Genomic DNA, 60,524 nt, shown 5'->3' with positions numbered 1-60,524 from the left:
TCTTTAGGGGGGTGACCCCAACGGTAAATTTATTCCGCCGAATTCATTTTCTTCGAATGAATGTTCAAGGTGGTCGGGGGTGGTATAGCGTCCAGACTGAGCCAGGCTATCTCACCGTGCCTAAGCTCACCTCTTGCAAGGGCTGGAAGGAACGGTGGGTGTATGTCGAGGTCCCAGATGATTATCCGTTGCCTCGGTCTTTTCAGCACCACGTTAACTTGCGGTGCGAGAGCAAAGGGGAGCGTGAGAAGATGATCCCCAAGGGCAAGAATAAGATGGACGCCGCGAATGTCTATCTTAATGAGGACGAGAAGCAGGCACTGAAGCTTTTCGAGATCGATGATGATGGGGCGCCGAAGATTTGGTTGCCCCCGACGCAAGTCATCTTGATGGACGAGCCGCTTTGCTATGTCGGCCTCATACCGGCCCTAGCACAGGGTGAGTGGGGTCGGTGTGAGGCCCATTTCTGCTTTAATGTTTTTCGTTGTTTGTTTCTTGACATGTCCCTTTGTCTAAGTTTTACTTTGTTTCTCTTACAAAGCACTTTGGTCCCGTTCTGTCTGAGCAACTCCTCGAGAAGATGGGGCTGGACAAAGACGGAAACGTTAAGGAGAAGAATCCGAAGGTCGATGTGCATGACCGCCGTCCGTCGCCTACTGACCTCCTGAAGGGCTTGGACGAGACGGCGGCCCAGGCCAAGGTAGCTGCTGCCTTGCCTCGCCGGGTCCGAAAAGCCAAGTCCACGGCGGCGACGGTGTCAACCTCAGTTCCGCCTCAACCAGAGGTGGAGGTCGTTGACATTGTCGACGGAGAGGATTCCGATGCTGAGGGATCTCCACTTAGGCGTAAGAGGAAAAGATCTACCCATGCCACCGATGCTTCTGCTTCCGTCGCTCATGTTAATGCCAGCGCCGAGGAAACGGGTCAACCGGCCAAGAAGAGCAAGCCCTCCGGTGACAGTCTAACTTGCGGCTCGGTTTAGCCGCTCATTAGATATACCTGATGACCGGCTCTCTGGTATGTCCATGAACGTTGACGAGGACTCTTTGGTTGAATTTTTTGTAGATCAACCGGCGCAGTCTGTCCCAATTACTGAGCGGCGAGTGGAGAAGAGGCCTATGCAGACGGCGGGAAAAAATGCCGACTCCGTACTCGCGTCGATATCCAACGACCGGCTCATAGCGGAGGGTACAAAGCTGAGCAAGAAGGTTGGGATTTGGTCCGAATCGGCGGCTCTCGTATTAGGGAGCAAGAAAAGGCCTTGGCCGAGACGGGACCGTTGATAGAGCAGGTGAGGCTCGATGTTGTTGCCGCAAAGGGTGGCCGGAAGGCTAAGCTTGACCTCCTTGCCGCACAAGCGCGGGTCGAGGAAATTGAGAAGCCGCCGTCGGCCGAGAAGGCCAAGGTAGAGGCTGCCGATTCTGCCGCCGCCAAGTTGAAGGAGGAACGGACAGTACAAGGGTGGCTACGACGTTGTAGTCGCCCAAAGGGAGGAGTCGAAAAGGGCGTATCGGCTCCAAGCGGAGTCGCATAGGGAGACTAGTGCTATCCTTGCCCAAAGGGAGAAGGATATTGAGACGCTTCAAAGCACGATTCTCCCTCGCATGTGTGCTCAGTATAGGGACCTGACCGAAGAAGCTTTCAGGGAGGTGATAGATGAGGTCTATCCGGATGGCTCCTTTCTGTGGACAAAATTTGACGAGCTGTTCGACGATAGGCTCGAGGCTAAAGAGAAGGCTGCGGCGGATAAGGCTGCCGAGGATGTGAGGGCCAAGAAGGAGGAGGAGGCGACCGCCGCAAAGGCGGCCCTTGCGAGAGAAGACGAGGGCGGCCAAGGAGGAGTCCGCTAGATCGAAGGCGGTGAGGATGCTAAGGCCGCAAAAAAAGTCTGCGCGGATAAGGCAAACCGAGGATGCTAAGGCCGCCAAGAAAGCCGAGGATGCTAATTGCTAAGGCGCCCGGATCGCATCTAAGTCGCTCACCGAGGGTAACGCTGCGATGGCGGTAAGGGCAAGCGCAACAGGCATAGGGAGACGGGCGGTCGTCACCGGCTCACCGGCGTCTCGGATAGCTTCAGGCTATTCGGGGCCAACTACTAAGCCTTTTCTCCCCGCCATCCTTTTGGCGCTTCAAAGAACCAAATTCCGTAACCTTTTGCTTTACTTTTCCTTGTATTTTGTAAGACCTTGGTAGGTAGAGTCTTGGCTTATCCCAAAGGGGACGGCCGTCGTCTGTATTTCTCCTTCTTGTAACTTCGTTATCTTTTTCTTAATGAGGATTTGCTTGCTTTGCCTCTGGCTTGGCCGAGGCCTTTGATTTATTCCTTCACTTGTCTTCTTGCGTTAATTAATTGAGCGCTTTTCGTTTTTACCTTTGGCTTCACCGAGGCGCGTTTAGAATGCGTATCTCAACCGTGTTTAACGTCTTTAAACTCTTCGGTCTTAATTTGCCGAGGCGATTGCGTTAATTAATTGAGCGCTTTTTCGTTTTTACCTTCGGCGTGGCCGAGGCAGTTAGAATGCGTATCTCAACTGTGTTTAACGTCTTTAAGCTCGGTCTTAATTTGCCGAGGCGATTCGTTAATTAATTGAGCGCTTTTTTACGTTTTTACCTTCGGCTTGGCCGAGGTAGCTAGAATGCGTATCTCAACTGTGTTTAACGTCTTTAAGCTCGGTCTTAATTTGCCGAGGGCAGTCGCGTTTCACTCGTCTCTTCCCGGCCAGTTACCGGGGCAACGGAGTTTACGTTTTGACCGCCGTTGAACATATGTTAGCATATCGGCTCGTCCCCCCGTCACTCCCGTTAAAGGCCGGGATGACCGAGGTTTTGGCTCTGTCTGCTGTGTACATATGTTAGTATGCCTTCTGATTGGGGTGGATTAACACTTTGATGAAAAACTTGGATGACTCCTCATTAGACATGAATATGCATTGGGGTGCCAACAATTGTTTTGGGCAACTCCGCTGTTATACAAAGTATTTTCTGAGATTGTCGGTGTTCCAATGGCTCATTAAAGGTACATCTCCCATGTCCGTCAGCCGGTATGTACCCGGCCTCATTTCTTCAACTACCTTGTAGGGACCCTCCCGATTGGCCGTCAACTTGCCATGGATGTTTCCTTTGTTGGTGGCGGCTGACTTCCTTAGGACCAGATCTCCTACTTTTAAGTCCCTTTTGTGGACTCTTCGGTTGTAGGCCCTTTTCATTCGGCTCGATATACTTTGCTAAGTTGAGGCGTGCCGTATCTCGGCTTTCTTCGACCAGGTCCAGGGAGGTTCTTAGGCCTTCCTCGTTTTCATCCGGGTTAAAAGTGGCCGTTCGAATGTTGGCACCGTTGCTTCAATCGGCGGGATCGCCGGACCCGTAGACTAGGTGAAAAGGACTGTACCCCGTTGCTTCTTTCTCCGTGGTCCGGAGGGACCATAGAACGCCGGGTAGCTCATCGGCCCATCTTCCCTTTAGGTCTTCAACTGTCTTCTTCAAGCCGTTGAGGATCGTTTTATTGGCGCCTCCGCTTTGTCCGTTGCTCCGGGGTGGCGGACGGAGGAGTATGCAAATTTGATGCCGAGTTCTTCCAACCAGCTCATTATTGTGTCACTCCAAAATTCTCGGCCATGGTCGAACACCATGACTTGGGGTAACCCAAAGCGAGTTATGACATTTTCCCAGATCACCTTTCTTACGGCCGCCGCAGTCTTCGCAGGCACTGCTACGGCCTCAACCCATTTTGTGAAGTAGTCGACGGCAACGATTAGGAACTTTCTTCCTCCGGATGCCGTTGGAAATGGCCCTAGTAGATCCATTCCCCACTGTGCAAAGGGAAGGGGATTAAGCACTGGTTGCAGGTCTCGGGAAGGTGCGTGTATCACCGGAGCGTGCATCTGACAGTTGTTGCACTTTCTGGTTTTGTTTCTGGAATCTTCGAGCATGGTGGGCCAGAAGTAGCCGGCTCGGAGAGCTTTGTGGGCTAGTGTTCTTGCCCCCATGTGATGACCACAGATGCCTTCGTGTATTTCTGTCAGTATTAGCTCTGCATCGGTTGGACCGACACACTTCAGGAGTGGCCTTGTCACAGACCTCCTGTATAACTCTCCTTCAAATACCAAGTACCTTGCTGCGATCCTCTTTATCTTTTGTGAGAGATTGCGGTCCTCCGGTAGCTCATGCGTCAGTTTATACCTCTTTATCGGAGTCATCCATGTCATCTCGGTTTCCACGTCGCACACCATGCCGATGGTTTCGTCAATGCTTTTAGCGTTCCTGATGTCCACCAAAGACGGTTGGTGATATTCTTTATGGTTGAACTGGCCAGTTTTGAGAGAGCGTCGGCCCGGTTGTTCTCAGACCTGGGGATGTGTCGCATTTTGAATGACTTCAATTTTGAGGTCTCGGCTTTTACCTTTTCCAGGTATCTTGCCATCCCATCGTCCCGAGCTTCGTACTCTCCTTCGTATTGGTTAGTCACCAAGAGAGAGTCTGTTTTCAAAATGATGTGTTACGCCCGGCGGCTCGGCTAACTCAACTCCGGTTATCACTGCCTCATATTCGGATTCGTTATTTGAGGTTGAGAAGGTAAACTTCAAAGCGTACTCGAACTCGTCCCCGTTCGGGCTGATGATAAGGATGCCGGCTCCTGAGCCGTTCGTTGTGGAGGATCCATCGGTATATACCTCCCACATGTCGGGACATGACTCTTCCTGATACGTGCACTCGGCCAAGAAGTCGCGGCCCGCCCTTTTATCGAAGGCCTTGGTTTGTATTGAATGCCGAAGCCGGATAGCTCCACTTTGCCCATTTGATAAGTCTGCTGACTTGTTCGAATTTTTCCAATGCTTTTTCCAACGGCTGGTCGGTTAAGACCGTCATGGGATGTGCGTCGAAGTAGGGTTTCAACTTCCTTGCGGCAACAACCACGGCAAAGGCTGCTTTTTCAATCAGCGGGTAGTTTCTCTCGGCGGGCAACAGTGTATGGCTGATAAAGTATATTGGGTGCTGCTGCTTGTTTTCTTCTCTGACGATCACGGCACTGACCGTGGCCGAGGTTACTGCTAAGTATAGATATAGCGTTTCCCCCAGCGTCGGTCTGGACAGGGTCGGGAGAATTTGCAGATGAGCTTTCAGTTGTTTGAAGGCTGTGCTCTGTTCCTCCCCCCAGCAGAAGTCTTTATTCCCCTTTAGCACTTTGAAGAATGGGGTGCTCTTGTCGGCCGATCGAGAGATAAAACGGGCAAGGGCCGCCATCCTCCCGGTCAGTATCATAACCTCTTTGCGATTCCTCGGCTCCGGCAGGTCTAGAATTGCTTGGACTTTCTCTGGATTGGCATCAATTCCCCTGGCGCTAACAAGCACGCCGAGGAATTTGCCGGCCCGGACACCGAAGTTGCACTTTGTCGGGTTAAGCTTCATCTTGTATTTCCTTAGTGAACAAAATGTCTCGTGTAAATCGGCTAAGTGTTCGCCGTCAGACTTGCTCTTGACAATAGCATCGTCGACGTAGGCCTCAATGTTTCGCCCTTTTTGATTTTGGAATATTTTGTCCACCAGTCTTGTGTAAGTCGCGCCGGCATTTTTCAAACCAAACGGCATCATTTTGTACATGTAGGTGCCGTGTATGGTGATGAATGCGCATTTAGGCATGTCTTCCTCTGCCATGAATACCCGATGGTATCCCGAAAAGGCGTCGAGCGGCTCGGCATTGTGTAGCCTGCCGTTGCGTCTATTAGGCTATCTATCCGAGGCAAGGGGTAGCAATCTTTCGGGCATGCTTTATTAAGTTGCGTAAAATCAACACACATCCTCCACCCCCCTGATGACTTTTTAACCATTACAACATTAGCTAGCCATTCAGGGTATGTACAAGGGATGATAAAGCCTGCATCTAACAACTTATCAACCTCGGCCTTGATGGCCTCTTCCTTTTCGGCCGAGGAGTTTCTTACCCTCTGCTTCACAGGGCGAGCGCTGGGGAGTACGTTCAGCTTGTGAACGATGACTTCTCGGCTTACACCTGGCATCTCGGCGGCCGAGTACGCAAAGACGTCTTTGTTCCTTCTCGGCGGTCTCAGGAGATCGGCCCTGAATTTTGGTTCCAGGCCGACACCGACGATCCACGGTGCGTCTGGATCAATCTCTATCTGTTCGGTCTCAGCCCCTTCGACCATGGCGACGTGGTTGGTACTCATCGGTTCGTCCTCCTGTCTTAAGGATGGGTTCTTCCCTTTTTCCTCTTTCTTTGCCACTTTGAAGGATTGCATGTTGCATCCTCTGGCCGATATTTGGATGTTGACCACCTCGTCTTTTTCGTTCTTTGAGACGAGTTTATGAACGTCCCCGCGGTCCGAGACATACATCAGTGTCAGGGCTCGGATGGACATTACAGCATCGACCTCACTCAGGGTGACACGACCGATGAGAACGTTGTATGCGGATGAGCCGTCGATGACCACGAACTCGGACATCACATTCTTGGCCGCGTCAGACTGGCCGAACATCACCGGTAACTTGATAGACCCCAGGGGGACTAAGCCTGCCCCGGAGAAGCTGTACAATGGGTTGGTGCATGGGCTAAGGTCCGCAATTTTCAGGCCGAGCCCTAGAAAGCACTCCCTGAACATGATGTTTGTGTAGGCGCCCGTGTCAATCAGGCATCTCATGACCAGGTGGTTGGCTATGTCTAAGTGGACTACGAGTGGGTCGCTATGTGGGGCGATGACTCCTTCGTAGTCCTTCTTCCCAATAGTTATGTTCGGGATGTTGGAAGCGCGGGCCGCTGTAGTGGGCACGAAGTTGACGGCCTGATACAGTTCGTTCAGGTGCCGTTTGTACCCGTGAGCGGATCCGCCGTTCTCGTTTCCCCCGATGACAACATGAATTGTCCCTATCCGTTCAAAGACGGACTTTTTATCTGAGCCGCCGGTGTTAGTCTTTTGACCTCCGGCAACATATTTGCCGAGGCTCCCCTTCCGGATCAGCTCTTCAATGGCATTCTTCAAATGCCGGCAGTCGTTGGTTAAGTGACCGGTGTGGCCGTGGTACTCACAAAGATGTGCTCGTGTCACCGTCCCCCTAGGTTTGGGGGCCTTTCCCACTTCGCCCCTCGTTTACGCTCGGGAGAAGACCTCGGCGGCCGATACGACCAGGGGGGTGTGATCTTTGTACTTCTTATGGTAGTACGGGCCTGAACTCCCCCCGGCGTCCGCTGGGTTCTGCTTCCTGGCGGGCTTGTCAAACCGCGATCTATTATTGTCGCGGCGTCCTTCATCCGGTTTGTCCTCCCGGTGGCTCTTTCTTTCTGAGTGCCCGGCCTCGCCGTGGCCTATCCATATTTTGTGATAGTCTTCGACCTTAATGGCCTGGTCGGCCAATTTCCTGGCGGACTCAAGGCTCAGGCCACCGCACTTGATGAGCTCGTTTTCAAGTCCCCTCCGGGGAGGCCTTTCATCGCCGCGAAGGCGCTAGTTCGCCGTTCGCTCCCTAATCTGCCGAACCACGGCATCGAACCTCTTCACATAGCTTCGGAGTGACTCGCCTCCCTCCTGCCTGATAGTCAGGAGATCCGACGTCTCGACGGCTCTCCTTTTATTGGTAGAGTACTGGGCCAAAAACGCGTCTCTTAGGTCGGAATAGGAATATACCGACCCATCGGGTAGCCCCTTGTACCAGCTTTGCGCCATTCCAACCAAGGTCGTTGGGAAAATTCGGCACCAGACCTCGTCAGGTTGCTCCCACACCGACATGTGAGACTCGAAAGCCTCGGCATGATCGGTTGGGTCGCCCTCTCCTTTGTATGATATAGATGGTAGCTTTAGCTTTGGCGGCACCTGGGTCTCTAGGACGTACGCACTGAGGGGCTGTCTGACCACGTGTCTAATGACACGCGGCGATCGGCTCCTCGCATCCTTAGTCCGGCCCCTCTCCCCGTGGCGGGAAGGGCTTCTTCTCCGACTCTGGTGAGTCGGACTCCTTCTTCGACTCTGGTGAGTCGGACTCCTTCTTCGACTCTGGTGAGTCGGACTCCTTCTCCGACTCTGGTGAGTCGGACTCCTTTCGCTCGTCTGGGCCATGCCTCGTGGGCGTCGCGGCGACATCGTCCTTCCGCGAGTGTGGGAAGGGCTTAGTTCTACCACTGACACTGACTCCCCGTCTTGGTAGGCTCGGCCTCTCTTAGTGCTTCGTTCGGGTTTCTCGAGTCACCTTTTGGGCCCTAGCTTCCTGGACGGGTCCCGCCGCTCTTGTCGGTGTGACAGTGTGAGCCGGCGCGCTGACAATCAGGTCCAGGAGCTGCTTCAGCTTTGCTGCATCAACCACACGCCCCATGACGGTGACCTGGTCGGCGGGCAGCGGCGTATCTGGCATTATTGGCATCCCGAACTCCGTTGAATTATCCGGTTTGGTGGAGGGCTGCACAACTCCAGAATTGTGGACGGTATCATCTGGGTGGAGGGGCTCTTCGGTTACGAACACCTCTTGTTCTTTTGACATCTTCTTAGCTTTTTGGGTGGGTTTTTTTTTTTTTGGTTTGGGAATGACTAGCTTCTAGTATCTGGGTCCCCACAGACGGCGCCAATTGTTCCGGGTATGAATTCCGAAGTAGGTTTGTTTACCACGCTAGCTTTGTCGAATAATGCCTCTACTAGCCTTGATTGCTCTCCTCGGCTTTCTCCTGCAACAATGAGCAAACTGAGGGCTTGGCTTTGTGCCAAGCGTACTCACTCCGACGCTCAAGTCAGTGAACTTATTGTGATTAAGTAGTGTGTTGCTTGATGACGTGTATTGTAGAGAGATGAGAGAGATAATACCAATTTAAGGGGTTCTTAGGTTAGACTCCGGATCCCCTCCTCAATGAGGATTGAGGAGTATTTATAGACTTTCACCTTTTGTCACGTAGTGGCCAAGTGGCATAGCAGGTGGAAAGACTGATCTACCCTCGGCCGAGGGACCTATGGCAGGCCGGCGAGCCTGGTTGACTCCATGCCGAGGGTTCTTGGATATGAGTACGCGGGTATGTGCCCCGGCTGGTAGGTTGCCATGCCGAGACCCAGGCTGGCAGGCCGAAAGGCTGCATCGGCTGGGATGTCTAAGTTATTGGTTTGCTGTGGATATCTTTGACCTCGTTCAATATGTTGACTTGGTCAGCGGGCACAGAATATGCCCCATCAGGTAAGATGACTCGTATTTCCTTCAAAGGTGTTGGAATGCGCGCTGCTGACCTATTAGGACTCATACACACGGATGTATGTGGACCTATGTCAATCACCGCACGAGAAGGCTATAGGTATTTCATCACTTTCACGGACGATTTAAGTAGATATGGCTATGTCTACTTAATGAAGCACAAAAGTGAATCCTTTGAGAAATTCAAGGAATACCGAAATAGGGTGAGAACCTATTGGGTAGAAAGATTAAAACACTGCGTTCGGATCGTGGTGGCGAGTATCTTTCTCACGAGTTTGATCAACACCTTAAAGACTCGTGGGATTGCCCTACGCTTAACTCCACCTGGAACACCTCAATTGAATGGTGTGTCCGAACGGAGAAATCGAACACTACTTGATATGGTTCGATCCATGATGAGTCACACCGTGTTGCCTGACTCATTGTGGGGTTATGCTCTTCTGTCAGCCGCTCTAATACTTAACCGAAGTTCGTCTAAAGCTGTTGACAAGACTCCATATGAGCTATGGAAGGGAACGGTCCCTAACTTGTCCTTTATACGGGTTTGGGGCTGCGAGGCTTATGTCAAGTGGAGACACGAGGATAAGCTCGGCCCGTGATCGGTCAAGACATACTTTATAGGTTATCCTAAAGGAACACTTGGTCATTACTTCTATTCGCCAACCGAACAACGTGTTTTTGTTGCGGCTAGTGCGACATTCTTAGAGAAGGAATTTCTCGAGAATGCAAAGAGTGATAGAACCTTCGACCTGTAGGAGATTCCAGAACCAAATACCGAGCAACCATTGGAGGAACCAATCCCTTCAATCCCGACTGCGGTTAATATTCCTGAGGAACCTAGGAGGTCGGGAAGAGTCTCTATTCCTCCAGACAGATACATTGGTATGGTCGAGGAACATGACATAGATGACGTTCTACTCTTAACGAGTAGTGAACCCGCAACCTATAAAGGTGCCATGACTAGTTCTGACTCAAAGCTATGGCTTGAGGCCATGCAATCCGAGATGGACTCTATGTATGAGAACAACGTATGGGATCTTGTTGACTTACCTACAAAGGTTCGTCCCCTTCAATGCAAATGGCTTTACAAGATAAAGCATTCGGTGGAAGGTCAACAAGATATCTATAAAGCACGACTAGTTGCTAAAGGTTTCACCCAAGTGCCAGGTTTGCAGTATGATGAAATTTTCGCACCCGTAGTCATGCTGCGTTCCATTCGGATTATCTTAGCGATTGCCGCTTTTCATGACTATGAAATTTGGCAAATGGATGTGAAAACCGCCTTCTTAAACGGCTTTTTGGAGGAAGAGTTGTACATGGTACAACCCGAAGGTTTCATCGATCCACAACATCCTAAGAAAGTGTGCAAGCTTAAGCGTTCCATTTATGGACTTAAGCAAGCATCTCGGAGTTGGAATCATCGCTTCGACCAAGTGATTAAAGAAAATGGATTTACTTGATCGGTCGAGGAACCATGTCTGTATATCAAGTCGAGTGGGAGCAAGATTGTCTTCCTAATATTGTATGTCGATGACATACTCCTGATAGGGAATGACATACCTCTCTTAACTTCGGTGAAAGTATGGTTGAAAAACCACTTCCAGATGAAAGATCTGGGTGAGGCGCAAAGAATTATAGGCATCCGTATCTATCGAGATAGATCACGACGGATGTTATCTCTCAGTCAGGATTCTTACATAGACAAAGTCCTAGAGAGATTCAGCATGACTAACTCCAAGAAAGGGTTTCTTCCTATGGCTCCAGGGGTGCATTTGAGCAAGTCTCAGTCACCAGAGACACCGGAAGAGAAAGAGCGCATGACACGGATTCCTTATGCCTCGGCTATAGGATCAATCATATATGTCATGATATGCACACGTCCGGACGTGGCATATGCATTGAGTATGACAAGTCGATTCCAACAGCATCCAGGTGAATCACATTGGATGGTTGTCAAGAACATTCTTAAGTACCTAAGGAGGACTAAAGATTGGGCATTGACTTATGGAGGCGAACAAAAGCTATGCGCAACCGGTTACGCAGATGCTAGCTTCCAAGCGGATCGTGATGACTCGAAATCTCGGTGCGGATTCGTTTTACTCTTAATGGCACCGCAGTCAGTGGAAGAGTTCCAAACAAACTGTTACAAGAGATTCTACGACCGAGTCCGAGTACTATGCCGCGTCTGAAGCTACAAAGGAAGCGATATGGATGCGTCAATTCTTACATGGACTATCTGTAGTGCCTAATTCGAATGACCCGATCACCATCTATTGCGACAATAGAGGTGCCATCTTCCAAGCTAAGGAGCCAAAGTCTAGCAACAAGTCTAGACATGTACAACGGAAAGCTCATCTAATCCGAGATTACGTGGAGCAAAAGGAAGTAGTGATAGAAAAGATTGCTACAGATGATAACATAGACGATCCTCTCACTAAACCATTACGACAAGATAAGCATGAAGGGCATGTTAATTCCATGGGAATTAAACGTGTTCCTAAGTTGTAGTACTCTTTTATGGATTAGATTCATTCTCTCTTGTACTCTATACGACATCATCGTTTTGATAATTTTTATATATTTTGTTTTTCATGTGGTTTTGTACGACAAATTTGAACACCACAAAGTGAACTGAACAAACATAATATTTTTGGTCCTTAATTGCCCACGTGAGCTGATAACTCAAGGTAATTATTTTGTGACGTTGGTTGATGGTGGGTTCAACGAGCCATAAGTCAACCAGTTGACCGACCAATCACAGAGGCGATTTATACGGATATCTCGTAGGACACAATTGTGACATCAACGTGGAGTCCTAAATGTTTTACAACATTCGGTGCCCGGTCGTGGATAGGACCTCCATGGTGATCCTAAGAGTCGATTCTGTTGACTATCGACTGTCTCTTGAGACTAAGGCAGATTTTGGGTGACTTTGGTTTCTTTCTCACGGTCATCCGTAACAGGGGGCCAAGTAGATTGTTTCTGGGTCATTTCATGCTGTGCTTAGATCGGAAGGAGTTCGAGTTGAAGGAAATATTCAGCCTTTATCGTGTACTCGATATTTCTCGGGGCCACTCGAGGAGTCAGAATCGAAATGCATGGCCATGCTCGAATACGTATTCGTTTTATCAGTTAAGTTACTCTCTAGTCGGGGAAACCGCTCTAGATACAGATCGATTGTAAGATACGACCTTTGCGGATCCGGATCTGCAAATTGTTTTACATTGAGTGGGAGAAATTTTAAATGAATATGAGAATCGGTTATCGCACATACACTTGTACGGACAAGTGGGAGTTTGTTGGAGGTGGTGTCCTCCAGTTAGTGCGGATAACATCATTGCACATACACTTGTACGGACAAGTGGGAGCTTGTTGGGGCTGGTGTCCTTTACAGTTAGTGCAAGGACTTATAAATCTCTAAAAGGATCAAAGGGTATACTTTTGTATCATAATCAGTTGGTCCACGTTTATCAATAACGGTTGGCTTGCTAGATAAGTTTGACGTTATTGTCATACAGATGGCGGTGATCAACTGGTCCCTAAAAGTCACACCTATAGTATACGTTTGAGAGATGTGACGGTATGATAATACAGTCATGTAGATGCCAAATTTGACTAACCAGTTAGTCTGAGTTATTTGACTAATAATTAGTCAAAATGTGATGTTGAGATATTTTATTTAATACGGATTAAATAATAATGGCTAAGGCGAATTAAGCAGTTAATTCGTAAAATTGAATATAAACGATTTATATTTGATTAATGTATATTGAATAAATTAATTATACGATATTGTCTTTGTCGGACATGTATTAATAATTCAACTAACCCGTCTTATTAGTTGATGCTTTAATAACCGATAACCGATGACGATTTATAATTGGACCGCGTCATATACATTTAGTAATTTGGATTCGGACCACGAGTTAACATGAAGAGGAAATGAAAAAGCCCAAAGGCTTCCCTCTCACTCGGTTTGGCCGAGCCAAACATGGACAAAAGGGAGCCCTCTCCTCTTTGTTAACCTAATCATAATCATTTGCAAAATAATTAGGGTTTTGAGAAAAGTGCCTCTCAAAATTCGGATCTCACATCCAACGAAAACTCACAAAACAATCCTCTCAATATTGCAAGGCAATTAGGGGATTCATTCTAGCACAAGGGCATTTCTCAGACGATCTTGGGTGCAACAATTAGGAGGAGATCTACTTTGATCTCTCATTGCCGAATTGCACTAGGACCGGAGGTTATTACTTAATCTTTATCGTTTCATTGTGTTTTTCGTTTATGACTATTAATCACGTATAAAATTTGCGTTATAATCCTTCAATTTATGGGTTTTATACGGATATTACCCTACATTTAGACCTATTGCTTATCATCTCGTTGTCTTTTTAATGAACGCTAAGTTATGTACGATAAAAATGTAGAATTATTTAGAGCATTATTTCTCTAATAATGATAACAAATCAGCTTAAAAGCGGTGGGTTGGTCATTAACAGTAATCATAAATAGAGAGGTTAAGGAAGACGAATGATAGAGAAAGAGGAAATTTGAAAAATACATGAAGAGGACAAGCAATAGGTCAAAAGAGGTAGGAGAAAGAGTAGAGGAAGAGCACGACAAAGATAAGGGGAAAAAGAAATCGAAGAAGAAAGACAAGCTAAGGAGGAGGACAAATAAGGAAGGGGAATTAAGGGGTTGAAAAAGACTATGGAGCCAGATGGATGTATAAAGAGAAAAGGAAATGAGGAGGACAGAAGTTCGGGTTTAATAAAATGGATAATTTATTAAAATTAAGAAAATAGTGATGGCTTATGACCAACGGGAATTCTATTATTCGCTTATTTCTCACTCAAGCCATATTGTGCTATAAGCATGACTCGAGAGTAAGGGAACAGAAAAGGAGGTAGAGAGGAGAAAATGAAAAGATGCAGGCGATCAGAGGGAAGGGGAAGGAATGGGGATGAAAAAGTAAAAGATATGGAGGAGTACTTGGAAAAGTGTGAGAATTAACATAAGAGCAGGTGGATGAGAAAGTGAAATAAAGAATACGTAAGAGGAGGATAGGTAAACATAGAAGGTATAGGGAAGCAGAAAGGGGAAAAGAAAGAAGGACTACGAGATTGAAGAAGAGAAGGTGTTTTAGGATGCGGCGACGTTGAAAAAAAAAGAGGGAGATAAAGAGGATGACGAAGTAGGGGGTGAGGAATGTTGGAGAAAACGAGAAGGAAGAAGAGGAGTAAGGAGGGCTAAGGGGAGAAGAGCAATTAGTATGAGGACGAAGAGGATGAGGAGGTGTGATGTTTACGTTACTTTACAAAGTATAATATAATGCTAATGTCTTATGTATTCCATATAATTGTGTTCTTTAGCAATCAGCAGTGTAGTTTAATTATTTACGAATAATTATAATTTTGTTTGCAATTGATTCAACCATCAAAATAATATAACGACAAGAGCTTCATTGTGATCGACACTTAACATGTACAAACAACCGAACCAGATCGTATTTTCATGCTCCAAACAAAGTTAGATAGAAAATATTTTCAAATGCGATCTTGTTAGCAATCGATTCGAACATCAAAAAAATTATAACGACAACAATTTCATTGTGATCGCCACTCAAAATTTATAGAACAACAAACCAAATCAAGATTTGCTACTATGCATTTGAAGCGTAAACGATTAAAATAACTTGGGATAACTAACTAAGGGGATGAGGAGGACCACAATGATAAAAAAAGGGTTGGTTTAGAGAAAAAAAGGGGAGAGAAAGAGGAGGGCGGGGGAGAGGGGGAGAGAGATTGAGAGAAAGGTGAGGCAATGGGAGGAAGACGAAGAGTAGGTAGGAGTAAAGGAAAAAGGGTGACTCACATGAGGAGAAAGGAGAGGAGGTGGTTGAGGACACGAGGAAGAGAGAAAGAGGAGTGCAAGGGAGAGGGTGAGTCAAATACGAATTATTCTATAAATACTACTATAGTTTGAATAGCTAAGAATAATCACATTCCTAATGAATATAGCTTGCCTAAAAACAGGATATAAACAACCACCAAATTGCAGGCGTAGAGCAAATTAACCATCTAACCAAAAAACAGTTATAATACGACATTAATACCCCAAACAAAGGTAGATACGGGATCGTTACATATGGTTGTCATCTTATTTGCAATTGATACTGAAGAATCCCATATTATCCACATGTGAGTGTCCACATTGAAGGAGAAAGAGAGATTGTACCACTTTATAACCAAGGGGGCTACTCCTCCTATTGCCAATTGGTTTTAGGATGGAACCTCCCTTGTGTTGTTAAGTGGTCCGTCTCTCCTCCGTTCGGGTAAGGCCCAGACCCATTTGCATGATGATTTAACATGGTATCAGAGCCCATGGCTAAAGACCTGGGTATGATGATTAACTGGGCCATTGTGTGCCAGCTGGAGTCGAGGCTTTGTGTACCTCTTATTTGGCCGAGTCTGAGCTTGTTTGTAGTCGGAGAAAATTCCATCCGTTGATGGCTCCGGTCTGATTTAAAAGTGGGCCTCACATGTGTGGGGGAGTGTGAAGAATCCCATATTATCCACATGTGAGTGTCCCACATTGAAGGAGAAAGAGAGATTGTACCACTTTATAACCAAGGGGGCTACTCCTCCTATTGCCAATTGGTTTTAGGATGGAACCTCCCTTGTGTTGTTAAGTGGTCCGTCTCTCCTCCGTTCGGGTAAGGCCCAGGCCCATTTGCATGATGATTTAACACAACAATAAAAACAATATTACCCCAAAAAAGTTTTGTTGTAATCACAACTAAAAATATGTACAAAGCAAAAACAAATCAGGATACGCTAACATGCACATGAAACATCAACAATTGAAATATCTTGGGGTACCGTGCGCAACGCGCGCGGTGCAACCAACTAGTAAAAAATAAATGAGACAACTATTTTTCTATTGGTTATATTTTCTTGTGGGACCATTTGAGCTACTAGCTCCATGGAGCTACTAGCTCAATTTAAGCTAGTTGATGTGGAGTGCTCCAATGGTTAAGCAAGTAGCTTGACATCTTTTTTATTTGCAAGCAAGTCCTTTTAGGTAACCATTGGAGATGCTCTTATAATTTCCTCCTTTGTAGTTTAATACATCGTTCTTTTTGCTCTTTACTTTGTGTCATCATTTATCAGTGCACAACTGCACAACTTTTTCAATAAGACGGTTATTTTATATAAAGGGACCATTTGATAGTGTGAGACCATCTTACACAATAATAATTATTTTTATGAATGAATTAATTTACTGATCCAACACGAATGGACGTAGTGGCATAATTGTCTTCTCGAAAATCGAAAACGTCATATATTAACAAACAAAGCGTCTTGTTTGTGACGGGCTAATCCCGTCACAAGCTGAAGACCTCTCACAAAAAGGGAGAGGGGACAAGGTGGGGCACCTCTCATGTGCTCCCCACTCACCTCTCATGGGTATTTTGTGAGAGGAAATGGTATCCTATTATAAATTGGAGAAGGGTAAATTATATTCACTGTCAATTGCCTATTGCTTTACACGATTAGACTATATATACAAAGATGCACTAAGATAATTACAGCAAGAATATACCTAAATACAGAAGGAAATAATATGGTGTAAACATGGAAGATATGGTGCCTTATTTTGTGGAAGTCTTCAACGGGTGGAAGACCTCTTGACTCTCTTCGGCTGATAATCCCCCCCCCCCCCCCTCGCAAGTTGGGGTGTGAAGAGACGAGACACCCAACTTGGAGAGTAGTTCCTCAGAGCTTTGGTAAGAATGTCCGCGAGTTGGGCCTTCGTATTGATATAACTAGGAGCGATGACCCCTTTGAGTATTTTGTCGCGGATAAAATGGCAATCAACTTCGATGTGTTTTGTGCGTTCGTGGAACACCGGATTTCGAGCTATATGTAGGGTCGATTTGTTGTCACATTGAAGTTGAATAGGTTGTGTATGATGTATGCCGAGTGATTGAAGCAAGCCTTTTAACCATTTAAGTTCGCATATCGTAATAGCCATAGCACGGTATTCGGCTTCTGAAGAGGAGCGGGATACCGTTGCTTGCTTCTTTGTTTTCCAAGATATTGGCGATGATCCGAGAAAGACAATGTAAGCGGAGAGTGGGCGACGACTTGTAGGACACGTTGCGTAGTCCGAATCACAATAAGCATTTAAGCGCAAGTCGCTATCGGAATGTAATAAGATACCTTGTCCCGGAGAATTTTTGAGATAGCGAACCACTGTTAGTGTAATACTCCGTATTTATAAGTCTTGGGGGTACTCTATCGAGTAGGCCTTACTCTGTCGAGTAAGGGTAAGTTGCGAAATAAAATAGTTTCTAACCTGTTGGGCACTCGATCGAGTAGCTGGGGCACTCGATCGAGTATGGGGGTACTCGATCGAGTACCTTGGGTACTCGATCGAGTGTCCGGTTTTACGGGGGAGTTTTCTCGGGTTTTGTTAATTATGCGATTAAGGTACTTAAGCTTCATCGTCATTGTTCTAAACCACTTTTACAAAACCTAAATCCCTGTTTAAGAGAGAAAGCAACAAGTTCATCTCCTTAATCGCATTCTTAGCAATTCCCGGAGTTCAGACGGTCAGTTCTTGTCGTTGTTCGTACCGTTGAGTTCCTTGCGTCAAGGGTAAGATCTACGTACCCTTTATATTGTGTTTCCTTTGTTTTGGTTAAACCCTAATTTAGAGATTGGGGGTTTTTATGTGTAGTATGTGATTAGTAGCCTTTATGTGTTGTATGATAGGAGGAGGGCTCATAGAAGAGGCTTTTTGACTCAGCAGTAGAGATCGTCTGATTGTGTGCATACCAGGTAGGATTTCCTACTCAGTATTAGTCCCATAATGGGATATTGGTTGATGTATTGTATTTGATTGTTTGATATAATAGTTGTGTTGTGATTGTGGTTGTGATCGTTGTTGATGGTTCGCGAGGCGTGGCCTCGGCTGAGTGGGGTCACTTGCGGAAGTGGCTTCACGCCCTAGTTTCGCCTTCTGTGGAACCCGCCACAGAAGGGATGTGCACATTAATGGACAGGGTTATCGCTCACTATGTGGAGCGGGGATTTGGTGGGTACGGCTGCGGTCCCCCACTGGCAGGGCTGGTCCAGTGGACAGTCAGTATTGAGGTGATTGGATTTGGTTGCGTGTGTACAGTTATGCTATTTCTTTACCTTATCGTTATTGTTTATATTGATTGTGTGATTAGTACTGACCCCGGTGTTGTTTTGAAAACCTGCGGTGATCCATTCGGGGATGGTGAGCAGATATTGAGCAGGTATTGAGATGAGTACTGGGATAGCTGGGATGCCATGACATGATGATAGGAGTCTTCCGCTGTAGCCTTTAGTTTATTTACATTTCAGTTAGAACAGTCAGTTTGAGATCATGTATTGTACTTTTGGTTTGGTTTTGGGGATTGTAACTATTCGCTAAACTATTTATAATAAACGTTGTTTCTTTATTGTTGTTTGATTATCATTGCCTCGGGTAATCCGAGATGGTAATGTCTTCATACCTGAGTGGTCCTGGTAAGGCACTTGGAGTATGGGGGTGTTACAAATGGTATTAGAGCGACGATCCTGAAACCTGTAACCAATGAACCTAATGAACATAGGGAGTCAATTAAAATGAACCCGGGGTAAAAGTTGTAGGAGCTAGTGCAAAGGCTTGGGAGACGTCCTAAAGTCGCGGGGGTCGCCCTACAACTTTGAACCGGTCACATGGGGGAAAGTGTTTGTCGAGTCGTATGTGTGTTTGGTTGACTTGTGTAAGAAAGTGATGAAATGTGCTAATTGTTGGGTGTTGAAGTAGAAGGTTGAGCATGTGAAAGAAAATGGTGATATGTGGAACATGTTAATGAGATGATAACATGTTGGATGATTTACAATGTGGCATTTAATAACATAATGAAATGATCTCGTAGATAGCATGAAATGATGCGTAATATGATTAGTTATGATATAATGTGTTTATAAAGTTTAGCATGTTAGCATATGACGTAACATGCGGGTAGGTTTTATGCATTAGTGTGACTCGATCGAGTGGGACTGACTCGATCGGGTGAGTTTTTAGTGATTTTGAGTCCAGAATCACGTTTTTGGGCACTCGATCGAGTAACTAGAGGTACTCGATCGAGTAGGGGGTCACTCGATCGAGTAGCCTAGATACTCGATCGAGTGGGTTAGAGATCAGAAGGTCTGTTTGGGTTCTGGAGTTTGGGTACTCGATCGAGTACATGGGGCGCTCGATCGAGTAGCCCGTTACTCGATCGAGTGGGTTTGGGTACTCGATCGAGTAGGTTCTGGGCAGCGTGTTTCCGTGTTTTGAAGTTTAGTACGTGTGTTTATGTTTACCCTTTCTTTTATATAGCTTCAAGATGCCGCCCAAGAGAACTGCTTTGTATGCGAGAGCTGAGCTTATGACCGTGGATGACATCGTTAAGATGTTAGAGCACCAGGATGCTCTTACTGAGACCCTAAAGAAAGTGAATGAGGACAAGAATAAGGATAAGGAGAAGGAGGTTGATCACTCAAAAATCAGCCTCTATATAGCGAGGTTTAACCCGAAAGAGTACAAGGGAGTTGGGGAACCTAACCTTCTTGATAGCTGTCTGAGAGAGATGGAGAACATATTAGATTTGGTTCACTGTCCTGATGAGATGAGAGTGGAACAGGCTGCGTTCTATCTGAGGGAGGCAGCTGGCAAGTGGTGGGATTCAGTGAAAGTGAGTGCTAAGGAGATATATACCAACCAAGGGTTACCTGCTATACCTTCGTAGGGCTGTGAGGAAGGAGTTTGTACCAGAACATGTGAGGAGTAAGTTGAGAGAAGAGTTTGACAGTTTTAAGATGACTGCTGAGATGTCTGTGGCTGAGTACTACAGGCTGTTCAATGAGAAGTCTAGGTATGCTGAGGATATGGGTTTGAGTGAGGAGAATCTGGCTTTGAGGTTTGAGAGAGGGCTGACCACTAAAATTATGGATAAGTTACCCGTGGGAGTCCTTACTGATGTTAAGGAAGTGTATGAGAGGGCTGGGAGAGCTGAGAGGTTGGTGGAGATGGCTCAGGAGAGGTCAGGTGGTCAGAAGAGGAAGTCTGAGAGCGAGGGTGGTGGCCAATCTAATCACAAGAAAGACAACCACAATCAATCTAAGGGATTTTCTTCTGGGTCTGGGTTCAGTGCTGGGGCTTCCTTTGGGCGTGGCCGGGGAAGTGTGAGTAATAGTTGGGGAGTGACCTGATATGGCTGTGGTAGTGTAGGCCACAAGAGACATGAGTGCACAAGTGCGCCAGGATCTCTCCAGAGACCTGCGCAGAGCTTCGCGAGCAACAGACCGGCTGGATCATGGCCAAACCGAGGAAGTCAGAGCTACCAGAGTGGAGGCAACCGCAACGGCGGTAATTCATATCAGAAACCACCGGCGAACAACAACAACAATCAAGGGTCGGGTGCTAAGCCGACCACTTCAGCCAGTACTGTCCAGGGAGGTGGGCAGAAGACCAGTGGCAAGTTATTCATGATGGAGAAGAAAGCAGCTGAGGAGGATGAGCACGTTATCACCGGTACTTTTCTTGTTAATGGTGTTCCTACCTTTATTTTGTTCGATTCGGGGGCTACTCAGTCGTTCGTGTCTTCGAGTCATGTTAAACAGTTGGGTTTGAGGGTATATGAGTCTGTCAGTGAGCGAGTTTTTATACCTTCGGGTGAGTCTGTATCCTGTGGGAGATTGTTTAGAGATGTATCTATGATAGTTGGGCAAGTCGATTTCCCTGTAGACTTGCTAGAGTTTCCTTTTAATGGTTTTGAGATGATAGTTGGGATGGATTGGTTAGGAAAGTATAAAGCTAAGATAGACTGTCATCAAAAGAAAGTGTCTTTAAGAGGTCTTAAGGGTGTTAGTGTGTCTTATCGTGGGTTTCTAGTCAAACCCAAAGTTAAGTTGATTGCAGCTGTCACATTGAAGTCTTATCTTAGGAAGAAATGCCCTCTGATCTTGTGCCATGTGAGAGATGACCGGATAGAGAGTCCGACAGTTGATGAGATACCAGTGGTGGGAGAGTTTGCAGATGTTTTTCCAGAGGAGATTCCGGGGTTGCCACCGAAGAGGGAGATAGATTTCACCGTTGAGTTGAAGCCAGGGACGGGGCCAATCTCTAAGGCACCGTACCGTATGGGTCCTAAGGAGATGAAGGAACTTAGGAAGCAGTTGGATGATCTGATAGAGAAGGGATACAATAGACCAAGTGTATCGCCGTGGGGAGCACCAGTTCTTTTCGTGAAGAAGAAAGATGGGAGTTTGAGGTTATGCATAGATTACAGGGAGCTGAACCGAGTGACGATAAAGAACAAGTATCCTTTGCCAAGGATAGATGACCTGTTTGATCAGTTGAGTGGTGCAACAGTCTTTTCTAAGATTGATGTGAGGTCGGGGTACCATCAGGTGAAGATTAGAGAGGTGGACATACCAAAGACAGCTTTCACGTCGAGGTATGGCCATTATGAGTATGTGGTGATGCCGTTTGGGTTGTCTAATGCACCGGCAGTGTTTATGGATTTGATGAACAGAATCTTGACGCTTCTTGGACCAGTTTGTAGTGGTGTTTATCGATGATATCTTAGTCTACTCTAAGACTAAGGAGGAGCATGAGGAGCATATGAGGATCGTGTTGCAGACTTTGAGGGATCATGAGTTGTATGCTAAACTGTCCAAGTGTGAGTTCTGGTTAGAGAAAGTTGCTTTTCTGGGGCATGTAATCTCTAAAGATGGGGTAGCTGTGGATCCGGCGAAGATAGAGGCAGTGACAAAGTGGGAAGCACCGAAGAATGTTGCCGAGGTTAGGAGTTTCTTGGGTTTAGCTGGATACTACAGACGGTTCGTGAAAGATTTCTCCAAGATAGCTAGACCGATGACAGCGTTGATGAGGAAAGAGAACAGGTTTCGTTGGGATGAGAGTTGTGAGACGGCGTTCCAAACATTAAAGGAGCGTTTGACCACGCTCTGTCTTAGCATTGCCTGAAGGGAGCGAGAACTTTGAGGTTTATACGGATGCCTCGAAGAATGGGTCGGGATGTGTGCTTTGATGCGAGTGGTAAAGTGATTGCCTATGCTTCTAGGCAATTGAAGCCTTATGAGGAGAACTACCCTACTCATGATCTGGAGTTGGGTGCGGTGGTGTTTGCTCTCAAGATTTGGAGACATTACCTTTATGGAGCAATCTTTAAGGTATTTTCTGATCACAAGAGTCTCAAGTACATCTTCACACAGAATGAGTTGAACATGAGACAGAGGAGGTGGATGGAGTTGATTGGCGACTATGACATGGAAATCATCTACCATGAAGGGAAGGCCAATGTTATTGCTGATGCTTTGAGTAGGAAGAGCGTACATTCTTTGTGTACAGCTCTATCCTTGATGAGGCTGAGGGATGAGGTAGCGAGTTTTGGGATACATATGATGCAGAAAGGAGATGCCATGGGTGATATGACAGTACATCTGGAGTTTTATGATGATATTCGGGGTAAGCAGGCTTTGGATCCTAAGATGGTGGCGTGGAGAGCTGAAGTAGAGAAAGGGACAGTGTCCCGGTTTTCGATTCATACAGATGGTAGTTTGCGGTTTAATGGTAGGTGGTGTGTTCCTAATGATGAGGAGTTGAAAAAGACTATCATGACAGAGGCACGTTGCACACCATATTCAGTTCACCCAGGAGGAGACAAGCTTTACAAGGATTTGAAGAAAACGTTTTGGTGGCCTGGGATGAAGAAGGAAACAGCTGAGTTCGTGTCCCGTTGTTTGACATGCCAAAGGGTTAAAGGGGAACAGCGACGACCACAAGGTAAGATTCAGTCTTTAGAGGTACCTGAGTGGAAGTGGGAATCCATTTCCATGGATTTCATTGTGGGTTTGCCAAAGAGTCAACAAGGTAACAACATGATTTGGGTGATAGTGGATCGTCTGACCAAGTCAGCTCACTTTGTTCCAATGAAAGATACATGGACTAAGGCACAACTGGCTATGGCCTATCGAAAGAACGTGCTGAAGTTACATGGAGTCCCTAAGGACATAGTGTCTGACTGAGATGTGAGGTTTATATCGAGGTTTTGGAAGGAGTTGCAGGAGTCTCTGAGAACAAATCTGAAGATGAGTACAGCTTTTCATCCTGCGACAGACGGGCAGACTGAGAGAACAATCAAGACTCTTGAGGATATGTTGCGAGCTTGTGTGATGGATTTTGGTGGTAGCTGGGAACAGAGGTTGGACTTGATAGAATTTTCTTACAATAACAGCTATCACACCAGTATAGGTATGGCACCGTTTGAGGCTTTGTATGGGAGGAGATGTAGGAGTCCAATCTGTTGGGACGATAGTCTTTGAGGCAAAGTGGTTTTAGGACCAGAGATGGTGCATGAGATGGTGGAACAGTTTAAGATGATCGGGAACGGATGAGAGCAAATCAGGATCGACAAAAGAGTTATGCAGATCTACATCGCCGGGACATAGAGTTTCAAGTTGGGGACAAGGTTCTTTTGAAAGTGTCTCCTATGCGCGGGGTTATGAGATTTGGGAAGAAAGGCAAGCTAAGTCAGAAGTTTATAGGGCCTTATGAGATCTTAGAGCGAGTTGGGGAAGTTGCTTATCGTCTGGCTTTACCAGCTGCGTTAGAGAGAGTCCATAATGTGTTTCATGTATCGCAGCTGCGGAAGTATGTGAGTGATCTGTCACATGTGTTAGAGGCCGAGAACTTAGAGCTTGATGAGTCTTTATCATACCTTGAGGTGCCTAAACAGATTCTAGACCGAAAGGTTAGAAAGACTAGGGTGGTGAGACAGTTCTGCTCAAGATCCTTTGGTCTAACCACGAGACCGAGGAAGCTACATGGGAGCCAGAGGAAGCTATGAAAGAGCGTTACCCTTTCCTTTTTGATCAGGTATGTATGGTTACGGGGACGTAACCTTGTTTCTTTTAGGGGGGTAGGAGATGATCGCGAACAGTTTTTAGGAGTTTTATACCCCTTTTTATATGTTGTGTCGGTATGTTTGTCGGGATGAGTTGGGAAAGTATCATGTTTTATGTTGAATTTTGTTTGTTTGTTGAGTCGGGAATGTTGTGGGAGTACCTTTGTTTAGTAGTGGTGTGAACTTCGGGGAAGAAGTTCCTTTTTAAGGAGGGAAGACTGTAATACTCCGTATATATAAGTCTTGGGAGTACTCTATCGAGTAGGCCTTACTCTGTCTAGTAAGGGTAAGTTGCGAAATAAAATAGTTTCTGACCTGTTGGGCACTCGATCGAGTAGCTGGGGCACTCGATCGAGTATGGGGGTACTCGATCGAGTACCTTGGGTACTCGATCGAGTGTCCTATTTTTACGGGGAGTTTTCTCGGGTTTTGTTAATTATGCGATTAAGGTATTTAAGCTTCATCGTCATTGTTCTAAACCACTTTTACAAAACCTAAATCCCTGTTTAAGAGAGAAAGCAACAAGTTCATCTCCTTAATCGCATTCTTAGCAATTCCCGGAGTTCAGACGGTCAGTTCTTGTCGTTGTTCGTACCGTTGAGTTCCTTGCGTCAAGGGTAAGATCTACGTACCCTTTATATTGTGTTTCCTTTGTTTTGGTTAAACCCTAATTTAGAGATTGGGGGTTTTTATGTGTAGTATGTGATTAGTAGCCTCTATGTGTTGTATGATAGGAGGAGGGTTCATAGAAGAGGCTTTTGACTCAACAGTAGAGATCGTCTGATTGTGTGCATACCAGGTAGGATTTCCTACTCAGTATTAGTCCCATAATGGGATATTGGTTGATGTATTGTATTTGATTGTTTGATATAATAGTTGTGTTGTGATTGTGGTTGTGATCGTTGTTGATGGTTCGCGAGGCGTGGCCTCGGCTGAGTGGGGTCACTTGCGGGAGTGGCTTCACGCCCTAGTTTTGCCTTCTGTGGAACCCGCCACAGAAGGGATGTGCACATTAATGGACAGGGTTATCGCTCACTATATGGAGCGGGGATTTGGTGGGTACGGCTGCGGTCCCCCACTGGCAGGGCTGGTCCAGTGGACAGTCAGTATTGAGGTGATTGGATTTGGTTGCGTGTGTACAGTTATGCTGTTTCTTTACCTTATCGTTATTGTTTATATTGATTGTGTGATTAGTACTGACCCCGGTGTTGTTTTGAAAACCTACGGTGATCCATTCGGGGATGGTGAGCAGATATTGAGCAGGTATTGAGATGAGTACTGGGATAGCTGGGATGCCATGACATGATGATAGGAGTCTTCCGCTGTAGCCTTTAGTTTATTTACATTTCAGTTAGAACAGTTAGTTTGAGATCATGTATTGTACTTTTGGTTTGGTTTTGGGGATTGTAACTATTCGCTAAACTATTTATAATAAACGTTGTTTCTTTATTGTTGTTTGATTATCATTGCCTCGGGTAATCCGAGATGGTAATGTCTTCATACCTGAGTGGTCCTGGTAAGGCACTTGGAGTATGGGGGTGTTACAGTTAGAGCCGCGTCCCAATGCTCGGTAGTAGGAGAGTTCATAAATCGAGCTAGTGTGTGAACCGAGTATGTCAATTCGCGGCGAGTAATGGTAAGATATACTAGGCGGCCCACAAGTCGACGATAGGGTTGGGGATCCGGCATTTGGGCAGCTTTGGAGAGGGCAAGCCGATGGTTCTGTTCCATTGGAATAGAGGCAGGCTTCGTGCCCAGTAGGCCGGTATCTGTAAGAATGTCTAAAGCATATTTTCTTTGTGAGACGAAAATCCCGGACTTATGGCGAGCAATCTCGAGTCCGAGAAAATACTTGAGTACCCCAAGATCTTCATGGAAGCACTTGCTTAAATAGGCCTTGAATTAGGTAATAAAATTTTGATGATTATTGCCACAAATGACTAAATCATCAACGTAGACGAGAACATGTACCTCGATTTCATTTCGGAAAATGGAAAATAAAGAGTGGTCAAGAGGACATTGGCGGAATCCATATGTAATAAGGGCGGAAGCGAGCTTGGCATACCAGCATCGATGAGCTTGTCGGAGACCGTATAAGGACTTCCTTAACCGGCAAACTTGACCATTATTGGACGAAAGGAAACCAGGGGGAGGTTTCATGTAAACCTCTTCTTGAAGGTCGCCATGAAGAAAGACGTTATGGACGTCCATTTGGTGGAGAACCCAACGCTTGGCAGCTGCAATGGCAAGAAGAGTGCGAACTGTGACCAACTTGATTGTAGGGGCAAATGTCTCATTATAATCAACGCCTTCAATTTGTCGATTTCCCATAACAACCAATCGGGCTTTGTATCGTTCAATAGAGCCGTCAGCATTATATTTTATCTTGTATACCCACTTGGAGCCGATAGCCTTTTTGTTTGGCGGGAGAGGTTCGAGAGTCCAAGTGTGATTCTTTTCGAGAGCAGCAATTTCTTGTCGCATAGCTTCACGCCATTCGGGAACCTGTACTGCATCTTTGAAAAAACTAGGCTCGTGGTATTTAGTCACGGCCGACAGGAAAGCTTTATGATTAGTAGAAAATTTGGCGTAATTTAAATAATGTGAAATAGGATGCACGGTACCTGAAGACGTTGATTGTGTAGCGAGTGAATTGATCGAGGGGAGAGGTTTGGAAAGAACAAAATCTTTGAGGTTGGAGTTGGGGATTTTAGTTCGATGTCCGCGGCCCATGGTGGGTATGTGCGTGGGACCCGAAGTGGGGGTTTGCTCAGGCTGGTGAGGTTGGTCCGTAGGTGGGTGATCAGGTTGGTCCGTGGATGTGGGGTCCGGGGTCAACTCGTCGGAGGTGTGTGGGTTATGTGAAGCAGGAGTCTTAGGCGTGTTTGTAGAGGGATCAGGTGTGTAAGTGGAAAAGGAAACAGAGGACATATCGTCCAAAGTAAAAGAAGGAGGTTCATTTTCCAAATCATTTAGCTGTAGATTTTTATAGGGAAATTCATTTTCAATAAAAATTACATCGCGGGACTCAAAATAAGAACCGGTGTCTAAGTCAAAGAGGCGCCATCCTTTTTTACCAAAAGGGTAGCCAATAAAAACGAATTTGCGACCTCGTGAAGCGAATTTATCTCGTGACCGATTTAAAGACTTGGCATAGGCTAGGCACCCGAAAATTCGAATATTGTCAAAAGATGGTGGTTTATTAAAAAGAGTTTCATATGGTGTTTTACCATGGAGAAGGGGTGTCGGAGTGCGGTTAATTAAATAGACGGCACTCAAGACACATTCGCCCCAAAAATAAAGTGGTAAACTAGCTTGAAAAAGAAGGGCGCGAGCCACATTTAAAATATGACGATGTTTGCGTTCCACACGCCCGTTTTGTTGAGGAGTGTCAACATTAGAGGTTTGAAATAAAATACCGTTTTCGTTAAAAAAAAAAAAGTAAAGAGGACGAAACTCGGTACCATTATCTGTTCTGAAAACTTTAATTTTCTTCTCGAACTGTCTTTCTATCATGGCAAAGAAATTTAATAACACTTTTGTTTTGTGTCACTTTTGTGACGTAAAAGATAGACCCACGTTGAACGGGAAAAATCATCGACTATAGTTAAGAAAAAAGTAGACCCACAAGAGGCATTTTCGGAGTATGGCCCCCAAAGGTCGCAGTGAATAAGATCAAATGGTGCACTAGCATGACTAGTACTTGAATTAAAATGTTCGCGAGTTTGCTTCGCGCGTAGACAAATATCACAAGTCTTACTATGAAAAGTATCACAAGTTTGAGACGATTTATTATTAAGAAAAGGTAAAAAACGGGAAATGTTGGAAGAGGGGTGTCCCAACCTTCGGTGCCAAAGTTCCTTTGAATGGTCAGTTCCGGCTGTGTGAGCATGGGCCTTAGTATTTCGGACACCGTTTAAAAGGTAGAGCCCCTCGTGTTGTTCACCCGCTCTGATACCATATTATAAATTGGAGAAGGGTAAATTATATTCACTGTCAGTTGCCTATTGCTTTACACGATTAGACTATATATACAAAGATGCACTAAGATAATTACAGCAAGAATATACCTAAATACAGAAGGAAATAATATGGTGTAAACAAGATATGGTGCCTTATTTTGTGGAAGTCTTCAACGGGTGGAAGACCTCTTGGCAACGGCTCTCTTGAGCTGATAATATATCCGTCACAAGCTTGCGACGGATATCCGTCTTCAATGAGATTTTGTGATTAACAAATTCCTATCAATGGCGCGGCATTTTGACAACATCTAATGGTTCTAAATTTACGCATAAAAATAAAGGAAAAATGAGAGTAAAAGGGGTAATTATTATTCAAATAGATTGTGAGAGAAAATAGAGAAGATCCATTAATTAGGGTCATTGTAATGCAATTTAGATTCTCTCCACTTCTTCTCTTCTCCATTTCCTTCCATTTTTTTTTTAGCGGTCCAGATTATACTTTACTATGATCTAATGGTGCAAGTGATAGATGAGATAAATGTGGAATACTAATATAATATGAGATTGTGAGAGAAAATGGAGAGAAGAAAATAGAGAGGATCTTTGCTCATTCTAATGTCCTACTTTGTGTGATCGTTATTCTATGTAATATACTGAATTAATTTATTGATCTAACAAAATGTTGATCTCATATATGACCATTAATTTGTTTCAGCTGTTGGTCATTACTTCGCGTCTCCTCGGTCCCCAGTCCCCACTAGTTTAGTTGGGGGTTAAGTGGTAGGACTGAACATTAATTTTAGAGGGTGACTAGTGTTAGACCCGTGAAAAATCACGGGTTATGTTTATTCATTTTGTAAGAGGATGATAATTGCATTTTATTTGTTGAACACGTTTATTTTTTTAAAGAATGTTAATAATAAAGTTAAAAAACTCAACGAATATTTTTATAATTAGTCTTATTCATAGGATGACCGAAAATAATTAAATAAAAATTAAAATAAAGTTTGATGGTGTTTTCATTAAAAGGTGTTTTAATGTATTAATAAGAAGTGTTTTAATTTTTTAATGTGTTTTCAGTAAATCATTGATCTTAAATTGAGCAAAAGATTATATGTCTCTCAAGAAACTGTCTCTCAATTGTACATTTTTGAGTAAAAATGATAATGAAATTAATAAAAAATAATTATAGATCATGATTAAGATTACTTATGTTAGCTAAGTAAATATTATTGGGTCCGTCTAATGGGCTCCGTCTTAGCCCATAGTGAATTCTCCTTTTGCTCCATCTGATAATGGCTAATTGAAGAGATTGAAGACACAATGAATTTAATCTTAAAAAAAAAGGAGAAGTAAAAAACAATATTAATCGAAGGCGAATTGAAAATAATTATATAACCAATTTTAATTACTGAACATGTGTACTATTTAATAGTATATATATAGAAATTATAACATTCAAATTTGAGAAATTTGAGATAAGTAAACTAATAAAATAACACATGATAATGTTAATAGGAGTAAAAATTGTAAGACGGGATTAAAATAAAACAATTAAGATATAGTTGAAAAAGGAAATTATAACTTAAAAATTTAAGTACTTTAAGTTTCTATGTCGTGTTTAGAGGTCGGAAATACCTATGCAACAATTTCATTTTAAACTGGGCCGTGGTTAGAGCCCAATTTAAAGAACCCAAACAAATCTAACAGTTTGACCATTTCGTCCAAGTTTCTAGAGATTTCATTACATTTCAACCTCGTCTTTAATTATCAAAAAATCTAACAGTTTCACCATTTCATTAATTATCAAAAAATCTGAAAAAAAAAAAAGGACAACATTTCAACCTCGTCTTTATCGCCTTCTCAAAAATGTCATCAACCTTCCCTTCAATCTTCATCAAAATGAACAGATCCATCATTCAAACTTTGCTATTGAAGATTATTCAAGATTCTTCTATCCTTCGTTCTCAAAAATGGTGAAAATGGTTGATTTATTATTGAATATCAAGGTTTGTTTACTCTGATTTACAATTTTGTCTAATTTTTTTTTATTTTTTTAATTACGGTAAAGTAGTAATTGTTTTTTATTTTGTACTATAATCGTTTTTTTATCATTGCATGTTGTTGGATATTGTTGCAAAGGAATTCCAGATCTACTAAAATGGAGGATCGGTTGATATTAAGGTCATTATTGTAGATCAAGGTTTGTTTTCTATGATCTACAATTCTTGTCTTAATTTTTTTTTAAAAAAAAAAATTGCCGTAAAGTAGTATGGAAAGTTTTTAAATTTGTACTGTAATTGTTTTTTTTTAATTGCATGTTGTTGGAAGTTGTTGAAAAGGAACTACACAACTTCTAAAGTGATGGATCTGTTGATATTAAGGTTATTATTGTAGATCAAGGTTAGTTTTTTCTGATTAACATTTTTGCCTTAATTTTTTATTTTTTATTTTTTTTATTTCCGGTAAATCAGTACTGCTTTTGAAAGACACATGATATGTTATGTGCTATGTTAAGGCAAAATGACTGTGTTTGTTAGTGTAAAATTGACTTACATAGGAATAATTGTGTTTGTTATGTTTGGTTTGATTAGAGAAAGGAGTTAATTTTGAGTGAATTGTTATTTAGTGAAATGATTCCGTCTCACATTGTGATACCGTCTAAAAACAGGCGGCTGGTGTAATGTATTTTTATTTTACTCTTTCTTTCTTCATCTTATATTGTTTGATTTATAGCTGCGGAGTTTAATTATACATTCTTGTTTCAAATTTAATCGATGGTTTTTATTTTTTGGTACTTCAATGTCTGTCAAGGCTTGCTGTTGGTTGAGAGAGCTATTTAATGTCGTATACTTTGTTTTGTGGTGAATTGAGACGATATTAGAGTTGACCCTAACTGTTGACTTGTGGTGGATGATACCTGAGAAAATAGGCTGAAACTGTGTTCTTTCAAAACTGTTGGGGGTATCAAAATGAATATGTGATTTGACTATTTGACAAATTTAGCTATGTATACCGTCAATTGTCCTAACCTTATCAAATTGAAACTGTGTTCTCTAAGTGCTGGTATCATTTTATATTAAGCTAATATCTTGATTTCTCTAAGTGTTGGTATCATTTTAATTCAATCATCAACGCAAGTATGTTTATATTAAGCGAATAGTGTATCAAAATAAGTGTATCAAAATAAGAAAAATCTAAGACAATGTTGATTTGTTTGTATCATTTTAATTCAATCATAAAGCGATTAAGGTTGTTTGGAAGGCTAAAATATCATATCGGCATGATTATTGAATATGGCATGATAATTGTTGTAGAAATTATTTCATTAGGTTTTTGTTTTTTTTCTTTAATGTTGGTCATTGTTGTCATACGTATTAGAAGAAGAAACTAAATCTAAGAAATTGATAATTAATACCAAGAATTGATAACTAACAGAATCGGATAGCATATAATTGGAGTAGATCTTGCATCAGCCCAGATGATAACTATGTTGCTGCAGGTTCTGCAGATGGGTCTGTGTATATTTGGTCAATTCAGAAGGGCGACATAGTTGCTACTTTAAGAGAACACGCGGCTCCTGTTTTGTGCTGCAATTGGAGTGGTCTTGGAAAAATATTGGCTACTTCTGATAAGGAAGGGGTTGTCTGCGTATGGTCGTGAGTTTGACGGGTTTATCATCGTCAGTTGACGTGGTATTTCTATGCAACCAATTCCTATAAAAAGGTTAGATGGTGTGAATATGATCTCATTTTCGTCTACTCTGTTTTCTGCTAATGTACAGTTGGTTTCCTGAATATTCCGTTTATTTTTTGAACTATATGGCAAGCTTTTAAGTATCTCATTTTTATATCTTCGGATCCTGTTGGGCAGTTTGTGTATGTTTATGTGCATCGCTACTAAACTGTTGTGGAATTGCAAATTAACTCATGATACATTGATATTTACACCAACTACCGTTGCCTTGTTCTTTTTCACAAGTAGTTTTTGGCCAAAGTTTGGATACCTATATACCATTGTTGCATTTGACATACGCTCTTATTAAATTTGGCCGAGTTGTGAAGGCTTTGAATGTTTCCATGTGAAAACTCATACACAATTGTAGTGTATAAGATAAGCTGGTCATTTTTAAAGCCAGTTTAATATAAACAATTTGGTCATTGATTTTTAATTGCGTTTTGATTTATTTTCTTCGGAATATCGAATCAATTTACATCTCTAATGCTTGGCAGTTACTCATAGGTGAGTCAACCCTAATTTAAGGAAGAAGTAGTTAGCTGAACTACATTATGACTTAATTGGTTGCATGAACATTCATGAATTCCTTCAATCAAACTTGCACATTATCTGAATCGGAAGCAGAATCGGAATTGGAATCTGATTCTCTTCATCCATTTGATCTATAGTTCATTGTGGTGTTTATCATGATCTATTTCAATTGTGATTATAAAAATTTTCTTTGTTACCGATATGTGTGTATTAAATCCTGTAAATTTATAAACATCCTAAAATTAATTGCTGGTATTTTTTATTTGATAACTGATTAAGTGATGAAATTGTTACTTAGTTTTGAGGAATAATCGTTCAATGTTGATCTGTCTGTATCATTTTAATTCAATCATAAAGCGATTAAGGTTGTTTGGAAGGCTAAAATATCATATCGGCATGATTATTGAATATGGCATGATAATTGTTGTAGAAATTATTTCATTAAGTTTTTGTTTTTGTTCTTTAATGTTGGTCATTGCTGTCATATGTATTAGAAGAAGAAACTAAATCTAAGAAATTGATAATTAATACCAAGAATTGATAACTAACAGAATTACAAATAAACGTTAACTTAATAAAAAAAGGTTCAAGAACAATAACTACAATGGATCTGTATCAACTTAGGAAAATATAAGAAAAAAATTAAAGTCTATCGAAAATCTCCTTGTAAACAACATTAGTTGTTGTATTAGACATCCCTCCTTCTTCATCCAGAAGAAGGACTTTTAAACCTTTCTTACTTGTAACCCTAGATATAGCAACGTACAATTGGCCGTGGGTAAAGACCGGTCGAGGTAGATAAAGTCCAACACGGGATAGTGATTGCCCTTGACTTTTGTTAATAGTCATTGCAAAGCAAACGGCTAAAGGAAATTGTCTTCTTTCAAACTTTATTGGAAACCTAGTATTGTCGGAAGGTGTCAAGGTGATTCGGGGAATATAGACCTTACTACCAATATGACTGCCAGAAATAACAGTTGCACTTATAACGCGTTTTCCTAGATGATTTACCTCGAGTCGGGTGCCATTGCACAACCCATTTGCTTGGTCGATGTTTCTAAGAAGCATGACTATAGCTCCAACCTTGAGTTTCAAGATGTGATTGGGTAAACCAGAACATCTGATAGAGTTCAGAAACTCAGTAGAGTAGAGTTCTCTTACCCCACAATTCGTCTCTTCCTTGCTAATTTCATCAGAGCTTAGATAAACAATTTCTTCCTTTTGAATTTTATCCAAGACATAGTCGTTCACCGATTCGACAACATCGTGAGTAGGTGCTAGTACAGCTCTTTCAGTGAAGTACTGAGGGTCACCTAGGTGATCTTTAAAAGATGGGTACGTGCTGTCTACAATTGTAGCTATTGGATCTTCACCCGGATGTAAAAGTATATCATCAGGTAATTCAATGCTAGCTACACCATCATTTGGCCCACCAGCTAACCCATCGCCAACTTCTAGAATCCACTTCGAGAATTCTCTAATCTCATCAACATCTGACCGTGCACTTCCAACCTGAAGTCTCATATTTTTTGTGAGCTTCAAAACCTGGATTTTTATAATGGAATAAAAGAGTCAAGATTGAATTACTAAGTAAAATTGATTAGTGAATCAGTAATAGTAGAAGTCTAAGATAGATTTTTTTTTAAAAAGAGTCTAACCTTACAATATCTCCATAAAGGAGAAGAACTGATAGCAGCACCTACAATATCTTGCCTGCTTCCTTTGGGTACAACAGGCAAGATTTGTCGAAAATCACCGCCAAAGACAACAACTTTTCCTCCGAAGGGTTTTTCAGGGTCCCCTTGCGATGAAGTTCTCATGATATCTCTCAAGCTTCTATCAAGAGCTTCAAAACAATAACGATTAACCATAGGTGCCTCGTCCCATATAATAAGCTTTGCTCTTATTAATAGCTCCGCCAAATCCGTTCCTGGTCGTATTCCATGACAGGTTGAGTTTTCATCAACATTAATAGGTATACTTAGTTGTGCGTGGGCTGTTCGCCCTCCGGGAAGAAGGATAGATGCAATGCCACTTGAGGCCACAGCTATAACGATCTCACCTTTGGACCTTATTGCAGCGCATAAGGTCTTCCATAAGAATGTCTTACCTGTTCCCCCATACACATAAACAAAGTATACACCACCTTGACCATTTTGAACAGAATACATGATTTGTCTATAAATTGACTTCTGTTCATCGGTCATTGAAGAAGTGAGCACTTCATGTTCATTCTTCAAAGCATCCTTATCATAAGATAACTCATCTGCCAAGAGCCTATTCGAGCACGTTGCAAGAATGTCAATGTCTGGATATGGCATGTTGTCAAACTTACGCAATGAACTACCATTTCGTTGCAACCATGATTCAATTTTGGAAAGTGTATAATTCTGTAACTGCTCGTCTGTTAGCTGGAGTTCTGCATACACAAAGAAAAATATGTTGTATTTCAATATATACAAAGAGAAAGTTACTTTATTATAAACTAAAATAAAATTAATATATTTTTAAAGCATAGTTGACAAACTACCTGGGTTACGTAGTTCCGTTCGTCTTCTGTATAAGATATCATCAGATAATAACTTCCACGTCTTTTCCCAAACTAATTCTGGCTTCACTAAGCTATTAGTGAGCAAAAGAGTTGCGAAAAGGTTCCTAAGATAGAATCCTGTCCCCCAAAAACTCGCTTCCTCAATGGCATCAATATACTCTTTATCATCACCAAGTAAGCCTAAAGCGTAGCAAGCCTCTTTGAAAGTTGGGTGAGGGAAACCATTTACAGTTCTAATATCTTCATATGATTTCGGTCCTTTAACAAAGTTCAGTAGAGTTCTCAAATAGTACCTCTCACCCCCATTTGGAGACATATGATACATTCGGCCAAGAGTAAATCCTCTTTCCCTTGGAGTCCATCTCCTTTTTTTTTTTCCACACATATTTTTGTGGAAACTCCCAATATGTTAGATCTCTACCATCAGAATTCAGATTATTATATTCCAACCAAGCCGTGAATTTTGTTCTACCTCCGGAAGACCTTTCGACCACTTCGTCGATTGGATCATCATCATGGAAAATAACATTTTGCTCATTAGGTAGGTGATAATCTAACCTTTCAACGGGGGGGTCCTATATTGAATAGGAAATGAAAAAATTCTCCAAACAGCTTCACATGGTGAAATGTAACGGCAGTCGTAGTATTGTTGTATTTGATCATCATCATTTGGGTCTTGACTACCTATTCGAAAGAAAAAAAAGGTTCTTAATAAGACATTTAATTTAAATATTTTGAGTCAAAAATCATGACAAAGAAATTAGATAGATACGGTCGATTACCAGTATTGCTGCGAGTCGCACTAACAGTGACACGGTCAAATCCTTTATTAATGTATTTGAATAAGTACTTAATTGATCTTGCTTGGTTGCACCATTCCACATTAATGTGAGCACGATATTTCAACAACGAATCTGCATTGTATGGAACAACATATCTGTTATCAACCGTTTTACGATTTTTTTCAATTGTTCTTCCATTGTCCCTTCTCTTATAAACTGGATAACCATCGCCATCTACAGTAGTTCTCTCATTAAACTTCTTAGGGAATTTTTTCGAGCAAATTCCATCAATCATGCATGGCGAATCTGGGTTAAGTTCTCCACATGGGCCATGAATCATACAATCCTTAACTGCTGTATAAAGGGCTGGGTTTTCTAGGGGGTCTGGAATTTCAGCACTTATAATACGATCAACATCCACGGCTTCTGGGAACTTGTCATCCCTTTGTAAAAAGAGCAAAATATGGGCATGCGGTAGACCACGCTTCTGGAATTCAATTGTATAAACAGCTATAAAAAAAACGTTATTTAATTAGATGGAGTTAAGTATCAAAATTAGAAGAGATAAAGAATATAACAGATATTTTAAAATGTTAAATAAAGTAAAAGATAAAATCACCTGCCCTTGTTCGCCCAAAAATATGTCAAATAAGAGGAAGAAAATATACGTTGGCTGAAATTCTGTCACTTCAGGTATATCGGGGTTGACGTTAAAAACTGTTGCATTAAAAGTGGTCTGGATCCGCCATGTACCTAGAATATTTAAAAAAAATGGGAAATGGAAAAGTCTTAATTTATTTTAATATATATGTATATATATATATATATATATATATATATAACGATTATATGACGTATTATATAGTACCTTCATATTTTTTTGTTTGCGCACATTGGATGACAATCACTTTTGATTGCTCTGGGTTTGGAAGCTTGGATATGAGTGCTGGTACTTGATCCGTGAATGTTCCCCACAATGTGCACGAAAGTTGGTTTCCCCTGAAATAAAAGCCAAAATAATTTAGTTAAATAATAGATAATTTATGAAGCACTCATATTTTCCAAAAGATACAGTACTGATGAACTTACTCATAGTCTTCTAGCTTAATTGTGCGACAGAGATGCTTATTTGGAGTTTCTGTAATGGGACCAATTTCATATAGTTTCCCTATTACATCTGGAAATTGCAAAATTGGAATTAATATAAATGAGTAGGTTTTTCAAAGAAATCTAAATAAAGTAATAAAATCTTACAATTGAAGATTCATACCTATATATTGCGTCCCGGGAATTATACCATCCAATATATCATTGAATCTTGCAAAACGATATATGCTAGTAGGTATTGTTGGATCCTGAGTGGGTTGGACTCTTGTCGAAAACTCAAATTTTAAACGCAAAGGGTGAGGGGTTGCCTTATCTAGGCCTGTGTTGTTGTCTACGGTTAAGTTGCGAATAGTATAAACTTCACCGACAGTAAGCTTTGGTCCAAAGTGGGACATTAATCGCTTACGTATTGTTGCTTGGATACACTCATTCTAGTTAAAGGAAAAATAATAATATAAATATTAGTAATAAGGAAAAAAAAAGTAACTAAAAAATAACACTCTGATTTTATACCTCCAACATTATGATGTCAGAGTTCCATGTTTTCTTGAAGTGCTTATCTTAGTGATAGCTAATTTTAAGAAAGTAAAAACTTAATGAAGTTTCAAGTGTACATTATTTTACTAAAACTTGGTCTTGATATATTTTACTAAGTCGGGCTGTTATTATTATTCGATGGCATTAAAATTCGATTTTTAGGATAAACTAAGAAAATTATTCGATTATTAGGATCAACATAGTGATTATTAGGATCTACATAAGAGAAATCGATTTTTAGGCCCTGAGTATTATGAAAAATTAGGCTGACCAGAATTGATCCAATTGCTCTTTTAACACCAAATTCAATTGACATTTTGTCGGTAAACAATTATAAAAAAAAAAAAAAAAATCAAAGGGCTGCTCTGAAATATTGAAAGGGTACTGTGAAAATAATGAACTGAAGCTTACTGTTACAAACTCACGAAAAAAAAATCTGAATGCAAAAATATATATAGGCAACAATAATACGTACTTTTGCATCCACAAACAATAATTCAATTGCTTCAATTGCGTCCACGGGTTTCTTCTTATCGTCGTTATTGTATTTGTTGGCTAAATTGTTTTTGTTGGAAAATTCTGGTCTTGATCACTTGTGAGCAACTCTTACGTTCATCTGAGTGGCTCTAACTCCGTATTTGAGATCGCTAATGGTAAGAAAATTTGTCATAGCCATATTTGCAATGGAGATTAAATATTTGCAATGGAGATTAAGTTGTTGAGAAATTAAAGAGTTTTTATTTTTTTTGGGTGTTTGACAGGTATTTTTTTTTGGGTGTTTCACGTTCACAGGTTGATGTTGTTGATCCAGGTTTGAAAAACAATTTTATAGGAGAAATTATAAGAACAATAAAAGAGGTGAATGTCGATTGCAATTCCCGATATACATTGGAAATTTAAATTAGGGGTAATGATGTATCTTTAATAGCATTTTCAATTGATTGTAATTTGAATAGGATAGTGGTTGTAATTTAATTAGGTTTATTGGTATTAGGATTTTATTTTGTCAAAAAGTTATCCAGGGAAGCAAATAGAAGATAAAAAAAAGAGGTGAATGGCTTTGATATTTTCGAAAAACCTTGAAAAAAATAAACTTCATTATGGCAGATAATAGATGGCGTGATTACAGAATTTTTTTTTTTTTTTTAAAAAAATAAATTTATTGGCTGAAATTAGGGGTAATGATGTATCTTTAATAGCATTTTCAATTGATTGTAATTTCAATAGGATACTGGTTGTAATTTAATTAGGTTTATTGGTATTAGGAGTTTATTTTCTCAAAAAGTAATCCAGGGAAGCAAATAGAAGATCAAAAAAAGAGGTGAAAAAAAATAAATTTCATTATGGCTTCTGATATTTTCGAAGCAAATAGCAGATTATTCTTCATTATGGCTTCTGATATTTTCGAAGCAAATAGCAGATTATTAATGATATTTTCGAAGCAAATAGCAGATTATTCTTCATTATGGCTTCTGATATTTTCGAAGCAAATAGCAGATTATTAATTTTTTTTTTTTTTTAAAAAAAAATTTTGGCTGATGTGGAGACCTCCATGAAAGGTAATTGGTTAAAACAAAGATGTTTTGGTGAGATGCAATGTGAGGCCTTCAAAACACTAATTCTTGCACCACATTGCGCCACATCAGCGGTTTTACCTAATTCTTTTATATATATATAGATGGGACTGAAAAATAATTGAATATGTATGATTAAGCTCCTCATCTTGCGTATTTCTACCACACGCCATTGTGGGGAATTTGGATCATCTTCATTACTTTCTCTCCATTACCTCTTTAATACACTCTTATTCTAATATATTTTCTCTCTCCATTCATTTAAACATTATTTTGATGAAATAATTACAACCACTAGATCGTCTCGAGAGTTAATCTACACCGTTTAAAAGCAATGGACATCCATTTCTTTTCCAGTAATGGAGAGAATCCGGACCGCATTGTGGGGTTCTCTTGAAATTATTTTTTCAAGTACACAAATTTTTATTTCAAACCGTCATATTTGTCTGAAATTATCAGACGGATACCATTTTCTCTCACAAAAAACACATTTAGGGTGTGAGTGGGAAAGCACATGGGGGTGTCCCACCACCCATGTGTTTCTCACTTGTGAGATGTCTTATTGCGATCTAAAATAAGGCGATCTAAAGCAAGACGGGCTTTTTCAAGTAAATCCCAAAAGCAAACAATGGGGGAGTCAGGATTTGAGCTTAGAGGTGAAAAAATTTAGGGGGAGCGGATGGGTAATACTCCCTCCATTCAGCTCCACTTTGCATATTTCTCTTTTACACACTATTCACAAGCGGATATTTAACTTCAATTTTCTCTCGATAAAGTTAAAATATATTCACATGGGATCTTATTTGATTCGTTTTTAAGAGTACTTTAAAAATATCTAACTTTTATAATTCTTACATATACGTAGCTAAAGATATTTACCGCGTAAAAATCGCGTTGGCAAACGTAATAAAGCAAACATGTAAAGTAAAGTTCAATGGAGGGAGTAATATATAAAGAACACTTGAAAAAAATTCTAAAAATTTAACTAAAAACTTTAAAAAAACTCAACCGTCAATGTTGGCGCCTAGCTCCACCAGCAAACATTTTAACCATGAGCATTAAAAAAAAGGGTAATGATAAATGCAGTCCTTAGGGCTGTATTTAAGAACTAAATTACTTTCCAAAATAGAATTAAATTAGGTATTTAAGACACAATTACGCGTAAATTGATGTCATTAATGCTTGATTTAAGGTTTTCATTTTTTTTTTAACACTTTAAATACAACCGTAAGGGCTGTATTTATCATTTTCCTAAAAAAAATTATACGAAATGATACGTCCATATTAATTAGGAGTTATTGCGTTCACAACAGACTTGTTTCTTCATTACTCCGCGTCTCCCCACTAGACTAGTAAGGAGTAAGTCGTTGGATTGAACCGTTGATCTTGCTTAAGATCTCTCATGACCTTTTTTTTATGTTCAGCTCTATTTTAATCGGGTTTGAAGGTCATCTTAAATAAGACGATCTTAAATAGGAACACAAATTCTCATTTGTGATGAACGATATCCGTCACAAGCTTATGACGACTCAAATAAAACTCATATGGGTAAATAAGACAAATTATTTGTGATTCCCTATGTACTTTAATTTTAGTTCTATCTACCCATATGAGTAATACTTGACCCGTTACAAGCTTATGACAGATATACCTGTCACAAGGGAGACTCGTTGAAATAAGATTTGAAATAAGAATTGGTGTATGTATTAATTAAGTCTTTGCGTTCACAAGCAACTTGTCTCTTCATTACTCCGCCTTTTCGTGCTAGTTTAGTACGGAGCATATAAGTGGTAGCCCGGTAGGTATGAACAATAATTGAAGGTGTATAATTGAGCTCCTATTATTGATAAAAGACAAATTCTCATTATAGATGGACACTATCCGTCTATACGTATAGACGGATACCATTTTCCCTCACAAAATACCCATTTGCCATAAAGTGGGAAGCACATGGGGTCTTTTTGGCACCTGTCCCCCCCTACCCATTTTATTAGAGTGCTTTCCCGTTTGTTTGTTATTTCCACCCGTCTATACCAAGACCTATTGTTGATAAAAATGCAAATGCTAACGCCGTGTTCTTTTTTATTTAAAGTCAGTTAACTTAAGTTCATTTCAGATCCTATAAGTTAAATATAGTTCAGATCCGATCCTATAAGTTTAGTTTAGATCATATAAGTTTAATTCAGTTTAGATCCTATAAGTTCAGTTCAGATTCTATAAGTTCAGATCTTATAAATTCAGTTTAGAAAAGTAATATACGGATTATTATTTTTAAAAACCGACGCAAAAACATTTGACGTTATTAATTATTCGATACATATATACATTATCATATATTTCTCTAATGCAGTTGTCAAGCTTACTGATGTGTCATCTCAAAATTTAATTGTAGTCTGATGTGGCAGGAATATAAGGGGTTAGAGTGCTGGCAAAAAAAAAAAAAAGTAAACTACCTGGGATGAGAAGAATACGTAGAATATGGCATCATTAAGAGAATATTCCATTTTATTTAAAAATTACACTTTCAATAATTGCAGTTAATACTTAGAAGGAAGGAATATAGGAGGTTTTGATATGTTGCTAAAATCATGGAAATTCATTCCAAAATTAACTTGATTATGTAACTTAATTTCCGTAATTACAGTTAATTAGTTGCAGGATTATAAATATCATATATTTCTCTAATGCAGTTGTCAAGCTTACTGATGTGTCATCTCAAAATTTAATTGTAGTCTGATGTGGCAGGAATATAAGGGGTTAGAGTGCTGGCAAAAAAAAAAAAAAGTAAACTACCTGGGATGAGAAGAATACGTAGAATATGGCATCATTAAGAGAATATTCCATTTTATTTAAAAATTACACTTTCAATAATTGCAGTTAATACTTAGAAGGAAGGAATATAGGAGGTTTTGATATGTTGCTAAAATCATGGAAATTCATTCCAAAATTAACTTGATTATGTAACTTAATTTCCGTAATTACAGTTAATTAGTTGCAGGATTATAAATACTCATTGCCATACAAACCCCAATCAGGCAATCACCCTTCATGACTTCATGAGTCACAAATCACAAAAACTAAACACCAATTATAGGATCATTATGGCTTTCATTGGTACATTCGTTGGTTGTTGCCATACTTCAATCCGTTTTCATATGTTACTCGAAAGCAGACATGCTGAAAATAACCAAGTTACTACTACTCACCGGAATCGATTAACTAAGCAACGAAACATGCAGCATTAATCCTCGCCGGCGATCAATATTCTATCCTTTGTAACTATACCTAACTTTTGGAAAATATTAAAATCCAATTTTTGGAAATAGAAAATGGAGAAAGATAGATAAATTCATGCGCATCTTTGTTTTTGTGAGTTTAATTTTTGAATTGCTAATAATGGCATTGAAGTGATAGTAGGCAACTGATCATGCTCTTTGCTTCTGGGTTTTCTTATATGATCATGTTTGTTAATTGTAGGTTGATCGCTTGGTAGTCATTAAGAGTTTTTTTGGATTTTCAATGCTTATAATGCGCCTCTTCGTTTTTAATTATGTCGGCATACATATTTGTATTAATTTACTTCACATCATAGAAAAATATTTGTATTAATTTACTTCACATCATACTTAATGTGCTAATTTTTCTATGATGTGAAGTATATTTTTATTTACAAAAACTTTAGTGTAAGACGGTCTTACGTTATAAGACGGTCCATTTTGATAAGAAAATTATATGTAATTAAACAATAAGAGTTGTTTTTTACAAAATAAAACCGTCCAACAGTATAATACCGTCTCACACAATAAATGGGATTAATGTTATGTAGGTATCTTTTTAAAAATAAAATAAAATTGAAGTTTTTAGCCCAACTTTTCAATTTTTTATTGACCAAGTATTCTAATAAACTCTCTGACAATAATTTTGTTGTAAATCTATTTTATATATTGTAAACATTGTCCGGCTAATTAAATATGAAAATTACAATTAAAATAAGTGTCGGTTTGACCACATTGAAATTTAACTAAAATGATCACGAAAATCGCATAAAATGATACAAAAGAGTAGTCTCTCAATGATTTAGCGAGAGAACGTTTTTTGCAAGTGTTTATGTTCGAGATTCATGTCAAAGTCAAGTATATAGGGTAAACTTTTACTCCCTCCGTTTCAATTTAAACTTTTATTATTTTGTGAGTATATATAGGTATAAAAGTTGAAGGTAAAGTGTGACATCAATTGAAAACCAAACTTAACTCTTAATATATAGTTGAATATTTTCCGTCGTTATCCTTAATAATGACTTAGTAATATTCATCCATCAGTCTTAATCATGTTAATGAGCACACTATTATATTATTATTATTTTATCTCCATTATAATTTAGTATTTTATTTAAAATTTTAAAACAGACCCGTGAATTTCACGGGTTTAAAACTAGTTATTTTCAAAACAAATTATCACTCTTCTCATTATTTTTTATCGAATGTAACCGTGCTATAATGTATGAACAAACCAATGTATATAAAGTGGAAAAATGTTATTATTTTACCTTATGTTTTAAACTATATTTTCTTATCAGTGTTTTCTCTTGGCTACCCACTAATTTCATGTAAAATTTTTGTTTAATCTCACTAAAAGTTTGCGTTTTATAATAATAATAATAATAATCAAAAGTTGTGGTTTATAAAAAAAAATAATAATAAAAATAACAACAATAACAATAACAATAACATTAACAATTAACAATTAACAATTAACAAATAACAAATAACAATAACAATAACAATAACAATAACAATAACAATAACAATAACCAATAACCAATAACCAATAACCAAAACAATAACAATAACAATAACAATTAAGTTAAGTTAATTTAAAATCGGATTCTATCAGTTCAGTTCGGATCCTATAAATTCAGTTCAGTTCAGATCCTATAAGTTCAGTTCAGATCCAATAAGTTCAGTTCAGTTAAGATCCTATAAGTTCAGTTCAGTTCAATTCAGATCCTATAAGTTCAGTTCAGATCCTAAATTAATTTAAGTTAATTTAAAATCGGATTCTATCAGTTCAGTTCAGATCAGATCCTATAAGTTCAGTTCAGATCCAATAAGTTCAGTTCAGTTCAGGTCCTATAAGTTCAGTTCAGTTTAGTTCAGATCCTATAAATTCAGTTTGTTTTAGATCAGATTCGTTTCAGTTCAAAAGAACAGAACCTAAATGCCATATGCTCAAATTTAAGCACAGATCCCTAAAAGATATTTTAGAGCATTTTAAATTTTTAATTATAGACATTCATTAAGTTAAGCAAAAATAAGTTAAATTCAATAAAAATAAGTTAAGTTAATAATACTCGTCTTTGAACCAGTCAAACATTCAACAAGCATGTAGGCCTGGGCCCTGGTGATACACAAATTCGTACACTCAGATGATAATAGAGAGTGGCTGACATTGAAGTGTGCACATCAATGACAGTTGACAGCTACACAAATTCGTACACTCTCAATTTGTGAATGAAGAGGTGACCAATTATTGAATGGCAAGTTTTCCCATTTGAGTGTGAAGGATTAAGTTATTTATCAAAAATATTTCTAAAATAAAAAGGTAAATAATTGACTAAGATACCCAAAATAAAATAGGTAAATAACTGTCCGCCGTGGAGGAGAAACATTGTTCTAAAACAAATTAGTTCAAAATACTTTAACTCAATCAACTTTAACTAATTTCATTTGATTAATGTTTAAATAAAGTTAATCAAGATCATTTTCTATCGAGTTAGGTTCACTTTAGTTTAGTGATAGTAACTTTAGTTTAATTTAATTAAATTCACTTTAGCTCAGTTTAAGGTTTGTCAGGATCAGGATTCTACTTTTGATCAAAGTTGAAGCGGTAGGATCGTATCGTAGGATCAAATTGAGAATCGTAAGTTCGTAACAATTGTAACAACAAATATATATGTAGTGAAAGTAAAAATATTAACAGTTGGGAAATATTTTATTTATTTAAATATTTAACTTTGATAAAATTAAAGAAAATAATGAATTTAATCGTAGAAACAAAAGGAGTAGTCAAAGAAACAATAGCACCCGGAGGCGTAGTGAACATAATACTATTAATAGGTGTGTGTCATTGGTGAAAGTATGAGTTAAGCAAGACTAATGCAATTTAAATGGTAAACAGAGGTAACTTCGGCGTGATCAGACACCAAAACTAGTATTATATACTCCCTCCATACCACACCAATGGTAACATGAACCCACTTTTTGTGAGGAGAAAAGTGAGTATATGTTACCATTGGTACGGCATGAGGGAGTAATATATATCATTGTGATGTCTATATGTTGTTTTTTAACTGTATTAGGTGCAAGAGTAGTGAAAGTAACAATAGGAGTAGTCGGAGGAGTTAAAGTAACAATGTTGTTAAAATCGCCAATCCACACATATCACCAATCCACACATAAGTTTAAGTTAATTTAGTTAATTAACTTAAATTATACCCTTGTGTTACTCATGTTAAGCTATGTTTAATTAGTATCTACTGATAATTGTTTGTTATCATATTGATTAAATTAATACTCCTTACATACCAGACCAATGGTAACATTGACCGTTTTGCCACCATTTATGGTCGTAGGGAATCTTCGATATTATTCTTAATCTATAAGACAAAATATACTCATGTGAGATCTTGTTTGATTTATCGTTATGAATGCTATAAGAATATCAAATTTTTATAATTTTTAATAATGTGTAACAAAAGATATTTACGTTGTAAAACGTGTCTCGACAAGTGTGAAAAGTCAATGTTACCATTGGTGTGGTATGGAGGAAGTATCAAAGAGTTGTCTCTAGTATCATGTCCATAAAAATTGTACCAAATTAATTTAAAGTATACACTTATGTTAGTTAAGTTAAGTTATGTTTAATTAGTATATATAGATAATTTTTCGTCATCAATTCATATTGATTAAATTAATATCAAAGAGTTGTCTCTCATATAATGTCCATAAAAATTGTACCAAATTAACTTAAATCAGCCTAGTTAGTAGTGCAATCGAAATTACGGAATGTAATCTCATTATTAAGCTTAAATCAGTCTCCTCATTTTCAAAATCCCCCAATTTCAAGCAAAAACACAGAGTAATAGTTTGTTAAATTTGAGAAGGAAGAAATGGGAGAGATGATATTCTCAGTCTTAATCAAGAACAGGTTTGTTTTATCGCCAATTTCATAATTTGTTCATTTATCAATCCAACAATGGTAGATCATAGATTTAGTTGTATATAATTCTCTTCTCAAATATCAAAAACGTCCTATATAAACAACCTGGCTGCTAAAGGTCGTCGACAAATTACTAAATATCGTCGACAATTTTAATGAACTTCCAAATTTGCCCCTCCCTCACACTCCCCCTTATATTTTCCTTTTTATTCAATAACAACCTTTAAAATTCGAAATTTTGAAAACAAAAAAAACCCGACTCAAATTTCAACAAAAAAACGTATCGACCGCATAATTTCCGTCACGAATTCAAACATTCAACAAGGTATGTGATTACTATTAAAATTTTTTTTGTAGTATTTTGTTAAGGTTGTAATTTTGTGACGGAATTAGGATAGATGCCAAATTAGTGACGGAATTAGGATAGGTGCTACGATTTCAATCGGATTTAGTCGTGTTTAGCGAAAATCAAACGCAATTATCGTAATCGAAAAAAAAAAAAAAAAAAAAAAAAAAAAAAAGAATCGTGAAATCTGGGCTTGGACGAGAGAGTTCTTCGTCCAACACCAGGCCCAGACGAAGGATTCTCTCGTCTGTTATGGGCTTTGGACGAAATTTTCTTTCGTCTGGGCTTGGTGATGGACGAAGAAATCCTTCGTCCGCCCGCCACGTTTTTTTTTTTTTTTTTTTTTTTTTTGTTTTAGAAATTGTCGATACTTTTTTTTTTTTTTTTACAAAATATATTTTTTTCCGTCTTGTTTTGTTATCGTTATAAAGTAATAAATTATTATTAATAATAATTGTCGTTCGTGGCGAAGTCGTTGTAAATATATATTTTTTCCGTCTCGTTTTGTCGATGTAAAATATAAATTAATTATTACTAATAAACTTCTTTTGGGGATATTTTGTTTTTATATTTATTTTTTAATTTACATAGACTTATATTTGTAAATTCTTTGAGGATGATGTTGACATAAGTAAACATTTGAAGAAGAAAATGGAAGATGATGAAGATGATTGGAAAATAGAAAAGGTTGAAGATGAGTGCAAAATTACAACATTATGTAGATGTTTATATAGGGAAAAATGTGACCGTTATAATTCAAATGTTACCGTTATAATTCAAAAATAGCCGTTATAATTCAAAAATAGCCGTTATAATTCAAAAATAACCGTTACAATTCAAAAACAGCCGTTATAATTCAAATTTTACCGTTATAATTCAAATTTTACCGTTATAATTCAAAATAGCCGTTATAATTCAAAATAACCGTTGTAATTCAAAAATAACCGTTACAATTCAAAATAGCCGTTATAATTCAAAATAACCGTTGTAATTCAAAAATAACCGTTACAATTAATAGGTTATAAATAGGCCATTCTATGTCAATTTCAATCACAACATCCAAATCATCTTCACTCACTATAATACTAATTATTCACTCACAACATCCAATCCTAAAATGGTTCTCACAAATGCTCAAAAAATCAGAGTTTATCAAATAAGAATCGATTTAATTGTTCAAAATTTACCAATTCTAATTGAGCGTCTTGAATCAGTGGTTCCCAGTGACACTGTATGGCACATGCTTGAAGAACCTCCAATTGGGACCCTATGTATAATTTTACAAGGAAACCTGAATCATGTTCTAACTCCAGCAGTTAGAGATGAGGTTGTTTCTGATGAAGTACTAAACGAGAAGATGTGGGAGTTTCGTAGGTTGAAAAGTGATATCTTTACATATTTTGAGCGCATTCTCACCGTGATCGATTACCCAAGACTATCGGACTTATGTCTTTGGTAGAGTCTTAGGGCAAGGAATTCTTTATCTCTACTTGAATGATTTGTTGGCTCAATATATGTCTACCCAACCTGAAGAAATTGAGATTCAAGATCATGAAGAAGATAAGGAATCGTCATCTTCATCATCGGAAGATAATTAAGTTCGGGGTTTGGGGTTTAGGGTTTAGGGTTTGGGGTTTGGGGTTTGGGTTTTAGGGTTTAGGGTTTGGGATTTGGGGTTTGGGGTTTAGGGTTTGGGGTTTGGGGTTTGGGGTTTGGGGTTTGGGGTTTGGGGTTTGGGGTTTAGGGTTTAGGGTTAGCTATTTAGGGTTTGGTATTTAGGGTATGGTATGTTTTAATTATGTTTTTATTGATTTATGTTTTAATTATGTCAAAACGCGTTTTAAGGAATGTTTTAATTAAAATATGTCAAATTGTGTTTTAAGGATTGTTTTAATTAAATTACGTTTTAAATCATTTAATCGGATGCAGAAGATAATAAACTACAATAATCGGATAAATAAAATAAAATATAAGGTACAATATTCGGATATATAATATAAAAGATACAATAATCGGACAAATAAAAGCTAAGATGAACTCGCGAAATCGCGCCATACACGAAACTGATGTCGATACAGGCCATTATAATGAGCTACGCTTGCATCATGTACCCAACAAGGAGCTAATGGAGGCATAGGTGACAAGGGGCGTACCCGGAGCCGCAAATAGTGGTTTCCCGCATGTAATACCCATAAGACACCATATGGGGTACGTACTCCGGGAGAGGGGGGGGGGGGGGCTCGTAAAGGCAAATAAGTAAAACTACCATTCCAATGTCGCTGACTTTCTCGATCGTCAAATGCAGAAATACAACATATCACCCAATTGTACATCGTAGCATAACCATATAGATCGAAACCGTCCATCCAATGACCCGAGCCACACGGTATCTGATCCATAAATGTAATTCTAGCTACCTCCGCATCAAATCTCGCTGGGCCATAGTTATGATCACGGTAATCGGGACTACGAATTTCCCTAAGTAAATCTGTTCTAGCCATCGTGAAATGAGATTGGTCACCCCGAACAGCATGTGAGATAACTCGAAAACCACAATGACTGTCTCCGTAAGGATTAAACCATGCTTCTACATACTCGTGAAAAAATGAAGGCAGGAAGTCACGATAAGGAAAATACCTCAAACTACAACAAATAAGGTAATTGGCGACCATATAAGGCGACTGAGAATAGTCGCCATTTAGAATAAAGCGACTAAGGCCCGTCGCCCGCACTTCGTAGCTAGGTTTAGTCGCTTTTGGCGACTGGTCTTCGTCGCCAATTTTGGCGACGATATTTTTTTAAAGCGGGCGACCGAAATTCGTCGCCAAAATTGGCGACTACCATTAGTCGCCTTTTTAGCGACTGTCATTAGTCGCTTTTAAAAAGTCCACGTCATCTCCAGATTCTCATAAAAGGCGACGGAATTTGGTCGCCATTTTGGCGACAGAATTTGGTCGCCATTTTGGCGACTGAATTTGGTCGCCATTTGCACTGTTTTCCGTCGCCAATGTCCCTGAAATTAAATTATGGTCAGAAGGTTAGCGACGGAATTCCGTCGCCAAATGCCCAGTGTCCGTCGCCAAATTTACATGTTTTATTGCCTAAAAATCGTTTTTGACCTAGCCAAATACGTAAAACCTGCAAATAAACCAACACAACCAGCAGAGAACACATGGGAAGCCAACACAACCAAACTTGATAAAGAAAATCAAGTTCCATACACACAACTACGAGTTCTACGAGTTTTGGTCATCTAACATTATCCGGGAATAACTACGAGTTCTACTACATAACTACGAGTTCTACTACATAACAGGGAAACTTGCTCCCGCTCCACTACCACCTCCATAATCAGGATCTCTAGGATCCTTTGGTTGCGGGCGCCACCCAGTGTTGCAATTGGCGAAGAAGGAGTTCATCCGTTCCATTTCCTCCTTCATCCTCCTAATTTCAGCATCTCTCTCGGCATCCCGCCTCTCCCTCTCGGCATCCTGCCTCTCCCTGGCGGCTAATTGAGCTTGGAGCACACTCACGACACTTGGGGTATAAGGTTGTTGTTGGGAGTAAATTGACCCTCTTCTTCTTGTAGGAGGGTAGAAAATCTCCTTTGCCGACCCGGCTCCATACACATCTCCTCTTTGGAACCCCTCAACAAGATCAAACCATAGCTCATTGTCATCAATTTCCGGGTTGTTCTTCCTACGGACAAGGAATTGTTCCTGAAAAATTAATAAAACATTAATGGTTAGAGGTTACTTATCTAAAAATTGATAAAACATATACTTTAAAAAGCTAAGAAATTTTTATTTTTTGACACTTACATATAACTGTTGATCTTTTTCCTTCGCGAAGATCAACTTGCCCTTGCTTGTCTTCTTTGCGTGAGTGTCAACAAAGAGATCAACAATCGTGGGTACCTCGCCCTTATTCTTCTTGGTCTTCCGGAAAAAAAAAAAAAGGAAATTGTTACTCAAACATGATAATTAATGAGACTAATTAAATTAGAAGACTATTAAATTAAAAGCTAAGACAAATAACTTACATCTAACACCACACGATCATGAAAAGATTGAGACCCTCCATAATGAGTAGGCTCAACTTCCGCGTCCTTATCTCCTCCTTTTCCTGTTGATCTTGTTCCGGGCCGATGCTTCCTTGAACTCAGGACTGTTCCGGTACTTGGTATATTCCTCATATGACGAACCTATAATCAATAAAATAACAATTATTAATTAATATATTTTCAAAATATGTAATGAATTTTAACTAATTACGAGTATTAAAAGAAACTAAATACCTTTCATGAAAGATGGCGCCTTCTTCCTCCTAGACACCTTATACATGTTGTCCCTTAGCCTCTTCTTGCCAATGTCATTATACCTTTACCAAACTAGGCGCTCAAGGTTGGTTGGCCAATAGAACACACGCTACAAAAAGTAAACACATAGATGAGTAACAAATTAATAATAAGGTAAAAAGAATAAATAAATTATATTTAATAATATATATTTTATAAATAGATACCCGGAAGTTGTTGAACCACATCTCCTTATCTTCATCACTAGCGTTACTCCAACAAGTAACGCCGTGTGTCATGTTCTCTTGGGTGCTATTAGTCACACCACGAACAACTGTTTGACTTCTAAACCTGAAATCAAACATGTTAAAAACATAATTATATAGGAAAAAAAAAATAATGTATAATTAACATATGTCTAAAAAAAGTCATTTATTACTAAATAAAAAAATTACAAAATAGAATGAATACAAAATTACCAAAGACCATTCGGATCAAGGATCATCCTGCCGTCAGTATGTCGGGGTACACCAACCTCCTCCTCCTCCTCCTCACTCACCTCCGTAGTAGAACGGTCAACGTCCTCCTCCTGCTCTCGGGAGCTACTACCTCCCTCACTATAGCCTCCGCGCTGCCTATTTCCTCCAGGAGCCATGTGTACTACAATTGAATAAGAAGTGTTAGCAAATATTACAGGATAATTATTATAAGATACAAAAAAATAAAACCTAATAAACAAGTATAAAAGAAAAAAACAAGTATAAAAGAAAAAATAAAACCTAATAAACAAGTGTTACCAAATTTTGATATGTATACTTTCAATACCTTCTCTTACTCATCATCATCATCATCATCATCATCCTCATCTTCTTCTTCTTCTTCTTCTTCTTCTTCTTCTTCTTATTCTTCTTCTTCTTCTTCTTCTTCTTCTTCTTCTTCTTCTTCTTCTTCTTCTTCCTCCTCTTCTTCTTCTTCCCCCTCTTCTATCCCATCCCTCTCCTTATCATTCTCTTCTTCTTCCTCTTCTAACTCCTCATCTGCTTCTATCTCATTTGTATAAATAATTTTATCATGATCAACTGGGGACAAAACTGTTTCTGATACAACCTCTTCTTGGAAAAAAGATGTATCAACTTCTGATCGTGCCTTTGTTTTAAAAACGGCCCACCATTGCTTTTGTTGTCTATCATTACTTGTGCTCGGAAGAGATGCAAAATAAACTTGATGAGCTTGTTGTGCAAGTATAAATGGGTCATATTGAGAGTAGGTTCGAGTATGATTCACTTCCACGAGTTTGTAACGATCATGGACTCTCGTTCCCAGCCTACGGAATTATCCCTCCATTGAATCTTGAATAAGACGGTTTTATAACTCCTATCCCGGCCATTGTAGCACAACTCAAAGATATCCTCTAATATGCCATAATAATCATTGCCATCAAGAGAAGAAATAGTAACGCCGTAGTTGCATTTAGCCTTACTTTTGCCATAGTCAAATGTTTGAAACTTAAACCCATTAATTGAATATCGATTCCACGTCACAACCTTTCGAGAAGGACCCAAAGCCAAGCTTCTTATCACATCATCTTGAATATTTAGCTTACATACATGCTTCCGAAACCAGGCTGGAAATTGATCCTCATGCTTATGCCAAACATCCTCTCTGTTCACATTAGGGTGATCTTTAATGAAATCTGTCACAAATTGAGCTTCATATGGCTCCAAAACCTCACAATTAGATAGCACATAAAGGTGGGCACGGTTATACTCCTTGTCATCCAGAAATCTTGTTCCCCCAGCTGATGAACACCCTATTTCATCCTGCATTTGGAAACACTTGGGTATACTTGTGTCTAGTTCATCCGCTTCATCAATATTCAAGTATTTTGCTTTGGTCTCAATATGTTTTTCAAAATAAAGAGAGCAAAAATTGGCAATCTCTTCCGTTAGGTAGGCATTGCATATAGAACCTTCCACACGAGCTTTATTACCAATTTTTTTCTTCACATGATTAAGAAACCTTTCGAAAGGATACATCCACCTATATTGGACGGGTCCACCAACTTTAGCTTCATATGGCAAATGGATAGGTAGATGCTCCATCGAATTGAAAAAAGAAGGCGGAAATATCATCTCAAGTTTACACAAAATTTCTGGTATTTGTTCTTCTAAACGACTCATGTCCTCAACTGATATCGTGGAGGAACATAAATCTCTAAAAAATTGACTTATTTCTCAGAATCGCATTCCAAACGTAGTAGGGAGTAAATTTTTAAAAGCCACGGGTAATAAGCGCTCCATGAAAACATGACAATCATGACTTTTCAACCCTTTCAACTTCAGTTCCTTCAAATCAACACAACGGCTCAAATCGGATGCATATCCATCAGGAAACTTCAAGTTTCCTATCCAATCGCACAATACCTTTCTTTGAGCTTTGTCAAGAGTAAATATGGCTTTTGGTTTAGCCCCATCCTTACGAATATGAAGTTTAGGACGATCACAAAATTTCTTCAATTCTATTCTTGAATTAATATCATCACGTGTCTTTCCTTTTACATCCATAATCGTATGAATAAGTAACTCAAAGAAGTTCTTCTCTATGTGCATCACATCCAAATTGTGTCCGATCAACATTGTTTTCCAAGAGGGAAGCTCCCAAAAATACTTCTTTTAAACCAACCATTTTTTTCTTTTTCAACTCTTTAAACTCTTCTTCAGTCCCATCGACAGTTGTTGGCAAATCACGTACAACCTCCCATATCTCATCCCCTTGAGTCGAACCGAGCATTGTCACGCACCTCCTTACCTTTTAAGAAAGATTTCTTGTTCTCTCTATGAATATGTCCATCCGGTAAGAAACATCTATGACAATCAAACCAACTAATTTTTTTGGAATTAGGAAGATAAAATGCTTTACTCCTATCCATGCAATAAGGACATGCCTTTCGCCCAACGGTTGCCCATCCTGATAGCATACCATATGCGGGAAAATCATTTATAGTCCATAACAATGAAGCTCTTAGTTGGAAATTTTGCTTCTTCGACACATCAAATGTTTCTACACCAACTTCCCACAAATACTTCAGTTCCTCCACCAACGGTTGTAAATAAACATCCGGATGGTTTTTTGGGTTATCGGGACCGGAATAAGTAAAGAGAGGAAAATAAATTGTCTTTTCGCACAAAGCCAAGGAGGTAAGTTGTACGGCGTGGTCATTACGGGCCAACACGAGTAGTTTCTACCAAACTGACCAAAAGGGTCAAACCCATCCGTACACAAGCCAAGTCTCACATTGCGAGGTTCCTCGGCAAAATCGGGATATAACCTATCAAAACGCTTCCACTCCTCCCCGTCACTCGGATGACACATCTTTCCTGGTGTACGAGGATTTTCTTTGTGCCATCTCATTTGGTTGGCAAGATTTTTCGTGGCATACATTCTTTGAAGTCTAGGAGCTAATGGAAAATAAATTAATGTGTTTTCTGATATTGGTTTCTTTCTCTTTCCACTCCTTTTATTACCCTTCTTCCCCTTCAAAACAATATTTCCTTCACTTGTCTCATATCTATCCCTTTGACATTTCTTACATTTGTCAAGCAAAGCATCATCTTTCCAAAAAGCATACATCCTTTAGGACATGCATCAATCTTTTCATGTGGAAGTTGAAGACCTTTGACCACTTTCTTGGTATTATAGAAATTTCTGGTCATAACATTATTATCGGGTATAACATCCTCAACCAACGTAGCAATACTATCAACGGCTTTAAATGGCATATTATACTCACATTTTAAAGAAACTATCCTGGATGCAACTTGTAACAATGTCATTCTACTCCCCTCATATAAGGTTTTTTCAGAAGCACTTAGCATGTCAAAAAAGGCTTTTGCTCTTGGGTTTGGTTGTTCTTCATCAATCATTGGTACACGGTCGTCATTAATGAAATCATTAGACCGAAAGGCATCAAGTACCATTTCTCTATATGGGTTCTCATTTTGTTGGATTTGAGGCTCTTCGGGATAATATTTTTCTCCATGGGAGATCCAATTGTAGTAGTTTGGAAAAAACCATTTGTAACAAGATGCTCTTCTACTTCAATGTCAAATAAATATTTTAAGTTTTTACATTTAGTACAAGGACACCTAAGTTTATGTTGTTCCAAATCATATGAATCTTGACATCTAGCAAATTAAATAAATCCACGAACTCCCTTTACAAATCTAGCGATAGGACGTTTCTTCTTATCTACTCTTTCTTCGTACATCCAAATACGTTCGATCTCTTCATTTTAATCTATAAGCAATATATAGCAAACTAACCATTTTAAATAATAATATTTAATTTCAACAAAAAAAGCAATGGTTATCTCATCCTCCATTTTATGCTAATTTTAAGATTTCAATTGGGTCCTTATCACTCCAACCTAAACCCATCAATGTACGTTTCAAGTCACTAGCAAACACACATTTGTGAATTATTAATGAGAAAAAAATTCGGCAATTCCCCTTAGTTCTCCAAATACACAATGTGGAAAAGATACATATTCCACATATGTATTCAGAGAACATTGGAGAAATTTGCAACCAAATTCTTTTCTCATTAATAAAATCACAACTATGTGTTTACTACCTAAGTGACTTGAAACGTACAAAGACAGTCTCAAAATGGGGACTATTCAAGAATTGCTCCTAATGAGTAATTCTTGAACGGGTACTAGGTCATTATATATTAAACAAGTTGTCAAAATTATAAGGCAAATTTATACAATCCCCTAATCAAATGACATTACTAATTTAACAAATTTATACATCATGCTCATTCTATCAAGAAAAATGCTAATTAATTAACAAAAATGCTAATTAAATCATTCTAACTTAATTAATTTGGTTAATTATACAAGTTGTCAAAAATGCTAATTTCTAACCCTAACTCAAATTAATTAACAAAAATGCTAATTAAATCATTCTAACTTAATTTGGTTAATTAAAAGGCAAATTTATACAATCCTAACATTATACTACCTTCATAAAACTATACTACCTTCAACAATACTACTTCAATATTACTAAAACTAAGCTACTACCTTCAATAATACTAATATTATCAAGATTACCTTTAATTACATCCCCTAATCAAATCACATTACTAATTTAACAAAAACCCCAATTTCTAACCCTAACTCAAATTAATTAACAAAAATGCTAATTAAATCATTCTAACTTAATTTGGTTAATTAAAAGGCAAATTTATACAATCCTAACATTATACTACCTTCATAAAACTATACTACCTTCAACAATACTACTTCAATATTACTAAAACTAAGCTACTACCTTCAATAATACTAATATTATCAAGATTACCTTCAATTACATCCCCTAATCAAATCACATTACTAATTTAACAAAAACCCCAATTTCTAACCCTAACTCAAATTAATTAACAAAAATGCTAATTAAATTACAACTACATACAATAATAAGCATCACTAATGTATAAATTACAACTAGATACTAAATAAGCATCACAACTTAAACAAAATATGAAGGATTGAAGTAATTAAATCGATTTGAGTCGAAAACAAACCTTTATTATAAACAAAGGGTCGGTAGGGATGTAGTGTGCGGATGGCGGCGGCGAGTGGTGGCGTCCGGTGGTCGTTGTAGTTGGTGGTGGCGTCGGGTCGTCGGATTTCTGGGCGCTTTTTTTTTTTTTTTATGTTGATGATAGAGTGAATGAAGGAGACGGGGTGAAGAAATTGGCGAAAAAAAAATAAACAGAGGGTTGGCGACCGTTTTTGGTCGCCAAATTGGCGACGGGTTTTGGTCGCCAAATTTGGCGATCGATTTGATCGCCAATTTGGATAATATTGCGTCGCCCGTGGATTTCATACGGATTTTTGGATAAAAAGGTATAGTCGCCAAATTGGCGACGGCTAGTGGTCGCCCGTTTTTTTTTCTGTCGCTAAATTGGCGACTGTAGCATGTCTGTCGCCTTTGTCGTGTTTTCTTGTAGTGTCAAATCACCAATGGTGTAGTCGACCTCAAGAGGTGCGCAATACGTTGTGCCGAAACTCCCCGTAGTCGTGGTAGCAGTGGTAGACGGTGTACCGGGGCCCGTTTGAGTGGACCGGGGGGTTCTATACGGAGTAAAACGAACCGACGGAGTAGAACGGGGAGTAGACGACGGAGTAACAGGAACCGTCGGAGTAGAACGGGGGGTACTAGACGGAGTACGTTGGGAAGACGGAGTACCTACTCGAACACGAACCCGTGCATGCTCAACGGCGGACGGATCTCTACGAGTTCCCCTACTCGGACGTCCTCTAGGGTTCTCGTTCACCCGAGGCTCGTTTACATCCTCCTCTTGCGGATGTATCTGAGAGTAAAGGGCATCGAACATGGATGATCTCATACTCGGATCTGCATTCCGAATTTCATTGAATAACTCCTCCAATCGATCATCGTCACAAGTCGGCATTGCCTCCGAACCATCGTACTCCAACTTCCTCCAAAATGCATGTAACACATCAACAGGAACCCGAGATCCGTTTCTAGCAATGCGATGAAGTGAACAAGCACATAACAAACCAAGTGTAGTAGCCTTTACACAACCGCAATCGATCATCAAGGCATCTTCCGTCATCTTGGCACCCCTTTCGAATTCTTCACGCAATTCAATGATGGCATTCTTTGATATTTTATAGGAAAGTCTGGAAAATAATCTCTGAATCCCCGTCAACCGCTTCGTTCTAGATAACTCCAACAAGTGTCGGATCTCAACATGTTGCGTTTCCATCAAAGAATGAAACCGAATCCAGATGCTATCTGTAACATTCCGTATTGGTATGATTAATTGATGTGTCAAAAGTGTGTGTTAACAGTGTTAGAAATGCGTGACGTTTGTAAGTACGATATACAATACCATTTTGAGGTTTGGGTATGGGAGCGAACTTCGGGACGAAGTTCATTTTAAGGGGGGAAGACTGTAATACCCCGTATTTTATATAATAAATTAAATGAATATTATATAATAAATTAAATGGATATTATTAAATATTATTTATTATACATTTTATCATATTAATTCAGTCGGGTAATTGTTGAGTCGATAATTATGTTAAGTTACTTTAGTTAACTCGCGTCGTATCGAGCTAAGTTAATTGAGTCGGTTTTATATGGAATTCGAATATGAGCTGAACCATTGAATTGGCCCATTAACTGTCCAGCCCAATTAAACACTAAGGCCCAATTAACCCTAATTAACCCTAAACCCTAACCCTAATAGTACACTAATCACTACAAACTCCCTCACTCTACCCGCCTCCCTCCTACCTCTCTTTTTCAGATCCCATCTCAACCCTCACGCATATAGAGAGAGAGTGAGAGTGCCTGGGTTGTTGACGGCGCAGAAGGGAAGGGATAGGGACCTTTGTCGACGTCTGAGGGTGGCCGTGGTGGCGGCTATGGTGGCGGAAAGGTAAGCTTCTCACATTTCTTCCTCTGTTTTAGTATTTTCTGCCTGGTTTTAGTGGTTGTTTCGAGTCTTATAAGGGCGTCGTTAATGGTTGTTGAAGGGGTATAATAGTAGAGTGGTTAGTGATGAGTGTAGTGGTGGTGTTTATGGTGGTGTTGGGTGGGGATCGTAACAGTAAAAAGGCGGCAGTGATACGGTGTAGCAGACGGGTTTAAAAATGGGTTTTGATGCGAGTTTCAGGTGGTTAGCTTTGGGGTGGTGCCACCGTCGACTAGGGGGAGGTCGATAAGGTGGTACTGGGGTATCGGTGTTCATGGGTCGACGGCGAGGTGAATGGTGGTGATAGAATAGTTAATGGTTGTCGGTTGTGGCGGTGGTCAGGGGAGAAAGGGAGGTGTTTGGGGAGGCTTGGCCGTGAACCAGGCCGGTTGGCAGCCTGGGTTGGGACCGCCGGCGGCAGTCGACCCCAGTGGGGGTGGTTGTCGGTGGTCAGGTTGAAGTGGGTGTGGGGACTGGCGGTTGTCGCGGTGGTTTGGGTGGTGCGTGAGGAGTGTGAGGGCGTGTGAAGGGGGTACGGGCTGTTGGGTTTTGGAAACGGGTTTTTCCTTCATTTAATCGTTATACTTCGTATCGGGTTGTATTCTAAATTAATTAAATTATTCCCGAGTGCATTAAAATGATTAAAGACGAGTTTTAGTCGGGTTGTTGAATTGTTCAAATAATGATTCGGGTTTTCTTAATCGTTTAATCCGTTTAATCTTTTAATTATCATATCGGTTATTTATTTTGATTCCCGAGTCACTTAAATAAATTATTTAACTTAAGATTCCGAGTTGTTTAAAATAAAATAATAATTAATCATAATTAATTGTCTTGAGTCGGGTTGTTAAAAGAGAGAAGTTACTATATCGGGACAGTTTCCATTTTAAGAAATTCTACTTTAATAACCTTCTACTTTGGGAAATTGGATCAAATACTAATCGGGTTATTTTAGCTATCAATTGGGAATAAGTTGGTGTCGGGAATGTATTTCGGGAAAACTTCTATTTTGGGGAAATTGCTATATTTAGTAGTTAGTAATTATAAATATTATAATTGTTTTAGGTGACGAATTCGTGAAGGATCGATAATCAAATTCATTGCTTACTTTCTGGACTGCTTAACTGATTAATTGGAACTGCTGGCATCTTGAGGTAGGGAAATACTCTTGTCCTAATATCACTATTGATCGAATTGTGTTGACTGGATTCATGATTGTTAATTTACGTTATCATTTACATTCGGAAGGTGATTGACTGAATTGATCATATTAAGTATGATATCACAACATCGGGTAACTGACATGATTTTATGATTATCAGTTCGGTGATTTATATATACATATTGCATTGCATTAATTATTGTTGAGCAGTTCATATGCATTGGAGTTGAAGGATGAGGCGGTAGTGACGACGATGAGATACGATGGGATGTTGTGATAAACAGTATTGGCCTTCGGGCTCCGTGATTGCCATTAAGTTGGTCCGTGATTGCCCTTAAGTGGGTCCGTGATTGCCATTAAGTTGGTCCGTGATAGCCCTTAAGTGGGTCCGTGATTGCCGTTAATCGGTCCGTGAAGTAAATGAGAAAAGAGAAATGAGAAATGAGAAATGAGTTATGATATATGAGATATGAGATTGAGTTGAGGCGGATAAGGAGGTGACGGAGTATCATGCATATCATAATTACTGTTTTTATTGTTTTCCCTACTCAACCTCGTGTTGACGTGTTTGCTTCTGTGTCAAAATAAAATTGATGCCTGCTTTAATTGATGGCATCCTGTGGTGAACCATTTAATATTTCCGGTTAAATGGGGAGCAGACTTGACAGGTTTAAGAGATAGGACGGGAGCTTGATGGGCGTGAGACATTGGATCAGACGACTTAGTGGCTAGATCATCATTTAGAAGACTTTCACTTTTAATTATGTCAGTTCCTGTAATTCGAGTTGAAAAGAGTATTTGTAATAATTCAGTTAAAATATTATATAAATTGCCTTGGAGTTTAATTTGTTATTCACTACCTCGGGAAACCGAGATGGTAACAATCCGTTTTATTTAGGAATGTCTTGACGAGGACTTCTTTTATAAACCGGGGTGTTACAAAGTGGTATCAGAGCAAACGATCCTCAGGCCTAAACCAATGAGCCCAATGAACATAGGAAGAGTCTAAATAAAATGAACACCGGGATAGAA

The 60,524-nt window shown here is 39.7% G+C and overlaps 2 protein-coding genes and 1 long non-coding RNA gene across 3 annotated transcripts; 1 reads left to right on the top strand and 2 right to left on the bottom strand.

Moving 5' to 3' along the window:
- Positions 1-29,934: 29,934 nt before the first annotated feature.
- On the top strand, positions 29,935-31,879 carry LOC141648401 (uncharacterized). The gene is made up of 4 exons (XR_012546020.1): positions 29,935-30,140; positions 30,274-30,334; positions 30,463-30,534; positions 31,634-31,879. It is a non-coding gene; the product is annotated as an uncharacterized LOC141648401 (long non-coding RNA).
- Positions 31,880-33,042: 1,163 nt separating this feature from the next.
- On the bottom strand, positions 33,043-37,235 carry LOC141649935 (uncharacterized). The gene is made up of 9 exons (XM_074458602.1): positions 37,031-37,235; positions 36,823-36,910; positions 36,602-36,732; positions 36,353-36,486; positions 35,734-36,220; positions 35,510-35,635; positions 34,931-35,209; positions 34,059-34,819; positions 33,043-33,945 (listed from the first exon to the last, which is right to left on the bottom strand). Exons 1-9 carry the CDS (start codon positions 37,233-37,235, stop codon positions 33,043-33,045), a joined length of 3,114 nt encoding a protein of 1,037 aa, XP_074314703.1.
- Positions 37,236-50,354: 13,119 nt separating this feature from the next.
- On the bottom strand, positions 50,355-56,514 carry LOC141646444 (uncharacterized). The gene is made up of 6 exons (XM_074454331.1): positions 56,402-56,514; positions 51,292-51,472; positions 51,040-51,163; positions 50,813-50,942; positions 50,558-50,719; positions 50,355-50,453 (listed from the first exon to the last, which is right to left on the bottom strand). The coding sequence occupies exons 2-4, from the start codon at positions 51,465-51,467 to the stop codon at positions 50,898-50,900; spliced, it is 345 nt and encodes a 114-aa protein (XP_074310432.1). The 5' UTR covers positions 51,468-51,472; positions 56,402-56,514; the 3' UTR covers positions 50,355-50,453; positions 50,558-50,719; positions 50,813-50,897.
- Between the last annotated feature and the right edge of the window lie 4,010 nt (positions 56,515-60,524).

Source organism: Silene latifolia, chromosome 3, assembly GCF_048544455.1.
Source record: "Silene latifolia isolate original U9 population chromosome 3, ASM4854445v1, whole genome shotgun sequence".
In the NCBI taxonomy this organism is placed as follows: Eukaryota; Viridiplantae; Streptophyta; class Magnoliopsida; order Caryophyllales; family Caryophyllaceae; genus Silene; species Silene latifolia.
The sequence above is the reverse complement of the archived record's forward strand: the minus strand, read 5'-3'. Positions and strand labels throughout refer to the sequence as shown.

Excerpts from the sequence above, each read along its gene's own strand:
- LOC141649935 (XM_074458602.1), bottom strand. The coding sequence starts at position 37,235 with ATGTCCCACTTTGGACCAAAGCTTACTGTCGGTGAAGTTTATACTATT. Across the intron at positions 36,911-37,030 it reads ATTCAATGATATATTGGATG|ATGTAATAGGGAAACTATAT; the intron begins GTATAATTCCCG and ends TGCAATTTCCAG. Across the intron at positions 35,210-35,509 it reads TAGGACCCCCCCGTTGAAAG|GACCGAAATCATATGAAGAT; the intron begins GTTAGATTATCA and ends ACTTTGTTAAAG.
- LOC141646444 (XM_074454331.1), bottom strand. The coding sequence starts at position 51,467 with ATGGCTCCTGGAGGAAATAGGCAGCGCGGAGGCTATAGTGAGGGAGGT. Across the intron at positions 51,164-51,291 it reads CTTGATCCGAATGGTCTTTG|GTTTAGAAGTCAAACAGTTG; the intron begins GTAATTTTGTAT and ends GTTTGATTTCAG. Across the intron at positions 50,943-51,039 it reads TGTGGTTCAACAACTTCCGG|CGTGTGTTCTATTGGCCAAC; the intron begins GTATCTATTTAT and ends TACTTTTTGTAG.